The 60255-nt window shown below is 37.4% G+C and overlaps 7 protein-coding genes and 1 non-coding gene across 10 annotated transcripts; 5 read left to right on the top strand and 3 right to left on the bottom strand.

The window, feature by feature from the left end:
- Window positions 1-5179: 5179 nt before the first annotated feature.
- On the top strand, window positions 5180-9548 carry LOC121048848 (cytochrome P450 CYP749A22-like). 2 transcript variants are annotated; one of them, XM_040519128.1, is made up of 7 exons: window positions 5180-5474; window positions 5860-5977; window positions 6266-6574; window positions 6665-6879; window positions 6994-7226; window positions 7409-7787; window positions 7893-9548. In XM_040519128.1, exons 3-7 carry the CDS (start codon window positions 6295-6297, stop codon window positions 8319-8321), a joined length of 1536 nt encoding a protein of 511 aa, XP_040375062.1. In that variant the 5' UTR covers window positions 5180-5474; window positions 5860-5977; window positions 6266-6294; the 3' UTR covers window positions 8322-9548. The 2 variants fall into 2 exon arrangements, with proteins under 2 accessions (XP_040375062.1, XP_040375061.1); XM_040519127.1 differs by having other exon boundaries at window positions 6141-6574.
- LOC112196609 (cytochrome P450 CYP749A22) lies at window positions 9546-11816 on the top strand. Its single transcript, XM_024337004.2, is given in 8 exon segments — window positions 9546-9857; window positions 9945-9994; window positions 9996-10178; window positions 10296-10450; window positions 10452-10526; window positions 10675-10857; window positions 10859-11054; window positions 11173-11816. Coding segments are annotated over 8 exon segments (1554 nt in total). The 5' UTR covers window positions 9546-9574; the 3' UTR covers window positions 11602-11816.
- An 851-nt stretch (window positions 11817-12667) lies between these two features.
- On the top strand, window positions 12668-12740 carry TRNAK-CUU. Its single transcript has one exon. It is a non-coding gene; the product is annotated as a tRNA-Lys (tRNA).
- A 6823-nt stretch (window positions 12741-19563) lies between these two features.
- Window positions 19564-21829, top strand: LOC112196605 (cytochrome P450 CYP749A22). The gene is made up of 5 exons (XM_024337000.2): window positions 19564-19904; window positions 19995-20224; window positions 20381-20616; window positions 20757-21141; window positions 21226-21829. The coding sequence occupies exons 1-5, from the start codon at window positions 19616-19618 to the stop codon at window positions 21661-21663; spliced, it is 1578 nt and encodes a 525-aa protein (XP_024192768.1). The 5' UTR covers window positions 19564-19615; the 3' UTR covers window positions 21664-21829.
- Window positions 21830-24836: 3007 nt separating this feature from the next.
- On the top strand, window positions 24837-26879 carry LOC112196611 (cytochrome P450 CYP749A22). The gene is given in 6 exon segments (XM_040518282.1): window positions 24837-25122; window positions 25201-25451; window positions 25513-25745; window positions 26000-26375; window positions 26489-26739; window positions 26741-26879. Coding segments are annotated over 6 exon segments (1536 nt in total).
- A 322-nt stretch (window positions 26880-27201) lies between these two features.
- LOC112196604 lies at window positions 27202-31234 on the bottom strand. 2 transcript variants are annotated; one of them, XM_024336999.2, is made up of 6 exons: window positions 31078-31234; window positions 29621-30397; window positions 28740-29533; window positions 28137-28250; window positions 27846-27995; window positions 27202-27691 (listed from the first exon to the last, which is right to left on the bottom strand). In XM_024336999.2, the coding sequence occupies exons 2-6, from the start codon at window positions 30381-30383 to the stop codon at window positions 27545-27547; spliced, it is 1968 nt and encodes a 655-aa protein (XP_024192767.1). In that variant the 5' UTR covers window positions 30384-30397; window positions 31078-31234; the 3' UTR covers window positions 27202-27544. The 2 variants fall into 2 exon arrangements, with proteins under 2 accessions (XP_024192767.1, XP_024192765.1); XM_024336997.2 differs by having other exon boundaries at window positions 27269-27691; window positions 28740-30397.
- Window positions 31235-35406: 4172 nt separating this feature from the next.
- Window positions 35407-38911, bottom strand: LOC112198411 (ACT domain-containing protein ACR4). The gene is made up of 8 exons (XM_024339537.2): window positions 38325-38911; window positions 37862-37934; window positions 37724-37769; window positions 37513-37627; window positions 37352-37419; window positions 36674-37267; window positions 36443-36547; window positions 35407-36038 (listed from the first exon to the last, which is right to left on the bottom strand). The coding sequence occupies exons 1-8, from the start codon at window positions 38326-38328 to the stop codon at window positions 35697-35699; spliced, it is 1347 nt and encodes a 448-aa protein (XP_024195305.1). The 5' UTR covers window positions 38329-38911; the 3' UTR covers window positions 35407-35696.
- Window positions 38912-58323: 19412 nt separating this feature from the next.
- On the bottom strand, window positions 58324-59838 carry LOC112199858 (cytosolic sulfotransferase 13). Its single transcript, XM_024340830.2, has one exon. It carries the CDS (start codon window positions 59507-59509, stop codon window positions 58508-58510), a length of 1002 nt encoding a protein of 333 aa, XP_024196598.1. The 5' UTR covers window positions 59510-59838; the 3' UTR covers window positions 58324-58507.
- Window positions 59839-60255: the final 417 nt, after the last annotated feature.

The following is a 60255-nucleotide window of genomic DNA, read 5'->3' as shown; positions in this document are numbered from 1 at the left end:
CTTTCCCAGGGTTATGTCAACTTGGTCTTTCATTTCTGTGGGTGAGTTTAAGTTTCTTCACTCACTCTGAACTTTTAGTTCCTCGCAGATCTGGTACTTGGTGTATAGACTAGAGTATCTATCTCACATTTTGCGTATGTGTAGTGTGTGTGTGTGTGGTAGCGTTTTCACAAGTGCCACGGGTAAATGGAATTTGAAATTTGTATTATCTCATCAGGTAATCAAATCAAATAAAATTTTCTGGGGTAACTCAAATCCTACCGTCTCTTGGTCTCAAATTGCTTTACTTAAGGATAAAGGTGGTTTAGGTATTCGGTCGGCTGCTTGTTATAATAAGGCTGCTTTGGCCAAATGGAAGATCTTGACACAACCTCGGAATTGGTGGGTTAGGTTAGTTACTAAGAAGTATCTTTATAATTCTCATTTCTTAACTACACAGAAAAAGCCTTCTTCCTCCATAGCTTGGAAAGGCATTTTGGATGCCAGGGACATTCTTCTTCAAGGGATCCGATGGATTATAGGGGATGGTAACTCTATTTTATTCTGGTCTTTTAATTGGGTCTTTCCCTTTCCGCTGGTTAACCTTGTTCCCGAAGAGCAACGGGAACAACTGGACCTTACAATCATAGTTGGTCATTTTATTTCAAATTCAACCTAGAATCAACGTGCTCTTTCACAAGTTTTACCTGATGATATTGTTGATAAGATTTTGGCTATACCTTTGACTTTTTTTTTTTTTTGAGAAAGGAATAATTTCATTACTAACCAAGGCCAGAAGGCCACGTACATCAGATGCTGTCTCATACCAAAAAACTCTATGGCACAAGCCGTCAAGCAAAAGACAGGTGACCCTCACTGTTTAAACATTAAACATTCGCTCACTTATTAAGCCTACAGACAAGAAATCAAAACCTCACTACAAATCTCTCAATTAAAGTAATCCTAGTTGCCTAGAGATCTCAATTGGTGTACAACTAGAGAGAACTAAGAAATAAATAGTAAAGACTCAATTTCAAGTACTAGGCAAATCAAACTCAGGAAACTACAGCTTCCCTTTGCCCTTGTCTCGAGGGCTAGAAGTCGAAACACCTGTAATAGGATAGGTGAGCCTCAGACAAGCAACACCATGCATCTTACCGGACCGTTGCTGTTTATTCCGACTAACAAGGGGGCGGACCAACTTCTTCTTCAGAGTGACGAGGGGAGCGTCGTTGTCCACTTCACTCAATCCGAGAGCATCAGCTGCAAATTGGAATCTTACCACCTAATATGGTCTTGAACTTCTTCGGAGAGGGGTTACAGACATCGTCCCACTCCCGTTTCTTGGACACCAAGGCATCCGCCTTCACTACTGGCATGAGGTCAGTATCCCCTGCATCAACTTGCCCATCAGCAGTGTTCTGGTCCAACACCAAATCCGCATTCTGCTCCCGACCATGCTCCACTTCCGAAGCTCCATCAGCTAAGTCCGGGTTCAAGACTGGAGGTAAATCAGACAGCGAGGCTGAAATAGCAGTAGGTCTTTCCACTCTTCTGATCATTGGCTTCTTTTTCTTAGGGATAGTGGAGGGAGCTGTGAAGAATTCACGGTTATTCTTAGCTGAAAAAGAAAACGAATCCTCTGAGGATGAAGGCCCCAAAAAATTTAAAACCCTAGGTGTCGTGATAGCAACATTTGGCGTCTCACATGGGATCCCAGCGTGTGTGAAGAGACCACACTGTAAGCACCTCCCTTTCAGGTGCTCAAAATGAAACTGCAGCACCGATTCCACTCCGACATCCAAGAAAACTCGGCGCTCCAACAGGACCGGCTTTGAGATGTCATGAATAATCAAGATCCGGATGACACCCTTCTTAAACTACTTTTTATCAAAATTCAAAAAACCCCCCAAGAGATTACCAATGAGGGTAAAGTTCTCCGGCTCTTCATACAAGGGAGGGATGCCAGAAACCCTAACCCAGACGCGGATATGTTAAAACTGGATCTCCTGGAGAGGCTTGACTCCATCATATTATTTAAAGCAAACTGGGGCTCGATGTTCCCACCACGGAGTACCTTGTTGCGTCCCGAAGGAGAACAGGAAAATATCCCCAGGTTTGTCCTGAACCCTAAACTCTCTATCCACCATCCAGGTATGATGAAAATGAGCCTTGAAGGCCTTGGGATCCACCGCCTTACAAGTCAAAGGCTTACCAAGCAGGAATGATTGAGAAGATTGGCGCACAGGGCCGCCACTAATCTTCCCCAGGTCCGGGGCTCTTCCCCCTCAACGAGGGCAAGAGAGGCTGCAAAACTGGCTGTAACAGCATCAATAGAGTCCATGGATGCAAGATCGAAGAGGAAACGATGTAGCGGGAGGCTAAGGAGGAGGTAAGGACGCCGTAGAGGTCTAGGGTTGAGAGAAAAACTATCCTAGGGTTTACTTAAAAAGTGAGGATGTTTTTTCCTACTTTGTTAGGAGTAATAGGCAAAAGTGAGGATGTATATCAAGACTTGGATTCAAGTTATTAGAGACTTGGCGGACAGAGTTCATCATATCATCTTCAGACATATTTATCGTGAAATTTTGAAGCTGATCATCTAGCTTATTTACCCTATAGTTGTGATAATTCGAAGATTTGGTTCTACTGCTTTATCCATTTTTGTGTGCCCAGTGTTCCGTTTGGATTAGCTGGGAGGGGGTGTTTCACGTGGTTTTGTTTTTACTTTGTAAACATTTTCTTTTCGGTCATTAAAAAAAAAAAATCAAACGTATGAGAAAGTTAACCTACCAAACAAAGTCCGGGTACTCTTTAATTTTTCATAGGCCGGCACATTTCATAAGATATGATTTAAAAAATAAGTGTATGTTTCCAACGATGGTACAACCATAATTCAACCATGTATTTCAATTCTAATCACATAGTAGAATGACCGTTCGACAAGGGGAAAGAACTTATTAAAATGAGAACTTAATATTTTGTTCAAGCTTTTAATAATTTAATAGTCTTCTATAACCATTAAGAGAAAAACTAAATTTTAGAGTAGCTAATAAGTCTGTGTTTTTTGGATCCTTGTGAGGTAGTTTAATTTGTTTCTCTTGTTGTGGCTCGCTGCATTAGATTCATTGTTTCTTATGTTGTTTTCTTGTTGGCCTGGTTTCTTCAATGAATTTGAAATCCCAAATTTGGACTAGTTGAGTAAGAAACAATGAGTTCTTTAGCAATCATACTTCCAAGCTTTCTATGTCTGTTCATTCTGTTAGCTCTCATCAGGAATTTTCATAAACTATGGTGGACTCCAAATCGCTTACAGAGTCTAATGGCTACCCAGGGAATCACAGGTCCTTCTTACAGATTCATCCATGGGAACACCAAAGAAATCTCCAACATGAAAAAGGAAATTATAAGCAGGCCAATCAGTTTATCACATGACATATTATCTGCTGTTCAACCTCATATTCACTTATGGACCAAACTATACGGTAATACTCTTATTTTTGTTTTCAAATCTTATTTCCAAAACCAGCATAAATAAGTTGTTGTATATGCAACAGGAAATATTTTTCTTCAATGGCATGGTTCTCAAGCTCAGTTAATTACTATGGAACCTGAGCTCTGCAAAGAGATACTCAATAACAAAGATAGAGTTTACATAAAAAAGAAGCCTCAAGGCTATGTCAAGAAGCTAGTGGGAAATGGCCTGGGGACTACCGAAGGTGAAAGATGGACCAAATTGCGAAAGGTGACCAACCATGCCTTCCATGGAGAGAGCTTAAAAGTAAGTCCTTACATTTTCTGGTAATACTAGCAAAAGTTCTGCAGTAATTTGTGAATTGGAAGGTTCAAGTTATTATTTTTCTTTTCCTAGTTTATGATTCCAGAGATGATAGCCAGTGCTGAGACAATGCTGGAAGGGTGGAAAAATCATGAAGGAAAAGAGATTGAGGTTTATGAACAATTTAGGTTGTTGACTTCAGAAGTGATTTCCAGGACGGCATTTGGAAGCAGCTATTTAGAAGGAAAGAATATTTTTGAGAACATGGTGAAGTTATCCTTTTTCTTAGTAAAAAATTCTTCCACAATACTGTTTCCTGGCTTTAGGTGACTCTACTTCTTTTTAACCAAATTTAGATTTCAGCATAATCAATCATTGATCGCCATCATGTATATGTTATATGATCATTCTGTTTGAAGAAAGTATTCAATCTCCCTTTGATTGATCAATATATGTTGTCACTTCTTATGTATAGTCTCATATGATATTGCAGTAAATTCTTCAAAACCAGTGATGAGGTTGAATCAGACAAGCTTGAGAAAGCAATATACAACTCCATAGTAGAGATTGTTAAAAAAAGAGAAGAGCTAGCCATAATGAGTGGAGAAGACGACAGCTTTGGGAGTGATTTTCTTGGATTACTTATAAGGGTTCATCATGATGCCAATGAAAACCAAGGGATTTCTATAGATGATTTAGTTGGCGAGTGCAAGTCATTTTACTTTGCTGGACAAGAAACTACTACTACATTGCTTTCATGGACCGTCTTTCTTCTGGCACATCATACAGATTGGCAAGAGGAAGCAAGAAAGGAAGTCCTCCAATTGTTTGGTCAACAAACTTCGGATCCAGATGGCCTTAACAAACTGAAGATAGTAAGAATGTCTAAGAACTTGACCTATTCTTTGTTTTTACTCACTGAAATGTTCTCTATGAAATTTGAAATTAAGCCTTATTTCTCTTCTGTTATTTTTTTGGATATGCGCGCAGATGAGTATGATCATCAATGAGTGTTTAAGGCTATATCCTCCTGTTCTGAACATTGTGAGGATAGCTAAAAGGGAAGTTAGACTAGGAAAGCTCATTGTTCCGGCTAATGTGGAATTGCACATTCCAACTCTAGCACTGCACCATGAGCCTCTATTCTGGGGTCAAGATGTGCAACTTTTCAAACCAGAACGATTCTCCGAAGGGGTTGCTAAAGCTACTAACAACAACATAGGTGCCTTCTTACCCTTTGGAATGGGGCCTAGAATTTGTCCAGGTTTCAACTTTGCAACAACCGAAGCAAAGATTGCTCTGTCAATGATTCTACAACGCTACTCCTTCACCCTTTCCCCTGGTTATGTTCACTCACCCCATGACTATATCACTCTTCGCCCACAACGTGGAGTTCAGGTCATGCTTCACCCACTATGAGGTTGAAGGTGTTTGCAGTAGCTTAGCAAAAGAAGAGTTCAACATTTTCTTGTGTGTGAGGATTTGCTTTCCTGTGGTCTGTTGGGTTTGTGACTTTATATTGGAAAGAGCCCAAATTCAAGTGGATATAGTTTGGACCAGCCCATGACCCATTTCGTTTTGGTGGGGTCTAGAGTCTAGGGTCAAGAAACCTTGTCCCATATAAATATATGTATGCCTCCTTTCTGACATGGGCGAAGAAATTAAAGTGTCAGCCGCAGCCCCAAGTACAAGAAGGAACCTGTACGTTGCATTGGTGGTATGCAGCTGATCAGTGATATCCATTTCTCTTGTATTAGCAAATTTGGGTTTGTTTAGGGTTTAGGGGTTTCTTATTTGTGGGCAGAAATTAGTTGGTCAAAGTTTATCTTGATCTTGGCTCTTTAGTGGGAATGAATGTGTTTGAATGAATGTAATTGGAATTAGGATTTCAGATCTACACACTTTGTGATCTCTTTTGGAAATTAGTGGAATTTCATCGCCGTTTCCTCCTTATTATTAAAATTTGGAGATCATAGTCGTGTGCATTGTTTGTTTTACTTTCTATTTGCCTGTACTTCCGACTCTGTTTGAGCTTCAAATTTGCAACCACTGAAGTAAAGATTGCTTGTGTCCATTTGATCTTTATTTTGGGTTTCTTACAGTTGGTCCACGCTCATCAAGTGATTCTACATTCACTCTAAACTCTGAAGACCAGAATTCTCCATAATGGTATACATTGAGTTGCAAGACCATAATTTAATGGACCTTCTCTGCTTGAAGGTCAGTTAGGAATTTCACATCCCCTAATCTAAAGCATATATATATATATATATATATATATATATATATATATATAATACAAGGCAGCTAATAAGAGTTTTATCCGACAAAGCTTAAGGTAAGGTTTCATATATATATAATATTCCCTTTTTAACTGTAGCAGAACACGTATCTAAACAAGAAGTAACTATAAAGCTAAGAAGCAGTATGAGACCAAGTGGGGGCAACTTGTATACAAAATAAATTTATGTGACGATTTACGCATAAAAGTTTATCCGATACATACAGCCTTGGCTAAGAGAAAACCAACAAGTACAATGATCAGCTTTAGCCCGGTGATCATCTTTTCAAGCTTTGTTTCTGTGCTCCTTCTCTTAGCTGTCATCAAAATCTTTCACAAACTATGGTGGACTCCAACTCGCATACAGAATCTGATGGCTTTGCAAGGAATCAGAGGCCCTTCTTACAGACTTGTCCATGGGAATTCCAGAGAAATCAACAGCATGAGAAAGGAAGCTATGAGCAGACCCAAGAGTTTATCACACAACATATTTCCTGAAGTTCATCCTCATATTCATTCATGGACCAAGACATATGGTAGTCGTCTATTAGAGTACTTTTAACTATATATGGTTTTCAACTCTTTGCTATATTATAATTTTGGTCATCCATCTGTAATGTCAACAGGCAAAACATTTCTTCAGTGGCATGGTGGTAAAGCACAGTTGGTCATTATGGAACCTGAGCTGTGCAAAGAGATACTGAATGGGGCTTTTCCAAAACCGGAGACCAAACGTTTTGTAAAGAAGCTGTTAGGAGATGGCCTCACACGATCCGAAGGTGAAAAATGGGCAAAAATGCGAAAACTGGCTAACCATGCCTTCCATGGAGAGAGCTTAAGAGTATGTTTTTACTGTTAATAAAAGTGCTGTACTAACTACCTGTGTTGATTTTGTTATTCATGGATGTAAATCTGTTAATTGAATGATGCTGATGGTGCGCTACTATTTTGCTAGACTATGATTCCGGCGATGATTACTAGCGCTGAGACGATGCTACAAAGGTGGACAAGTCATAATGGCAAAGAGATTGAGGTGTTTGAAGAGTTTAGACTGTACACTTCAGAAGTGATTTCGAGGACAGCATTTGGAAGCAGCTATATAGAAGGAAAACAGATTTTTGAGATGTTAATAAAGATGGGATTCTTAACATTCAAAAATGCTTTCAACCTCAGGTTTCCTGGCCTCAGGTAACTTCCTTTAACCAAATTAAGCGCCCACCAAAAATTGGGAATAATAATCACATTCATACCAATGCACATCCAAAATTTAGTGCAAGAGGGTTAAAGCTCAGTAAATACAACTTTTCTTTTGCTGCTAGTAAAATTATGAATGAGTTTACTGTTGTTATTCCACCCATTCAATACTGCAGCAAAATTTATAAGACCAGCGACGAGATTGAATCAGACAAGCTTGAAAAAGGAATAAGGGACTTCATAATAGAAATTGTTAAGAAAAGAGAAGAGAAGGCAATGAGAAGACAAGAAGACTACTTTGGGAGTGATTTTCTTGGATTACTGCTAAAGGCTTATCATGATCCCAATGAGAGGCAGAGGATTTCGATAGACGATTTAGTTGATGAGTGCAAGGCGTTTTACTTTGCTGGACAAGAAACTAGTACAAGTTTGCTTGCTTGGACTGTCTTTCTTCTGTCTCTCCATACTGATTGGCAAGAAGAAGCAAGAAATGAAGTCCTACAATTATTTGGCAAACAAACACCAAATCCTGATGGCTTTTCCAAACTGAAAACAGTAAGGAATCCAAGAACTTAATAAACTGTTTGCCTAAGTTACATGACAGCTTGGTTAGTTTGAAATACTGACTTGTTTTCAATCTCTACTTTTGAATGCATGCAGATGAGTATGATCATCAATGAATCTCTAAGGTTATATCCTCCTGTTCTTGCTGTAGAGAGGAGAGTTGAAAAGGAAGTTAGACTGGGAAACCTCGTCATTCCTGCCAATGTTGAATTGCATATTTCAAGTCTAGCACTTCACCATGAGCCTCAATTCTGGGGACAAGATGTGCAACTTTTCAAGCCAGAGCGATTCTCAGAAGGGGTTGCTAAGGCTACTGGGAATAACATAGTCGCATTCTTACCATTTGGAATGGGGCCTCGAACTTGTGTGGGCTTCAACTTTGCCACCGTTGAAGTAAAGATTGCTCTTTCAATGATTCTACAACACTACTCGTTCACCCTTTCACCGGGTTATGTTCACTCTCCCTTTCATTTTCTTACACTTCGTCCACAGCATGGAGTTCAAGTAATGCTACAGACACTGTGAACTATGAATTGCTCACAAATCTTGCCCTTTGCCTATTGAGTACCTAGAATTGCTTACAGATTTGGCATATACATATAATAGTGTTTAATATAGGTTCAACTGATAAATAATTTATACTATATCTTTGGTAAATGAAATCAAATATATAAGAAAATCCCTACACCGAACTTAGTTTGTCTTGCATAGATGGCAACCTTGAGGAAGTGTTTAACCTACCAACCAAATTCCACTCTTTTTACACTTTCTTCATAGCACAGGACATTTCAATAGGATTGATATGATATTAAAATCTGTATTGTACAAATTAAGTACAAGTCCAATTTAACCCAAAAAAGAATTTCATAAAAGCTAAAGCTGCCTGTTAGTCATCCTTTCACTTTAAAACTGGCACTTAGAGCTAGGGGAAGACTACTCCAATCACTATTGGAGCCTAGATTTCTAAGGAAAATCAGGAAAAGCCTTTGAAGTATAGTATATAATTCCCCTTGATCGTATGTCATGATAATCAGATGGATAGGCAAAACACAATCCGGTGAAACTAAAACTATATATTAGACATGTAGATGTGTTGCAAGATAAATATGTAAATATTGTTTTACTTTGCTGGACAAGAAAACTAGTACTAGTTTGCTGTCTTTCTTCTGGCTGTCCATGCTGATTGGCAAGAGGAAGCAACAAATGAAGTCCTAAAATTATTTGGCAAACAAAGACAAAATCCTTATGGCTAGACCTGAATAAACTGTTTCCCTAAGTTACAGAACAGCCTGTTAAGTTTGAAATACTGGCACATTTTCTATCTTTACATTTCAATGGATGCAGATGAGTATGATCATCAATGAATCTCTAAGGTTGTATCCTCCTGTGTTTTCCATGACGCGATAGTTGAAAAGGAAGTTTAGACTGGGAAAATTATTGGATTGACCCCTCAACAAAGAAACTCGAGTGGAAACTGAGTAACAGATGAGTTGGTCATTGATCACAAGTCATAATTATCAATAAACTTGAGAAGGAAAACTGAACATTGACTTTGGATTAGCTAATGATTGGATGTTGCTATATATTCTGCATCCTAGTGGGCTTGTTTTTTTAACTCGTCACTTTCTTTGTGGCTGCTCCCTGAGTTATTTATGTTAATTTTCTTGTTGAACTATGTGGTCTTTTTTTATATTGGCCTGGTTATGTTTGTTTGGTACTTCAATAAACTTGGATTTCCACAGAGAAAAAATTTGTTCAGTTGAAAAACAGTAAGCAAAATGAGTTCTATTGGAGACCTAGTGATCAAAGTTTCAAGCTTTGTGTTTGTACTTCTTCTCTTGGCACTCATCAAGATTTTTAACAAGTTATGGTGGACTCCAATTCGCATTCAAAATTTGATGGTGTTGCAAGGAGTCAAAGGCCCTTCTTATAGATTTATCCATGGAAACACCAAAGAAATCTCCAACTTGAAGAGAGATATTATGAGCAGGTCAATGAGCTTATCGCATGACATATTATCTGCTGTTCAACCTCATATTCACTTATGGACCAGCATATATGGTAATAATTCTCTGAAGTCTTAATTTAGTTTTCAAACCTTAGTTCCAAATCTGCCCAAAATAAGCTTTTGTCATTTTCTGCTAACAGGACAGATTTTTCTTCAGCGGTATGGTTCTCAACCTCAGTTAAGAACCTGAACTGTGCAAAGAACCTGAACTGTGCAAAGAGATACTCAATAACAAACATGGAGCTTATTCAAAAAAGAAGTTTCAAGGCTATGTCAAGATGCTACTAGGGGAAGGCCTGGGTTGTGCCGAAGGTGAAAAATGGGCAAAATTGCGAAAGATGGCCAACCATGCCTTTCATGGAGAGAGCTTAAAGGTAAGTTCTTGCAGTTACTATTGGTGATTCTAGCAAGAAGTTCTGTATAGTATTAGTTATACCAATTATTTGTGAAGCCAAAAATTTTCTAATGACAAGATTTTATTGTTTTACTAGTTTATGATTCCTGGGATGATAGCCAGTGCAGAGACAATGCTAGAAGAGTGGAAAAGTCATGAAGGAAAAGAAATCGAGGTGTTCGAATTGTTTAGGTTGTTCACTTCAGAAGTGATTTCAAGGACCGCCTTTGGCAGCAGCTACTTAGAAGGAGAGAGTTTTTGAAAACATTATGAAGCTATCAGTTTTCTTGGTCAAGAATTCCTTCACTATTAGGTTTCCTGGCTTAAGGTAACATCCTTTTAACTAGAGTCACATTATTTTTGGAGAAAGTATTCGAAAGGGTCCTAAAAAATGGAACTTTGTTTAGTTGTTGAAACTCTCTTTGATTGAACAATTTATGATGTCACTTCTTATGTAAAGTCTTTCAATATTGCAGTAAGAATGTCAAAACCAATGATGAGATTGAGTCAGAGAAGATTGAGAAAGGAATACGCAACTCCCTAATAGAGATTATAAAGAAAAGAGAAAAGAAAGCACTAATGAGTAGAGAAGATGAGAGCTTTGGGAATGATTTTCTTGGGCTACTTTTAAGGGCTCATCATGATACCAATGACAAAGAGCATTTCAATGGATGGTTTAGTTGATGAGTGCAAGACTTTTTACTTTGCAGGACAAGAAACCACTAACAGTATGCTTGCTTGGACTGTCTGTCTTCTGGCACATTATACAGATTGGCAAGAGAGAGGAAGAAAGGAGGTCCTGCAAATATTTGGCAAACAAAACCCTGATCCAGATGGCCTTACCAAGCTTAAAACAGTAAGAATGTCTAAGAACTTGACCTATTCTTTGTCTAATTAGGTTACACAAATGTATTAGATGAAGTTCAAAATTACGCCTTATTTCTCTTATGTTATTAATTTGTTCGGTTATGCAGATGAGTATGATCATCAATGAATCACTAAGGTTATACCCTCCAGTTCTGTCCATTGAGTGGAAAGTTTATTGGGAAGTTAAACTAGGAAAGCTCATTGTTCCTGCTAATGTTGAAGTGCACATTCCAACTCTAGCACTGCACCATGAGCCTCTATTCTGGGGTCAAGATGTACAACTTTTCAAGCCAGAATGATTCTCCGAGGGGGTTGCTAAAGCTACTAACAACAATATAGGTGCCTTCTTGCCCTTTGGAATGGGGCCTAGAATTTGTGCAGGCTTCAACTTTGCAACCGTTGAAGCAAAGATTGCTCTGTCAATGACTCTACAGCGCTACAGCCTCACCCTTTCCCCAGGTTATGCTCACTCTCCCCATCAATATCACACTATTCGCCCACAACATGGGGTTCAGGTGATGCTCCACCCACTGTGAACTGTGAACTGTAATGATGAGCCAGACAGACGCTACATATTTTTGCCTTTGAATAAAACAGAGTAGTGCAACCTCTCTTATGTGCTAGGAGTTGGTTCCTGTGGTTTAATTTGTTCTGTGCTGATTTAGCTTTTGCATTAATCATTGATGTGTGAACTTGTCTGGTATTCTGGTTAAATCCATTGAGAATACATTTATATAGTTTGAAGAGCATAGATCTCAAGGTAGCGAAAGAGGTCCTAGGACCTTTGCTTCCTTATGTACATCTATTTCTACAGTTCTACATTTGTAGTTGTTTTGTTAATGAATGAACTATTTGGCCAAAAAAAAAAAAAACAAGGTAGCAAAAGAGGCACTGAGCGGTTAGTCTCAAAAACAGTACACCCATATTAACAAGGCGGAAGTTTGAGAATTCAATTGAATTGATATTAAGTTCAAGGATTTTACACAAGAAAATAAATAGTACACACAATCTAGGACAAAAACCACAACACAAGTAGTCATCTAGTACCTAGGCCTGCCAACCAGAAGAAGTGGAAAAAAAATGTCACTTCTTCTCATACATATTCTCTAAATGTAACCAAAATTTAAAACTCAATGGAACAAAATTTCAAACCGAGAAAAGAGTATCACACACACTTGGAAGTAAGAGCAAAAACAAACAAATTGAACCATGACTCTCAAACTCTTTCATAATCCAGTGTCAACTTTAACAATTGAAATATTGACAACAAACAATCATACACAATGAACAATCAACAATTACGTCCAAAAGAACTTATAAGTTATAACCACCATTAAAAATCACAATTTGATTGATTAAGCAACTCAAAAATCATGCAAAAGAAACAAAATAAGAACATCTAGTAAATAATAAAAATTCATAATTACCCGATTAAAAGGGGGAATAACATAATCAATTGACTTTGAGCAATACTCCTCCCACCCAAAAACCATGGGAAGCAAAACTCTGCTAGTAAAAGTTGCAAAAACAAAACTCTTTTTGTAAAACATGAATCACAAGAAAAGAAATATATAAGAAACATGACGATCAACTTAATAAGAAGCCCGTCTAGCTCAGTTGGTAGAGCGCAAGGCTCTTAACCTTGTGGTCGTGGGTTCGAGCCCCACGGTGGGCGTTTTTATGTTTCATTTTGGGACCAACCACATTCAGCAACACGTACGTGTGGCCATATTTGATCCACGGGGAAAATAATTTCGTATTTGTACCGAGTCTAGAATTATTAATACATATTGATTATATGCCATTATTGATACACATAGATTTATGCCGAACGAGGAATCTACTCTGTTACTCTGTCAAATTATTGATGCATATAGTTTTATGCCATTATTGATACGTATAGTTTTATGCCGAACGAGGAATCTACTCTATCTGCAAGTGTATATTTCCATGATTCAATGATATTCTTATTTTTGGTCTCCAGGCCAGGAAGACAATGAGTTTATATATTCATTCCTGACCTGTGTAATCTGTTGGCATTATTACATCCCCCTTGCAAAATGACAAAACCTAATAATCTCTCTTGCATTGCAACGGGTTTGGAACTAGTGCACAATACACATATACACGCGTTCGTTATCCGTCTTTATTTAGTTTTCGTCAACTGCAAGAGATCAACTATGAGAAATTTTAAGGGTTTTTGTCAATTTACTCCATTTCTAGAGATTTTTTTCCCACTTACCCCATTAAATTTTTTTAATTCTCTCTTACCCAAAACACTCTAAAGGGGGTATTAGGAAATACCCCATTAAGATATTTTTTTTTTTAAAAATTTTAATATCATTTTACCCTCACCCCTTTGTTACTTTAAAAAAAAAATGGAAGAGAGAGAAACCATAAGAGATTTCGCCGGAGCCCGGTCACCGGTGCTGGCCGCCGCCCATTAGACTTTTCTGAAAACCTCACCGGAAATGTTTATTGCCCCCAATAAATATCTATTGCCCCCCAATAGAAGGGCAGTAGACGTCTATTGCCCCCCCCCCCCCCCAATAAAGGGGCAATAGACGTTTATTGGAGGACAATAGACCCCAATAGACATTTCGATCACTGAAATAGGAACTAATCTCCATAAAATTAAACAAATAAAACTTTAATTAAAGAAAAAAAAGAAGGGATTACATCAATTCAAAACGTCTATTGCCCCCCAATAGACATCTATTGCTCCGCAATAGACATTTAATAAACCTAAATTGTCTCCCAATGGAACTCTTTTTTATCATTTTTCAGTCCTTCTAGGTGTTCTACCCCCATTTTACCCAAAAAAAAAACAAACAAACAAACGAATGACATTTCTTATAATGGATTTTTATTAAACTAGAATGACAATTCAGGTCTATTTGAAGTCCTTCATAAATGCAATGGTCTAATAAACCCAAAGAAATTCGAACTGGTCACTTATTGATTCACAGATGATCCAACTAAAAATCATGCAACCCTTATCAAAAAGTGAACCATAACTTTTCATGTGAAAGGACCATTCGACCATTCAAAACAAAGAAAAAAGGAGGACTGTACCATTCCAAGCTACTGGTGTTAAGTCAAAGCGGACCTGGGAATGTTCCACTCTCCCTCTACTTGTTCCACTTCTCAACCCATTCACCTGGGCGTATTTGGAAAATCTTTCACATTCACCAGATTCTTCACCATTTAGCAGCCAAGCACATACGAAACTCAATGTATCGCTTGACATAGTGCTGCTTTGATTTGACGGGGAGGGACCGACGGGGAGGGATTTCCGACTGTCGTACATGTCCAACACGACAGCATGGAGAGCGCGGTCACGTCATCAGGACATCGAGGCCATATCCGATCTATGGCCAGAAATCGAAACCATATCCGATCTATTGTCTGACGCTTCAGACGCCGTTGCCGAAAGCCTACTTCGGCTGCTACGACTTTGACGAGTCGCCGATCGATCGCAGTTTTCAATGCGGTTCTTGTGCTACTCTGCAAAAGATCGAAGAAGGAAGGAAGAAGCATATCACGATAGCTGGCACTTGCACTGAGAATTGAATTGAATGAGATCCATAGCAGAAAGATACGGTCTATGAGAGAGAGAGAGAGAGAGAGAGAGAGAGAGAGAGAGAGAGAGAGAGAGAGAGAGAGAGAGAGAGAGAGAGAGAGAGAGAGAGATTTTGAGATCGGAGGAGAGAGAGAAGAGAGAGATCGATGGCATATAGGGTAGTTTATTAATTTGGCTGAGGGTAAAATTGTCTTTTTATGTTAAATTAGGTAGTTGGGAATAAAAATCTGTTGCTGGGGTAAATGGGATAATTTTAGCTGATTTTGGTGCTTTGGGTCAGGAACCCAAATTTTAAATACACACCCTTAAGTACTTAATACACATCCCTATTATTTTATATTTCAAATTAGATTTTATAACTAGGTTAAATGACTAAAACAGACATCTATGTATTTGAAGAAGAAGAAAAAAATTAATCGTGCCTTTCTACGTCTTCTTTTCTAAACTCTAGACAAATGTATTCTTTCCGCACTTCACATCACCTGAATTTCAACTATAGACATGAATTCTGAAGACCTTGTTCAACAATCTTCAGTCGAGGTATCTTGTATTGTATACAATTCAACATGATCTCGAAAGCTATCTCATTGGGATCCACCGTCGTTTTGGAGATGGTGGCCAGTAAGTTGTGAGAGTGAGTAGAGTAAGAAAGGAAAGCATAGAGAATGTAGTTGCTGAGAAAACCCATCTAGCCCATTGAGGTTTGGAGATTATTGTGGCCGTGAAAATTCTCCTGGGGTTTTAGGCACTATTTATTTAGGAGCTTACAGAGAGAGGGCTTAAAGTTAATAGCTTTGTTGGGATAAGCATGATTCTTGTAAAATGTTGCTTTCTTTCATGGTACTCTTTCTGACCTACTATTATTGGGACAAAAGGAAAAGCTTTGATTTGTCCTCGTATGCAATTGTTATGATGAAAATATGAGGCAAGTTTGGAGCATCCAAGTCAAATTGTTTATTAACTGTATTCCATTTAGGTCAAGTCAAATTCTAATTGGCAACGACAACACCAAGCCATGCAAATTCTAATCTCATCCAAGTCAAATTCTAATTGTATAGAAACACAACTATGCATCAAACCAGTTCCAGTACCTTAGCAGTTCCAAACCAGGATATATTGCTATTGCAATCTTTTATTGTAGCATGCTAAAGTTGAACAACAATATGTTTTTGTGACATCTAATTTATATTGTATTGTAGCATGCTGAAGTCCAACAACAGAATGTCTTGACCATATATAGCAATATTACAGAAGAATATTCACTTGATTATACCAATGAATTCACGACATACCAGGTAATATTTGTTCAAGTTGGATTTGGATTGTAAATTGTTATTTATATTACGTAATAAGTTGAATGTGTTGTGAACAGATTTTTGAAAGCAAAGCCGCATTGGTTCGATGGGTCCTTATGACAGGAAGGAGAAACAATTGTGTCCAAATGATACAGAGGTCCAATGTGGGAAACTCAAGCAAGAAAAGAAGGAAACCAAGAATAAGATACAGTTGTAAGAGGGGTGGAAAATTTAGGAAGTTTAAGGGAATAACCAAGATGGCTGACAAAAGCACCCAAAATTCTGAAGTAATTGTAACAAGGCTGATGAACAACAATACCCGAGGCTGAGTGGGTACTTGAGGTTGCTTGCGGAATCCACAATCATGTTGCCCCATCATATCTAGAAAGTCATTCCTATGTAGGGCGACTATCTAAAGAAGAACATGAGTTGTTGGTGGATATGTCTAAGCCTTTAATGAGACCCAAGGATATATTGACTGCCATAAAGAGTCGAGATCCAAGTAATACATCAATGATGAGAACTATATACAATGCTAGGTATTTTGCTCGGATTATCTCCAGAGCAGGCAGAACTCAAATGCCACAATTACTAAACAATTTGCGTGATCATCATTATATTGAGCATCATAGAAGTGAAGATCACATGGTCATTGATTTGTTTTGGTGTCATCCATTCAGTCTTCAAATGCTATCTACATTCCCACATGTACTTATCATGGATTACACCTATAAGACAAACAGGTATCGTTTGTCACTTTTTGAGATTGTGGGTATTACATGCACTGAACAAACTTTCAATGTTGTGGTTTGTTTACATGTCAAAGGTGGTAGAAGATAATTACAAATGGGCATTGAGTAGGTTACGGTACAATTATGCTTTTAGTAATATCTACTTGAATTTATGAATAATTTTCTAGTTGTTTTATGTATAGTATTATCTTTTCACAGTCAGATAAGCTGGCTCAGAAGGATATGAGGTTTGAGCTAATTCATAAGTATACAGTACAGTTCATATTTGGCATGCGGCCATATAATATCGGTTCAATGGATATCGAAAATGATGGTAATTGTGGTTTTAGAGTTGTGGAATCGGCTTTGGGATTTGGTAGAAAACATTGTTATAAAGTACAAACTGATTTGCTAAATGAGCTAAAAGGCACGCCTGAGCTTTACGAAGCTCTTTATGGAGGACAAAGTGCTGTGGACAAACTTTGTAAACGAATTAACCATTCCGCATCCAATATTGCACCTAAACGGAAATGGATGGATCTACCAGACATGAGGCATTTTATTGCAACTTGTTATGGAGTAGTGGTTGTCAATTTATCAGATGATCAGTACTTCACATTTCTCCCATTAAGTGCATACAGCGAGGGAAAACTAATGGAAGTAAATTTACATGAGATTGGCCTTGGATTTGTGAACATTGATCATTTTGTTCAGGTGAGGAGTAACATAGATCAATTTGCTAATAAATTTCATATATATCATTTTATGTGACTAATGCAACTTCTTATTTTCAACACAGATATGTTTATTGCTGGGGCACCCATTGCCACCGGTTACACCAAATTGGATTTACCATGCAGATGATGAAGCTAAAAGTTTGTACTTGAAGTATCAAGACCGTTTCCAACAGTATGATCAATTGCCACATCCTGAAAGAGTGACTAATATATCCTTAGAAACAATGCGCGCAACTTGACGATGACAATGAACTTACCGATGAAATTGTTCAACTTGGTGATGCCACTATGTCTAGCAGAGAAGAAACAAAGCGTCTTTTTTTTTGTTCTTTTCTTTTTTTGAATCAAAGGAAATAATTTTATGTATAGAAACTCAATAGAGCTTGGTTACAAGCATATCATAACACATCGAGATAACAATCGTAGAGTGTTAACAAATTACTAGAAATTTGTGTTAGCCTAAGGCCAGAATGGCCATTACATACCATTCCGCTGCCATTTATAGATAGAACAAGAAGATGTGGTAGTACCAATGGTGGTACACAGAGATAGGTCCACTCATTTAACGTTTCATGCTCCGCCATTATAGAATAACTTGAATCCTCCTTTAGTACTACTCCAGACGATTCAATAGTACCATTTCTGTCAACGTAAACATATTTGGCTGGATCAAAACCTCCAGGATCCAAAATACGAAACCCTAACAGATTAGAGCTCATCAGTTTGGCCCACAAGAGAGCCCAATTCCAGCAAACCTTCACCCATTTTGGTCTCAAACCTCCATGGGGCCCCCAATCATATTTTACTTTGGGAACCCATCATGGTTCGGGCACCCTGTCAAATCCCGGCCTCCGATCTCTAGCAGCACAGCCGCTTCTCAACCCATCGACCAACCGCGCCATTGCCATGCAATCATTAGAAGCAGACTCCACCGCCACGCACGCTGATCGATACATGTGTCTCTTCATCCTCAGTCTGCATCCCCTTGAGTAATTAGGCTGCATCGCTCCCAGCCTCCCATCACAGTCGAATACAGACACTGCTCGCCTAATTTCAAAGACCTGCTGCAATGGCAGATCTGCAGCCTACCGCCGCCAATCCAGTCCAAACGTCTCCTGCTCCCGTCCTTTATGCCAAACACTAGAAGCTCTTTTCCATCTATGATTTGTAATGTCAATCACCGCCATCTTCAGATCAGATCATATAGATGGCTACCTCCCCATGGTTTCACGAAACAGGCTCCTCCAAACAAACATATGTCTATCTTGAGCCGAGCTCTACTTGGGCAAATCCGAGACAAACAATTTCGCACCCACCAAGCCTTGGGTTTCCCCGGATTAGACCACCAATCCATCTCATTCACATCATCCACTTCATTCCGGTAAGAGTCAAAAGAGGTGATGAAGGTTTGAGGGTTAGATTGGATGGTTTCCACACGAGGTTGGCATTGGAGGGCCATCAGTAGATGGCTTAGGACAGAGACCGTAGCCGGCCGCCATTGTTGGAACGCAAAGCCAAGGAGGCTAGGGTTGAAGTGCAGAGCCATATCAAATTTACATAAAATCATGATTCCCTTTCCCCGAGTTATGTTCACTCACCTTTCAGATATAGAAACAATGCATCTTGGTGATGACTGAATTGTCAGAAACGTACTGTTGGGTTTATTAGCTAATTGTTCAACTTATATTTATTTAGTTACTGTATTTGTTTAACATTTTGGTTTTTTTTTCCTATCAGTTTTTAGTTTTCATCTTGCAGACCATATTGAACATGTGTACATGTTCAGAACATATTGAAAGTGTGAATTTTGAAGGACTGGCAAATTAATGTTTGAAATTTTATATTTTCAAATTCTAATTGCTTGATGTTGTAACGGAGCTGGGATAGGCCAAAATTTCCAACAAAAATATAACAAAATATGTAAAAAAAAAAAATTATGAAACGTCAATATACTAATATATAATAATTATATTAAATAATAGCCTTAATATGGTCAAATAATATGATTAAAAAATTAAGAGTATTTTAGATACTTTTGGTTGTATATTTAGAAAAATATTAGAATGAAAAATTAGATAGATAGTGTATTAACTATTAAGTATGGGGTATGTATTAAGAAAATAAGGGTGTGCATTTAAAACTCCTCATCAACTATATTAACAGAAGACATCTGGATTCTGAGAAACGGGCACTGCTGAATCATCATGATCAGTATAGCTGTTGTTAGTCCAAGTATCATTCTCTGTGGTACTGGTGTTGTAAGTCTGTTGGCTCTGATCTTCAAGTTGCTTCACAGACTATGGTGGACTCCAACTCGCATTCAGAAGCTGATGGCTGCTCAGGGAATCAGAGGCCCTTCTTACAGAGTCATCCATGGCAACACCAAAGAGATCAACAACATGAAAACACAAGCCATGAGCCGGCCCAGAAATTTGACCCATGACATAGTATCCGGAGTTCATCCTCATATTCACTCTTGGACCAACATATATGGTATACAATCTTTTCTTTGATCCTGATTAGTCTGATATTTCAAAGATAGTAGTGATTAAGTTTTTGAATGTGTATATAACAACAACGCAGGGAAGAATTATCTTCAGTGGCATGGTTCTCAGGCTCAGTTGGTGATTACAGAACCAGAGTTGTGTAGAGAGATACTGAATGACAAAGAAAGAGCTTATCCGAAAATGGAGCCGATACACTTTATCAAGAAGCTCTTTGGAGAAGGCCTTGGCACCAGAACCAAATCCGATGAAAAATGGGCACAATTGCGAAAGATCTCCAACCATGCCTTCCTTGGAGAGAGCTTAAAAGTAAGTCCATCCATCTTACAGTTATTTAGTTAATGGTGATTTTTGCAAATAGTATAGTAATAATTGTGTCAATCATTGTTTAAAAAAACTGAAAATAATTGAAGGAGGGAATTTGATAATTAATTGTGTGATTGATGGAATCTTTTTCATCACTAGAATAAGATTCCAGCAACCATAGATAGTGCTGGGACGATGCTCCAAAGGTGGAAAAACCATGAAGGCAAAGAGATTGAGGTGTATGAAGAATTTAGATTGTTGACTGCAGAAGTGATTTCCAGGACAGCATTTGGCAGCAGCTACTTAGAAGGACAACACATTTTTGAAATGTTGATGAAGTTTTACTTCTTAATATCCAAAAATTTATTCACAATCAGGTTGCCTAGCGTCATCAGGTAATTTACTTCAAAATTTCATCTGATATTAATCGATCTGTTTTCGATTCTTATCAAAGGATATATGAATTTTTGAGTATGTCTGTTGTCAATTACTTCTTATATATGTATTGTATAGTCTCATTCCATGTTGCATGCAGTAAGGTTTACAAGACCAAAGATGAGACTGAAGCAGAGAAGCTTGACCTTGGAATCCGTGACTCCATAGTGAAGATCATCCAGGAAAGAGAAGCCAAGGCAATGAGGACTGGAGAAGAAGGAAACTTTGGAGATGATTTTCTTGGATTGCTGTTGAAGGCTCATCATGATGCCGATGTTGACGAGAGGATTACGGTAGAGGAATTGATTGATGAGTGCAAAACATTGTACTTTGCAGGACAGGATTCCACTGCCAGTTTACTTGCTTGGACCATCCTTCTTCTGGCACTTCATACTGATTGGCAAGATGAAGCGCGAAAGGAAGTCCTACAAGTATTTGGCAAACAAAACCGGCCAAATCATGATGGCATTGCCAAACTCAAAACAGTAAGAATAATGAACTCATCTGCTAGTCTCAATCAATTTGTTCTTTGTCTTTTAATTAATATGTTCATGTCTATTTCCACGCAGTTAAGTATGATCATTAATGAGTCCTTAAGGTTATATCCTCCTCTTGTTACTGTAAGTGGGAGGACAGCTAATAGAGAGGTTAGATTGGGAAAGCTAACCATTGATCCAGCATCTAATCTTGAACTGCTCATCAAACCTTTATCATTGCACCATGATCCTGACTTCTGGGGAAAAGATGTGCATCTCTTCAAACCAGAGCGATTCGCAGACGGGGTTGGCAACGCTACGAATAATAACCTAGCTGGATTCCTACCCTTCGGAACAGGACGAAGAATGTGTGTGGGCTTCGACTTTGCCACCACTGAAGCAAAGGTTGTTCTGTCAATGATTCTACAGCGCTACTCCTTCACCCTTTCTCCAACTTATGTACACTCGCCCTATGAGGCGCTTACGCTTTGCCCACAACATGGAGTTCAAGTAGTGCTACACTCACTTTGAAACTGCTTGAGATGGAAATGAGCAGAATTATCCATAAATTCATAATCATAATAGTTATTCCTTTTGAATTGTGTATGAACTGTACCGAGACATCAATATATAGTTTATATGGCGTATGCTAGCTTTTGCATATGTTAGCTTTGTAAAGAGTGCAACCTTTCTTTGATATATACCTGTTATGTGTATGCTATTGTTCTTGTTGCTTAATTTGCACCTTGTTTCTAGTACAATACTACAATTATCATTTCATGCACCTTGCACCTTGCCTCTTATTAAGACCATCTCCAACAATGGAGTCAAAAGCCAAAGTCATTTACAAAATTTTGCTCCCCTAGTGTCATCCCTATTCATTTATATTTTGCATCTCCAACTATCTTTAGTCAAAATCCAAAGTCATTTCATAAATTCATAACATGCTGCTGGAGCCCACCTCAATTCATGTCTCACCACATATGGCTTTCGTTCTACAATGTGTAGTCATTTTGACTCCTCTTTTGGCTCAAAAACCAAAATGACTCTATCTTGGCTATTGTTAGAGATGGTGGATTTTGATTGGGGGAGCCATTTTGGTTTTTGACTCCATGGTTGGAGTTGCTCTAACAAGCGAAATGTGAGTACTCTTGACATTCCTCATGCATGTGGCAAATTTTCTAATACTCAGTTGTTAGAGCACCAACTACCTAAGATCGAGGTCATGGATTCGAGTCACCATAGGGGGTAGGAGTGAAATCTTTTGATCCTCTTTAAAAAATGAAAAAGGAGACTACACTAAGATTAATGTTCTTACCAAGTCGATCCAATATTTGCACATCATATATAGTTTGGTACTATAAAAGTTTTGATAGTATTAGGCTCTTAGCACAATCGTCTGTATAGTGTTCCAAATATATATGATAAACTCTTCTTTTGTTTTGTGGCATTCACAATTTGGATAATTTATTAGCATATAGTCGTAATTTATACCACCAACTTTTTAACAAAATGAATCAAATGATGAATTTTATCAAGGGTCTTTCTAAATGTACCCAGTAAATTTCTATGTAGACCCAACATATTAATTTTTGCATGAAAAGACAGTTACATCCTCGTATGAAATGACAGTAATGGTCACGGCTGGTAAATAAAGATAATAACAAAATAAACCATAAAGTCTGAAACTCTTTTTTGTATTTGTACCCAGCAGTTCACGTGTGTTCAAGTTGTTATGTTGTTTCTTTCAGCAAAACCTTAAACTCAAATTTCACTTTCCATTGTAATTGCTTCAAGGGTTTAATACGCATGATATCGACAAAGTTGTGACTGCAATTATGATTTTGGAGGCGTCAAATAATGTTTGTTCATTTTGTTTATCATAGAATCGGAATTAAAAAAAAAATTGCTGCAGTTTATCGCACTTCGATGGGTCAATAAACACCGAAAATAATTAGAATATTCGGTAGTTTACCACCGAATGAACCACCGAAAATTACTATATTATTCGGACGACAACCACCGAATTTTACTGCCCTGTTCGGGCCATAAACGCCTAATATTGGTAGAATTTCGGCAGACAACCACTGAATGTTACTACTTGTCGAATTCTTTTACTATTTTCAGTCCCTTTTATCTGAAACTCACATCAAGTCAGTCCTCTTTAATGAAGCTCCGGATTAGTTCCTCAGTTAGGGAACAAACTTGGGGCAACACTCATTGATGCGCAACGCATCATAAGTAACTCAACCAGGGGAGATAATTGGGGTTTTGGTGGGTGTGGATTTTGTTGGGTGTGAGTTTTGGGCGTGAGATTTGCTGGGTGTGAATTTTGCTGGGTTTAATTAATAATAAGGGTAGTATTGGAAAAAATTGCAGGGTGTAATTAGAAATTCTATCATTTTGTTGGGTGTAAAAAACTTGTTAGGTCTACATAGAAATTTGCTGGATACATTTAGAAATACCCTTTTATCAAGTTCGCCAACCGAAGATGGTGTGGAAGAAGATGAGAGCTAGGAAAATCAAGGAGAAATAAGGGGAGAGGGGGCGCCTTATGTTCGTTCAATAGCGTGTATATATATTGCAAGCCTCCCAACGTTAACAGCACAACGCCAGGATTGATCGATATGTGTGAGGTGATGAGGTTAATATACATACCCAAATAGTTTTATGGTATGCACCCTTTCACATGCTTTATGGATCAAGTATAATAGTTTTACTATTTACTTTGCTTGTAATTATGTTCATTTAACCCAAAAATTGGATGATAACACCAAGATCTCTAGTTAGTCCAACGATATTTTTATGTTTTACTGTAATATCTTATATAATTAAGCTAGTTCTTAAGGAAATGGTTAAATTTTTGAACTACCATATATGCCCTCACACAATATAGATCATGATAATAAACAAATTATTTCTATATGAGAATAAAATAGTCAATAGGCTATATCATATTTGAAAAATTTAACCATTGATTATTGCCTTAAAGTCCATCTAATTACCAGGCTTTTAAGTGATGTTAGGTCAGTGGTTAAAGCGCCCACTACCTGGGATCCAGGTTCTGGGTTCGAGTCACCATGGGGGTAGGAGTGAAATCATTTGATCCTCTTTATATAAAAAAAAATAATAATAATAATAAAAAAGGTTGGCAAATCTAAATGCATACGCTAATAGTTTCAGCTAGAAATCAGAAAATTTCAAACGGTGTGAAGAAACAAAAGGACTACTAATTATCTACCATAGCTAGCTTATAGAAAGAAAAGTTACATATACTGAAAACAAATTTTACAAAAGAATTATATTTTTTTTTCCTTAATATTAACTAATACCCAATATACATGAATAACGACCTAGAGTAAATTTTGATTCATCAATGCCTTCATTATTGTAAACGCCAACCTAGCATATGTCCAACTATGTACAAGGCTACCCTGTCAACAGTTTTGAATTTTGAGAATTTGAGATGTGAATTAATCTCAGATATTTTCCAGAAAAGCTTGACAACGTAGATTTCTGTCATTTACCAAGTTACTATATACAATGCATGGGGAAAAGCTACGTGGCAACTCGTCTGGGTTATAATTCAGCAACCTTCAACCACGTGTGTCTCCCAGTTCAATTTTCGACAAGAGAAAAGACACCTGAAGGAAAATAGTGGACCACTGTCACTTTGTTTACAAACCAATTGCAACACCGAAAAAATGAATTCTTTGGGAGGCCTAGTGACCACTATCTCAAGCTTTCTCTGTGCATTTCTTCTCTTAGCTCTGATCAAGATCCTTCACAAACTATGGTGGACTCCGATTCGCATTCAGAAACTGATGGCTTTGCAGGGAATCAAAGGCCCTTCGTACAGATCCATCCATGGAAACACCAAAGAGATCTCCGAGATGAAAAGGGAAGCCATGAGCAGAAGGCTCACTAACTTTTCCCATGACATATTTTCTCGAGTCCAACCTCATATTCACTCATGGAACAAGACCTATGGTAAAACCTTTTCATAGTTACTATGAACTGTATATATCAATATGTTTTGGAAAGAGAATTACATTTTGTGAATCACAGGGAAGAATTTTGTTCAATGGTATGGTTGTCAAGCTCAGCTGGTGATTTCGGAGCCCGAATTGATCAAAGAGATACTGAATAAAAAGGACGCTTATCCGAAAAGGAAGCTCTTACCATTGATGAAGAAGATATTTGGAGAAGGTCTAGCCACAACAACCGATCCCGAAAAATGGGAGAAATTGCGAAAACAGGCCAACCATGCCTTCCATGGAGACAGCTTAAAAGGAAGTAGTTGCTTATCACTTTTTACAGTTGTGGTAATTCTTGTGTCAAGCAATGATAGACTGAATTTACTGGTGTCACTTTTACTAGAGTATGATTCCAACGATGATAGATAGTACTGAGACGATGCTACAGAGGTGGAAAAGCCATGATGGCAAAGAGATTGAGGTGTATGAAGAATTTAGATTGTTGACTTCGGAAGTGATTTCGAAGACAGCATTCGGCAATAGCTATTTTGAAGGGAAGAACATTTTTGATATGTTCAACAAGTTATGCTCCTTGTTACTCAAAACTTCTTTCAAAATCAGATTTCCTGGCATCAGGTAATTCACTTCCAACTAATGTACTAAGCCTTGATCTTGGTGAAGTATTGTCTAATAATTTGTTTAGCAACTGCACATTGTGTAATCAATTCTCTATGAATGTGCTGCTCAAATGTCTCATTGAAGCTTTGTTTCCCTAGCTTCCTTGTAAAGCTGGTTTTACAAGATGAAAGTTTTAACTCAATATTGTCAATTCTTGGAGCCCTGTGTGTATTGCCCATTCTTATGTACATGGTCTCGATCAATTTTTGCAGCAAGTTTTTCAAAACTAGCTATGAGATTGAATCAGAGAAGCTTGAGAAAGGAATACATGACTCCATAGTAGAGATTGCTAAGAAAAGAGAAAAGGAGACAATGACTGGAGGAGAAGACAACTTTGGGAATGATTTTCTAGGATTGCTTTTAAAGGCTCATCATGGTGCCAATGACAAGCAGCGGATTTCAGTGAATGAACTGGTTGATGAGTGCAAAATTTTTTACTTTGCTGGACACGAAACCACTAATGCTTTGCTTGCTTGGACCATCCTTCTGGCACTCCATCCTGATTGGCAAGAAGAAGCAAGAAAGGAGGTCTTACAATCATTTGGCAAACAAACTCCAGATCCTGATGGCCTTGCCAAACTAAAAACAGTAAGAAAGTCAACAACCCAATCAATTGCTTTGCCTAAATAAGTGGTAGAAGTTAATGCATGTTCTCAACTAATTGAGTGTGAAATTCTGAATTGTTCATTATTATTTTGCAGATGAGTATGATCATCAATGAGACTTTGAGGTTATACGCACCAGTAATATCCTATGATAGGAGAGTTGAAAGGGAAGTTAGACTGGGAAATCTCATTATTCCTGCTGGTTTCGAATTGTACATCTCCAGTTTAGCACTTCACCATGAGCCTCAATTCTGGGGAGAAGATGTGCATCTTTTCAAGCCAGAGCGATTCTCTGACGGTGTTGCTAAAGCTACTAATAATAACATAACCGCATTCTTACCTTTTGGACATTGAAGCCAAAGTTGTTCTTTCAATCATTCTACAGAACTATTCCTTCACCCTTTCCCCAGGTTATGTCCACTCACCCCATGAGAATCTTATTGTTCGCCCACAAGATGGTGTTCAAGTAATGCTACACTCACTGTGAAGTGTGAAGTGTGAACTGCTTGTGATCGAAGACCAGAATTGGCCACAATAATCTTAGACTAGACAGACAGTACTGATTTTGCGAGCCTGTTATGAATTATCTCCTGTTCTTGGTGGTTTGCAGCAGCTTAATTGTTTCTGCTACAATCAGTATATCATGAAATTTGTCTGCAACCCCAACAGCAGAGATTTTAAGGTGAAATTGTATGAATTTTCTGTTTCGTAGGGAAAACATGGCATGTAAGAAATTTTTCCGAGACAATTTGCAGGAATGCCAAAAAGGGAAGTGTTAATTTTGTGTAAACTGGCTGCAAGCTTGTCTAGGAGCACAAGAAGTGTTAATTTTCTGTTACAAAATGTAGAAACACCCTCCTGCTACTAAGACAGAAGTCATTTAGAAAATTCAGTGTACCTGAATTTATTATAACTATGACAGCTGGAATTGCACAACTAGACCAAAGAATCGGGTTAACATTCTCAAATTTGAATCAATGATTTCCTTTGGCTAACTACAACTGTTTTACAATGGATATTCATCAAATCGGGCTCAAAAATGCCAAGTGATACACTGACAACTTGTGGCAAATGCATCCACAGCCAAAAAAAAAATACCTTTATCTCCTGCAGTTAGAAACCAGTAAGTCGAAACAAAATCATAACTTGTGTTCAGAACCACGTAGTTGATATAAGTTTCTCCTTCATGCGAGATATAAGCTTAAATTTTTCCTCAGCTTCAACCATCTGGCGGATGTCAGTTCTTGATGCCCGATCAGGGTGAAATTTCAATAATGCCCGTTTATAAGCTGCATGCACCTGAAATAATAACCATTTCCATCAAAAAAAGAATGAGTTTCATACATATACATATGTACATTTCAAAATATACATGCACGTGTCTGATTTAATATTCGAGGTGGTTGCATTTTTGCCTAACATATCATATACTTCAATCACTTATTCAACTTACCTCCTGTGGCAAAGGATGCACACCTGACCCCACTTGTATTCCCAAGCCGCGAAGCAAAGAAGCCATGCTATTGCATGACGATTCCAATCTGTTGAGTTCCTTCCTTACTTCAGCACGAAGTTTCTCTTTCATGTTCAAATTTTCTTCATCCTGAGCATCACATTTTAAAAAATCAGAAATATTTAATTGGGTACAATCTTAAAAGAGACTGCTGTACCAAAAAGAAAAAGAGAAGATATGAGGCAAATGCCTTAAGAGAGGCAAAGAAGATATGAATCCAAAGTTCCAAACCTTCTTTTGAGTTTCTCTAATTTCTTCCACACGTTGCTTTTGCCTTCTCTGCATGTCCAATAAGCGCATGCTTTCAGCTTTTTTCCTCTTACGCAATCTCTGTGCCTCTTCTGCCTAAAACAAAAGAAAGATTGATGTAAGGTCACGTGGTCATTACCGATGTCAGGGCTACTGAGGTTTGCAAAGGTACATAATACAAAAGTGCTATGCATAATATATAATATTTATAATAAAACAAAAAAGAAAACAAATAGACACCAGACTACGGATGAATTACGGTCAAGTTTGTATATATATTCTGCACATAACATAAGCTAAAGTGGTGAGATTTATACAGAAACTATAATCTATCATATTATGAACTATCCTGAATGATTAATACTCAATGAGGAAGAGCATAATTAACTACCAACCCTATAAGACAAATAACTTTAGCCCCTTTCAATAAGTGGAAGATTTTGGATTATACCCACAAGAGAGAAGAGACCGGAGAGGGAAAAGGGCTATCTCTTGTTCTGTAGCCTATAGGAGCCTCCAACGAGTTAAAAATAAAAAAATAAATAAAAGCATCAAATAGAAAGGGTATTCATGCAGGTGCATAACCTGAATTTGTAAGACTTGCCGCCTGGATTCCATTTCTTCTTCCATTGCTTGCTTGTATTCATCAGTTTCCTTGAGCTTTTCACGATCAGTGATAATATTGTTTTGAACAGGAGTAACATTAACACCTTGAGCACATAACTGCTCCCTTGCTTCAGATGATTGATTCCCACTTGCAGATCTACTTCTGTGGGATGAAGGGTTGCAGAAAGATACTACCTCAGAATCTGCCCCCACTCTCTCCTGTGAAACATCTTTTTCATTACTTATTTCTGATTTATCCACATACACTTTACTTTCTCTAGGAACAGCTCCAAGGTCACCTTCAGAAATCCCACAATCCACATGTGTTTCATTGAGTGGCTGCCCAGGAACTAATTTCACCTTTTCCTCAAAACTAGATCCTTTCTGAAAGTCATCGTCCTTACCTGCTAAATCAACTCTGCCGTGGTCAGTAAGCACTTCACCAGAATGTTGGTTCTTGCAGGAAAGCTCTTCATTCAACACCCCAGAGCTTCTTCGATCATTGTTAAACCTTGGTAAAGAATCGGAGAAACAAGTTTCATCCCTGAGCTTTTGTTCATTATGCATAAAATGTTTAGATTGTTTCCCAGCTAGTTCTTCCGTGGACCGCGAGGAATGCTCTTCTGGACTTTGCTCTTCTTCATTCTCAGAACCAGAGATGCCATCATTATGAACAGCTTGCGACTTGCAACTAAGAGGATCTTCTGGGACTCTGCCTCTTACATGCTGAAAATCATCATTCCTATGTATGCTTTCTGTTTCTTTAGCTGACCCTGGTTTTGCACATGGAAAACTATCCTTAGCAACATTCTGATTGGACTCCACAGAAGAAGTTTTCATTTTGGCCTCAAAAGAATTACCATCAAAGTGGTCATCATGAGTTCCCATGTCCGGAGGGCTTTCTTTTTCATAATTTCCATGCTCTGAACTTGAACAAACAGGAGCCTCTGCATGCTGTTCTGTCCTATTCTCCACATCAACAGTATCACCGTGAGATCCAGATCCACTAGCTTGATCCTCTGGACCCTGCCGACAATTATGAACAACATGTTTTCTCTTTTGGGAAGCTTTTTTCCAATGTTCATGAAGCACTGAACCTTCTATTAACTCACAATCAGAATAATCAGTATCAGAGGAAGCGGACTCAGACTCAGAATATAAACCATAACCATATCTACGGGGAGCTGTCCCAGAATGGGTTTGCTTGCCTTTTGACCCCTTGGATGGAAAACCCTTTTCCTGGACAACTTCACATTCATCTCCATCCGAGCGTAAGGAACTCCGCCTATAGTTAGAAGTGGGGAACCAACTTTTGCTAGAGGTGGCGTCACTGTCCAGGTCCCCAACCTCTTCAACAGAAATTACGGTATCGGTGTCACTACTTGCATCATCGTCATCATCTATATCAATAACAGTACTAAATTCTCTGTTTTGTCTCAATGTACTGGAACCTCGAGATTGTGGCTGCTCGATGTCATCGATGTCAATGACATCATCGTCGTCGTCAAGATCGATGATCTCAACTTTGCTAACACCCTTATTAACCTTGCAACTTTCTACAGGCTTTTTCCCAGAACATCTTCCAAGCCCAGGAAAGACTCTTGATGATTTTGCCCCTCTCATTGTTTCATCTACTCCTGCAACAAAGGAATACATAAACCATGAAAAACAAGCTAAAGTTGAATTTTGATCAGATAAATAAGCATCCGGAGTATGAATTAAATGCTGGCAATCAAAACCTAGCAAATATATGCGCGCACACACACACGTTGCTGATTTGCAATGTTACCTATTATGCACGCTACATCGAAAGAATTTGAACTTTAAAGGAACAACACTAATGGAACCCTTTTACCAAATAGAGATAATCTTATAAATTAGCGTAAACCATTGCTCACCTATAGCCTTTTTCTCATCTGTTAGTACCAACTTATAAGCCAGTACCTTACCAAAACAATCACTCGACTATTAGGGTCTGTTTCATTTGAAGCTAACATGTTATAAGTGAAGAACACACACCCATATTAACTCATATAACCAACAGCTACATCAAATTACCCAACTTTACATAAAACCCTAAATCCCCAATTCATAATGAAAGCAAATGCACAAACATTTTCCCCCATTCACACTTCAAACAAAGAAATTGAATTTCAATTGAGCCCTAACTTCAACCAAAACCCACAAAGTCCAGTAATTAAACAAAACCATTAAGCATCGATTAATCAACAACCGTACCACAGATAAAGAAATTCAAAACAAGTTGATAAACGCGGTGACGATTTGAACCAAACGAGAACCAGAAATTGAACCTCACCTTTGATGAAGACGATGAATCCCTAGCTCATCATCACAGTGAAACCCAGAAAGGAGGGAGCTTTGGGACCGATTTTCGGGAGAGGGTTTTGAAATTGAAACCGGAAAAAAAAAATATTGGCACCAAAATGAAGAGGAAAGCAGAAATTAGGGGAAAAACGTTTATATATGAAATTGAAAATTCTACCCAAAAGAAAAAAGTTATTTTATCTAGAAAAAGAAGACGGACGTGTTCGTTGGGTGTGCAACGTGGAAGAGGAGGATTGGTCTCTCGTTCAAATATATATAAGACTTGCCATGTCTTTCTATTTGTATTGACCAATAATAATTGATTTTATTACATATATGTTTGGATGGACATACCAAATTTGATTTTTTCTTTCTTTGTTTAATTAAAAATATATAAAAAGTAAAACAAAAGGTTAAAGCAGTCTAAAGACATTGATCCCAAATTAAATCTTCCCTATTTAGATAAATTTATAATTTTTTTCCATGCATGCGTAGTACTTATGAAAACTTCGTAAACTATGAAACGAAAAATTAATGAAGCTATATATCAGGTTCGAAATCGTAACACAAGTAAGTTTAGGGTAAAATGAGTTTATAAATATGGCATCGATTCTTATACTTATACATATCTTCTCATGCATTTACTAATGCAAACGAGTGAGAATAAAAATGCACCCCGCGTCATGATCAAGAACACTTTCCTAGATAACTTGGAATTCAATTACCGAGGAGGTGTGTGTATTAGAAATTGATTAATGAATTTCTCTTACTATAAATATTAAATATTAAGAAATTATAACTTATACTAAATGAAGGTTTTTCTTATGAATAGTGGACATAAGTTTTTGCCCTGCTATGTTTTACGGAATTGCACAGTCCACCTATATGATTTCTATGGCACTGAGTGCATACGTGTTGTTTTCGAAAGAGCTGGAGAAGGACAATTGCTTCTTTGAACTGCACAAAGAAAGAGAGTGAGAGAGGGGTAGAGAAAGGGAGAGGACGAAAGGGAATGGGTTCTGCTTTCATGTCTAGGCCGATTAAGGGTTAAAGGACTCATCCAATTTGCAATAGCATCATTGATAGGCTCATAAATATACATGATTTTATATTGATTTCTTCATGTTTTCCCAGCTATTAGTCTCTAGTTTATAGTTCCATTACGTTGCCTATAATTTGTTCTTGAATAAGATGGTTATTGGGCTTACTAAACAAAACCACAATCCAAACATGGGCTTTATGTTTGAAGAAAGCACTTGGGTTGAGTACTTGAGCCTACACCGTTATAGTAGAGATTGCTTATAATTCTAACAGCCTAATTTCGAAGTTCACATCTTGGGCTTGTTGGGTACGTAGTAGTGCTTTGCATTTCAGAAAGGCAGGAATTTTAATATTTTATACATACATGATCTGTAATTACTAAAGATCTATCTAGGAGCAGAAATTTTCATCATCTGAATTTGTTGGCAAACCCATAGAAGCAAAATGTACTCAATTTACAGAGTTCATACAAATAGAGGATACAATGTGCCTTGGAATAAAAGTACTTAAAGATTACATCAACTTGCCACAGGATATAAACCCTTGCGAAAACTCCCTCAAGGCTTTGGGTAGCAGCACTTAATTTACTTGTTGAATGTAGGCAGATTCAAGCAAAGAAGGCAATACTAGAGGGGAGAGTAGTGGGATAGGATCTTTACTCTGATAGATGAATGAATTCAAAGAAGAAGAAGAAGAATTATTCGAGCTGCTGGTGCAACCAGAAGAGCTGGCATTGTTATTATTAGGCTGCTTAATCAGCTGAAGAGGATAAGGAGCTCGTCGTTGCAACCTGCTCAACCGCCTTCTGAAAATACTGTCATCCTTGTGTGCACAAGTTTGGAAGCCTGGAAACTCAGTTCCTGTGTCTTCCATGATTGTTTGTTGCCTCTAGTGTAAGTTATGGGGTCTTTGGATCTCCTTGTGTTTTATGTACTCTCTTAGAGTCTTAGCTAGGTACATAACTTTGAGAGAGATCTCAAGGAATACTTAATTTAGCTAGCTGGGGGAATCATTAATGTTACAATAAGATTACAAGTGACCGTTGACTCACACATCCAGATAAGCTAGAATCTGCATCTCCACGTCGAAAATTTTACAATATCGACATACTAGCTAGTTAGTTTTTAATCCATTGGAAGTTCCCTTTTTCTCTTTAAGGGGTACATATTGTTTTTTTCGTTTACAGTAAAGTAAAAAGATGAGATGAATCGGCTAATTTCCTGTGAGGGCCCCCAAAAGGTTTGCTAGTTGCTAAAGAATGGCACATATCATGTGCAATTGTGCAGAAGCAGCACTGGAATTGCTGCATTGTTAAATGGGATATGTAATAAAGAATCTCATATGCTCAGCTGAGATTGAGCTTCCTTCATGTGAGGGGAGGTTGCTTCCTTGCTGAGGTTCAAAGAAAACCAGTTTGCAATCTTGCATTCCCCCAATGCCCACTTTCTTTATGTCATGTGGTGAGGAATAAGTGCACTGTGCACACATGCATTCAAAAGCCATTGTTTTCAGTGACAGAAAATCCAGAGGCACATGATTCTTGATAACTTAAACAATATCTCGCTGTTTATTTCAGGCTTTTGCAGATGAATATGGACTTTGATTTGTGGCTCACCATCACTGTTAAATCATATTTTTATCACAATATGCATGATCGTGATTAGGCCATGATTGATTATTACTCTTGGTTCATTCATATATAATAAAGAGTAGGGTTGACTGTTGACTAGTCCAAGCAGAATAGTGCACAAAAACAGTAGTGTATCTCTGTTGTGCAGTTCTGTGTGATTTTGGTGTTTATTTGTCTAGCAAAACATGATGCATGAATGTATCACAGATTCACAGTAAAGACCAGAAATAGCCTACGAAATGTATTGTAAATGTAGATAAATTGTTTACAGTAGTAGATCAACTCTCTACAGTCTACTGGAGATCAGACTTAACTAATCTCTCAATACATAGAGCCAGTCTTCCCTCTACATCGGACTGGTCTACTTGATGCATCAATATATTAGTGCGTCGTAGACAAACTCAAAACATAAAAGATTGAATTAGCTAGTCTCTTTGTCAAAGGGGAGCAAAGAAAAGGAAATTAAGGGTGGACTAGACTTGCTCTAATAGTCTTGATATGGACATTCATGTTTATCCAAGACATATACAATGTATGAAGGAAACTTGTAACTAGTCAAATAATTATAACAATCAATTACAAAGAAATACAGTACTCATGTAATGATTGTAATCTGTCTACTTCAAGACATGCCTTTTTTCAGAGTATAGTTTTATTATTAAGGCTTTTCCATTTCTAACTAATCTTTCTTTAGCTGAAGTGGTAACCAAATTATGTATGAAATTCGTTGCATTACATAAACAATGACAAAGAAAGACAGCTGCATATAATCTTTTGTGTACAAAAATATCAATTATCTTGTCACTTTGGATTGCTTGTCCATCTGGGGTTTCTTCCTCTGGTGGCATCAGCAACCAAGATAAGAGTGACGAAACCCAAGTGGTAATAATGGTGCCAATTACAAAGACTACTGAGGAAGACCTATCATAAAATTATTTGGCTACAAAATTTAAAAGAAAGGCGCATTTCCCCTCTTTGCCCTTTTTTTTTTTGTCCTCTCTCTTTTCATATATTTGTTGCTTTTGTGCTTTCAAATCACACAGCATCCTTAGCACTTTGCTGAGGTATTTGGTCAAAAGGGAATGTTCAAAATGGATTTGGATTGGCCTAGAAGGATCTTCATGTACCTCTCCTATTCCAACCAGTAATGGGTCCAAACCAGTTTCATGGAAACAAAAAAGAAGCGTATAGAATAGAAATATGAGTGCATGATTCATTCAACTCTACCCCCAATTTTGGGTTTTTCTGCAAAAAATTTTACCAGAAAGATTCATTCATTCCCAGGTTAAGGGTTTCAAAGTGCCTGTCTCCATCTGATAGTGATTGAATGCACAACTAAAACTAGAAACCAAATCACTCATAGCCTGCCCAATGGGAAATCGAGTAGTCAAATGTTTGGTACACTCACCCACCAAGAAAGAAACACAGCTTTGAATACTCAAAACACAAAGGAACCTTTTCTATCCAGCTTCTTATGTTTGGAATTAGGACCTAAAGTTGCCAAGAAAATTCAAATCATTGAATGCCAAAAAAAAAAAAAACTAGAGCCAATTGACTGATGCCTACCACAATTACCCCAACCACAAAATATATACAAAACAAAGATTAAGATTCGTATTAAATATTATACTACCATGACTCGAACAAGGATATAGAAAAGAAAATTATTATATACAAAGCTTAGAAATACTTTTTCTCTGATCATTACACAATTTCCTCTGCTCTGATGACCCAATGGGAGGTTGGATCACAGTAATAAACGGAACCAGAGATGCTGATAGGGGGTATTTACAAATACTTCACTCTACTTTTTTCCTGTAAAATTGGATTTTTTCCTAAATTTAGGTCTCTCAACCGCTAAATTGGTCTAAATTTTGGTGAAGTAGGACTCTGACTGGTCTAATACGTACAAGAGGGGGGGGTGATCAGTGACCAGTTTCTCAGGAATAAGACCTAATCAGTTTAAAATTCACAAAAGATCTTGACTTGAACAGACCACCAAAGAGGAACCTGGTTGGTGATTCCTGAGAACCAGGATTGAAGTCTTCGGGAGTGCCTTTCACTTTAAGTATCGTCTGCCCGATTTCTTGACGAATCGACTCTATGGTTTTGGAGTCAACAGGATTGCCTGATGCCTCACGAACATAGAATGTATTAACAGCTTTGCCTGCTTTGGTTGTCACTTCTGCTCTTGTTACAGTAAGGCTATTCTCTCGAAAAATTCGGGTGACATCAGAGAGCAGCCCAACTCTATCTGTAGTACAGAGTTCTAGCTTCAAACCCTAAATTAAGAAGAAACATATCAGCTGTCTGCATTTCGATGTAGTCTTTCAAAAACAAATAAAAAACATATGACTAAACAGAATCAAAGTATCACCTATTACAGAAATTAGACAAACAGGTGAGTGCACTAGAACATAACGAGACAAATGGAATATACTACAGCAGCACTGGTTTAGTAAAAGAAAAAGGTCAACATCCATGCTTTTAAAATGACAATTTGACTCATAATCATATCAGTACAATCGCTAAATTCTGCATTAAACAAAACAAATGATTATCACTCCTTTGTCATACATTAGAGCTATCAATGCCCTCAAATGAATACTTTGGGTTCCCTTTGGAAGATTACTTCCCAAAACAGAATCAGACAAACAAAAAATGTGAGATACAATAGTCCATTTACCTCAGATACTCTTCTCTCAATAGCTGCTTCAAGGCATTGTATCACTCTCTGTCTCTCTGCATCTGATTTCACAGGAGATCCATCTATATGCCTGATATAGTATTCCTACAAATGCATCGAGACAATGATGAGGCAAGATTTTCTAGCCAAACCAGGACCAAATGTAGCTCATCTAACCAAGCAGCCGAAAACAAGCCACCAATGTTAAGTTGCAGAAAGTGAAAATCATACCTGATAAGCTTCAGGCCCCTCAGCATCAATATTTGCATGATAAACCACATACTGCATGTCTGTCAAAGTGCAAACTGTATCGAAGAGAAGCTTTGGCCTATCTTTACTACGAATAGTAACCACTGAGTAGTCCTTGTCATACCAATTAACAACATTCACATCTGGTCTTTGCTTGTCATCCAAGACACTCTCATCTTTAACTCGGTCATAATCCCTATCTGCAAACATCATCTGGTGTAGCCTTCTTTCAGGGTGTGTGCCCGTATGAGAGACAACAGTCCTTGACCCCTTAGATTTGATGCTGCCCTTAAGTACATTGCATACTGATTTCTTAATACTAGCTAACCTCTCGGGATCAGTGATAGCCAACCCTGTCTCCTCATCGGTAATGTGCATCACAGATGCAGCCCTTGTGTTGTGCGTCCACACTTGCGCACCCACTACATTGCATTTAAGAATGGCAAGCACACGGCTCACTTCAGATAGTAATCCTGGTCTGTCGGTTCCGCTTAGCTCAAGTGTAGTATGGTCCATTGATTGTATAACACCAACAGATCTCATGGAAGATGCAAAGCAAGACTCAGGGCCAAGAGACTGAAAATAAAAGGAACAAGATTAGGAGCCTTATTACATTAAAGTGAACAAACATAGGAAAAACAAACTGCAAGAACAATTTACCTTTCGTATATAGTCCAAAACCCCTTCATCTGTAACCTTGTTTCCATCTTGATCAGTGACATTAAAAACTGATTTCAAAAGCAAATCACAAAGGGTTAAAGGACATAATTTTCACGGTGATAAACTACCAACAGTCCAAAAAAGCATAAAAGGAGTGTTACCATCCATGAACCAGCCACCATCCGAAGATATGTACGCTTTGGTTACAATAAGGTTAAGATCAGTGAGTATTTGTACAACTTCTAGAAGTATTCCAAGTTTGTTAGCACTATCAACCTGCACCAGAAAATTGGAATAAGTACCAAAACTTCCACCAAAAACCAGAATTGGAGAAGAAAAAGACACACAAAAGTATAGAAAGGGTGACCATACCCTTATCACCGTGGCATTCTTGCAGGCTTCATTATCAATTACAACCCTGACAAGACAGACAGAGGTGTAAATCTCAAAAACAGGTATGGTAAGAATTCATTTACTTTGAGCAACAATGAAGAAAATGAGATTGCAGACCTTGGTGGGTTCATTCTCCTGCAAAGTTTCTCATATTCACCATCCATATCATGTGAAAAGCTCATGCTAACCTCTGAAGAAACCCAAAAAAAAAAAGTAAAACCAAATTAGACAAAAAGGTAGGAGAGAATAAAAGGCACCAATGGAAGAAGATTGGGAATTTATGTAGAACCAATCAGGCAATGATACTTGTAACTCCTAAAGAATATAACAAAGCATAAAAGGAGAAAACAAAAACCATCAAGGTAAATCCTTTCAAGGACTTGTAGCACAAGACAAAGGGGGATGAAGGTGTAGACAGTGTAAGCTGTAAAGTAACCAAAATCCATGAGAAAACTTGTTCCTCAATCCTTCAATTAAGAAAACTAAACTCAAAAACCCACACTTTCTCACCCTCCAACTTGATTCTCAAAACAAAAGAACACAAATCATGAAGCCATAAATCAAAGAAAACAGCACCTACCCATTTGAATATGCAGAGAATTGTTGATTATCTCCTACACCAAAAGCTTTTACTTTTGTTCTTTCTGGGTTGTGTCTCAGAACAAAGCAAGAACAGCAGAGGGAACGAGAAAAGCTGGGCTGGTATGGTATGTATTTATACACAGAAAGGAAGAAAGATATTTAGGATCTTAGACTTACCTCCGTTTCATCTCTCTCTCTCTCTCTCTCTCTCTCTCTCACTAAGGAAACCAATAAACTATATAAATATGCTTTCTTCCTTCCTTAAAAGAAAACCCAAAATTTAAAACCAACTGCCCATTAAAACTCAGAGACCTCCCGACACAATACTCCAAAAAACCTGCAAGTTCAAAAGGTACCACCAAACACAGTCCCACAGCTTTCCCTCTTTTTCTCTCTGCTCGTGTTTTTCTTTGTGGGTTTTATAGCCGCTGAGGTCTCTCTGTGTGACTCTCTCAATATAAAGTCTCTGACTTTCCAAATTGGAAATTCTCGGTCTAAATTTGTGAACAACTCGCTGTGCTTAAAATGAAGGATGGTATTATAGGTTGGCTGGCAAAGGCCATGTAAATCTGAATTAACTACTACACCCGGCGTATTCTAGCACCCACCCGAACTTTGCGGGGAGATTAACGTGGCTAGGTGCTAAAGTGCGCTGAGTAAGTTTGAGATAGGTGTAATAATTTACTAATTTTCTTTTCCGGTCCTTTTGTATAGTTTATTTAACCAATTTTTTTTATCTCTGTATTCCATTTTAGTCAATTTAGTCTTTGTGTTTATCTTTGTTCACGGATTAGTCCTCTAAAAGTTGAAATAAATCAGTCATAAATCAGGCACAAAGTCTTTTTAAGGTCTTTTTCAATCCAAAGAGACATGAGTGATTTTCGCTCAAAAATAAGTAAGCGTAAAATGTATAAAGTTTTTGTGAAGTCTTTCAAGTCAAAGGAACACAAGTGATTTTCGCTCAAAAATAAGTAAGTGTCAAATGTACAAAGTCTATGTGAAGTCTTTCAAGTTAAAGGGATACAAGTGATTTTTGCTCAAAAATACGTAGGAGTCAAAAGAGTTGTTGTCAAAAGAAAATATGTGATTTATCTTATAAAGAAAGTAATACTCATACATGTTGTAGTTACATTCATTATTACCGGATTCACAAGAAAGATCCTAAGAAATAATTACGTGCCGCGTTTAGTTATTTTGACCAGTAATCTCACATATTAGGGACCAAAGAGATCATTAGAGCTTTTATTAGCGGTAAACAGTAAATTCACGATAAAATAAGGGGGCGGGGGACAGTAAAAAGTAGTTTCGAATTCCAAGGTGTGTGGGATCAATCATCAATGGAGCCCGGGAGTAAAGTCAATTTATCCTGGTGGTCTAGGTTTTAACTTTTAACAGTTTGTCTCAATCAATTTATGTGCTCAAAACTTCCTTCAGGAATTAATGCCTCACCATTTATTATTGAAGAAAATTTTTGATTAGTGAAAACGGTACTGACGGAATCTCTAGGAAGCTCTAGAAATTTATTGTGAGGATTCTTTTTAGGGTTTCAGAATGGTTTCTCATCAATGATTTTGGAATTTTAATTTCATTAGTTAATTGCAAGCCCTAATTTTGCCACGTAATTTAAAAAATTAAATAAATGTTTGTAAATAAAGGCAAGTATTTTACTAATTATTCTCAAATTTATGTGTTGTGTGTACATGCATGCATGGTTCGATTGCTCCATGTATTATTGTTAGGTTTGGAGAATATTTTCACAGCATGGTAATTTGGTCAATCTTGCGAATATTTTTTTTTAATACACCTTTCTGTGAGATTTTTAATTAATTAAGAAATAAACGATATAGTATGTTCACTCACTTAAAATTCTTACTTTTCCGTGAGAAATCCCAAACTTAACTTTTCATGTAATGTTAGCTTGTAACATTTTTAAATTTTTGTTTTGTAAAACTTATAAATCAAAATAATTCCTTATTTTAATACACAAGTACAATTTAAATAAACACGACCAAAGAAGAAAAATTAATGAAGTGTTCTAATTTCATCAATATGGGACATGGTGACAGAAAGAAATGGAATCCAAATCCCTAGTTCCTCCCTTTGCCTACAAGATGATAACATATTAATCAGAGATTCAGAATCAATCATGTTTCATGACTTATTCTGTGGTGTCCCATGCATGTCTCTAATTTTTCTAATTAAAACCATCTTGATTTATTAATTATCCACGCTCAAACTCAGTCAGTCTTAGTCCAATCCAATACTCCAAAATTAACAATTAGAGTACGAGATACAATAATCAAATTATCCAACACAAAAAGCCGCCAAAATTACAAACTAGGAATAATAGTACTTCTCCTCCTTGCTGACTCTTAGGATAATGTTTTCATTAATTGGATATTAGTGCCTCACACACATATTTTAGCTAATTAATTAAACTCGAAGCAAAGCTCATAGATTATATACTAATCAAAATCATAAAGCAAACCCTCACGTATTGCTCATCAACTCCTTAATTGCGTTGCTTGAGTTCGATCGAGTCTGAGTCAAAATTTGGTGCGCGCACACATACGCGTGTCTTATGGTGCATGCCGGCCTCATGCTCCTCGCACATGGCCCCATCTGCTTCCTCTTAAAACAGGGTTTACGTTCAGACCAAAAAAAAAAAAAAAACAGGTTTACTCACTTTTCCAGTTTCTTATTGGAGCAGTTGCCCTAGCTAGTGCCATACGAGTATATGATTCAGATAAACCCTATTTAAGTCGGGCCAAAAAACCCAGAACCGAGTAAAGGTATGGCTCCCAAATTTCAGGGGTGTGCCTGTTTACCATGATTGAATATACTGGGTGTGAATCTGGTGTCTTCCACCTAGGTTTTGGAGTGACGACCTGAACCCCATGAAGTGGTTAGTCGTGTATGTATGGCAATTGGGGTAGTGGTGGTGGAGGGTGGTGGTGCTACGTCTATGCAACGGCCAGTCGGCCACTTGAGCGAGCTAATGGAGATTAGCAGTCAATGCATTCATACTAATGGAGATTAGCAGTCAATTCATTCATGCTTTGCTTGTAATTATGGCAAACCAGAAACTAAGGACTACGGCTACCTATTAAGTATTAACTAATCACTTGCAGAATTGTTTACGAACTATAGCTCCAGAGCCTATCTTTCTAGCTAGACTTTGGCTAGAAAGAGCCCAAGACCCGATGGGAGTTGATTAGGCTCAAGTTGGTCTGGGAATTTGTCATGGTGGCCAGACCTACCCCTATAAGGCTATAATATTTGTATGTTCCCCATTTGGAAGGGCATACACCATGGAGTTATCCAAGTGTCAAGTGGGTTTCCTGGTCAGCGTCTTTTTTCATTTTCATTTTTTCGGTTTTGTTTGAGGAATAGATGGTGGGGAGTTCCTGGGGGCAAATAGGGCACGTTTCTTCGAGACGATCGAATGTATTGATTTCCAAGTGCCCTTAAAATCAAGCAATTGTGTCTTAATTTCCATCTCAATAAACCATTTGACAATGATAGTGGAAGATTGCAGATTGATATTTTTCCTCTATGGAAAACTTTAAGGATATGAAGCAAATTAAGGGTAAAATCAAATATTAAGTTACTCAATCTCAATAATTCAATTAAGATGGAATCAATCTCTCAAAAATCTAATTAAGGTGCAATGGGTAAATAATTTAAATAAAGAATTACATCACATAAAATTAACAATTGATCACGGAAATGAAAAGTTATGTTTAATAAAAATATTATATTCAATATGCAAATAAAAAAGTAAAAATTTTTATATCACTTTATGAGTTGTTATAAGATTCTACAAATTAAGCTTACCGTAGATAATTCATTGTATTCTAATCAAATATGTAATAATATAATATAAATTTCACCTCTTATTTTTTGTAAATAGAAAAGTAGAATACTAACAATATAATATAAATACTAACAATATGTAATAATATATATAATACTAAATTTCACCTCTTATTCCTTGTAATAGAAGATTAGAGTACTAATCATATCATGCATGCAGGTGGGTATAAATTAAATTTTTCAAAAGTAAAACAATCTTCATTTTGAAACAAGCGGATCAACTATCTGTAAGAATTATAGCTTCTGATCAGATCATAATCTCCCATTTAGATTCTCAGCTTTTTGTTATAAAATCCTATATAATTATGATTCCTCTCCTGCTACATTACAGTAACCACTCTTTTTTCAGACGTGCACCAAGTGGATTATCACAAATCATTAGCCGTCAGATCCTCTACTATACCCAAAGAAATTCATAAAACTAATCAACAATGCTTTTCCTTGAATCAAATCCAAGCGAGTGTGACATTATTATTATCATCATCATCGATCCGAACCTCCCTAAATCCTCATCATGAAGCAAGCAGGTGCCCGTTAACACTTCATGAACAACCGCTTATAACTACTAACCACCATTCTTAACCGTCCCCAGGCTCACTATAGGTTAAAGCTAACCACTTAATTTGGTTAAGTAATCAGTAGGTGTTTCATTCCCTACTAAGTAGCCTCGGTCAACGGTCAACCAGCCTATGCATGAATCGGTGTTTTGTCGACCGACTCGACCCACTTTATTTAGAAAAACAGTTAAAAGAAAAAAAATGAATTCCCTTTAAAAAATTAAGTTAAATGTTTTGTCGAGGGTCGTACGAGTGCACGTGACTAGCGTCAGACCAGTGAGCAGACTTTGCATATGGGAGCTGGCATGGCAGTCACGCACGTAGCACGTCCGTGTCATAATCTTGCGGTCTCTTCTCTTTCTTTTAGTAATTTAATCATTAATTAATTGATTTCTTTTCTTTAAGAATAAAAATATAACACGTCCTTTCGAGGGCACGAAACGTCGTTCGGGTACGATGCCAGTTCACGTTCCACGTCAGAGAAAAAGTAGAAAGAAAAGGTGTCGGGACCAAATGGCAATTCAATTCTATTATTAGCTCGGTCTCGATTACTCGGGGAAAAGAAAAAAAGAGAAAATTGATCATATGGACCAATTAAATTATCAAAGGCTATAGATACGTAGTAATTACTACTGACTATGTTTAAAAAAATTATGTAAATTTGAACTAAATTTGTCTATTTAGTTTTATCCAGGAACCGGATTCAAGTTGACTGCGGTCTATTACAATAAATAATTAATAATTCACATTTTTATTTTAATAATAATTATTTATAATGATTCAATGATAAACTTCGATAAAGCACTTGAGTCTAATTATTTTTAGACTTATAGCCGAACTCAATTTAAATATAAAATAATAATATTTTTTCTAGCTGAATTCAAGCAAAATTATTAATAATTTACATTTTTATTGTAACTTGTAAGTATATTACAATTTATAATTAAATTAATGTCAAACAATTATTCAGTCGAGAGACAGATGATAAACTCTATGACATTCATGCGGTAACCAGCTTCTTTGAAATGGATGGCATACATGAAGACATGAAGTCTTAGTTTGAAAAACAGAAAACTTTTATCGATCGCTTCTAACTAAATAATGATTCCACCTCAAAATAATTATCATAAAAAGAAAACTCAAAATAATTATCAGTAAGAAGAAAATTAAAATTGTTTGCCGCCAAAAGTAGGACGGTCCCTGGTTGGCTGGTTGCCAGTTGGCAACAGGAATGGCAATAGCTGTTTGAATACGAGGGCTGGTCCCACACAGGACAGAGAACAGCCTCTGTTGTACGCACACGTTTCGCAGTAGAAGCGCGTCCACGTAATAAATGATGATGAGGCTAGGTGGGCCTTCTTAGTCCACAACAGTCTTTCTTCCCCGAAGCCCAAAACTGAGTGATTGATGGAAGCGAAGCCCAGATTTGTCCCCTGTCACGTTCGAAGCCGTACCATGAAAGGAACGACTCGTCTTCTCTCGCCCTACCACATTTGAAAGATCTCGTCATTAATGACGTAATAGGGTTTCTCATGTTTTAAGTAACTTTAAGCGTGGTATTTACCAAGTATCTCATGGTTGGCTGCCCCGCTGGTGAGTGGTGACTACAAAAAATCATAATTGGTTAGCTCGTGACTAGGTGGAGAACGAAATAGTTAGCCCGTAGTCTAGTGAATACAACGCTTAGCTTAAAACCTAAAAAATGTTGAATAAATACTAGTTGCGTTACACATGCGTATTATGACAAACATTTTTTTTTTTTTTTCACATGTTAAAACTTAAAACGATGGAGAATGAAACCTATAACTCATTAACCAACTATGATATAGTTAATTTTTCGACTTCAAATTTTGAATTGCTAACGATTTTAGAAAAATAGTGTCACTAACATTTTTTGATCCCCTCGTCCTCTTTGTGAACAAAGAGAGTACCTCACATAATTAAATATTTTACAGTACTCGACTATTTCTATTTTTTTTTAACTTTCTTTAACTCATATTCGAACATGTAGAGTATGTGTGTTATATTTCTTGTGTGATATAGAGCACTCCGGAAAAAAAAAAAAAAATTGTGACAGTATATAGAAGTTCTTTTTTTATTATTTGGGTGATTTCAAATTTCAACTGATTTCATTTCCATGTTTTCGGTATTAGGTTCTTAACTAATTAATCGAGTAAACTTGTAATGAAAGCAGTGATATGCATCATCAACTTCAATGGGGTTTGTCCCCATAATTATGACATATAATCCGAGTTGGTGTTTGAATATACGTCAGATATATGCCTCGTGCTTCATATGTAGCAGAAGATTAGCAAATTATAATAGTCCGCAACCAAACCCTACCTGCTAGCTGGTCCTTCCCTAACTTCTATCACATATTTTGGGTACTTATCACCTAACTCACTGACTAATTATACGAACGAACATTCATTGCTCTTAAATATTTTCTTCACACACAAACCACATATATGGTTCACAATATACAAGCAATGCTAGGTAGCTTGGGTCGCGTATAAGATCCTGATAATAATTAGGACGTCCTAGTAAGATTTGTTAGTTGAGAGATTGCAAATGTTATAGGTTTTAATTTCCTCAATTAAAACTTCATAATTAATCTACCAACTTGTGGTGTGGACGACACTATGACATGTCTCTTGCTAGACATTTTTAATTTTTAATGAAAGGAACTCATCGTGATTCATGTATTTCTATTGTTTTTGATTGATTATGTATGTGTTAGTATTAGTTTTAAAAGATTTAATTTAAAGAAATTATATAAATCTCTTTCTCCTCTAGGTTTCTCTCTCACCTTAGAAACCCTAAGGCCTACGCCGTTCGATTCTTGTTCTCGTCCGGCAGCGCCCGGATGTTGGGATGGCCTCTAGCCTCCTACCGTCATGGGGTTGCTGCCGGACGGAAGAACTACGACCTATGGTGATTTCGTAGGAGGAATGCGCTCTGGCTTTTCAGTTGGTTCGGCTGGGATGGTTCAAATGGTGGTGGTCGGGCTGCACCGGCCGGTAGTACGATCCCCACCGATGGGTTTCCTGGATCGCAGGCTTCAGAGATCTCGATCGATGGCGGTGGGGTGTTAGGCAGCCTGGATCGGGGATGGTTTTGGTCCATAGTGATGCAGGTTGTGGCGGGGTTGCTTGGGCGACGTGGTGATGCAGGTCGTTGCAGTTTGGAACACCAAGAGGATGGCGTGGCAGTGCAAAGTGTAGCGACGTGGGTCGGATGGATCTTGCCGGATGGTGCTATAAGACGGGGAAGGGAGGAGCAGGTTGACTGGCCCGAACTGGTTTGATGGGCCTGGGGCGAACTTCCTTGCAGATTACCATGTTGGCTTGCAAATTGTTGGGCTGGATTTCTGCCCTAGTCCAATGTTTATTTGGGCTAGGGTTTAGGGCCTAGGCCCAACCCTATGTTTTTTTTAGTTTTACCTAAATTACAATAATTCCTTGTATTAGGAAACTAAGCACCGATGTGCACTCTATGTCTCTGTAGCGTCTCTGGAGTAGTATCGAAAGAGGACATCCGCTATCTCTACGATCTGAAATGTATAATGAGTGGGTCTATTTCTACGTATACCACTATCTTCTTGTCTGTCTATGTCCTTAAATGACAGCGGAAGGGTATGTAACGGTCTATTCTGGTTTGTGATGAATATATTATTTCGCCCTGTGGGCTTGATTAAAAAAAAGAAGAAAAAATTATATAAATTAGAGAAAGGCATATATATAGCTAAGGGCCCGATGTGCCTCCATATATGGCAATATTTGCATTGTTATTTTGGCTTTATAATTGATTAAGAAAGCATGCATACATATAGTAATACTAGTAAAGGGGTGCTTCATGTGGACCAAAGGCCACCAAACGATTAGAAGTTGGGAGAATTTGAGCATGTTTGCATGCATATACTTTGCTTAAACTCTAGGCCAATGGCTTCGATCGATATATAACTTAAATGGAAGATAATATAGGACCTTACAAAGAAGTCTATTATAACTCGTATAAAAAACGGGTTTTCAACATTGTACGGAACTACAGATCGATATCACTATTAAAGTTAGCTTTCTCTCTAAAAGAAAAAACATATATATATATATATATATATATATATATATATATAGGTGAAGAATTTTCTTTGAATTATTTTTCCGGAATGCGGCTAGAAATAAAAATGTACAACAGGAATTCAAAGCACACTACTTTTGGGTCGATTTAATTAGTACTTATGATAAAATGGCACTCAGATTTTGTAGTTGGGAGCAACCCAGAAGTTTGGTAACTCATAAAGTAGCTAGCTAATAGCAACAACATATAGCTAACACTAAGAGCTGGCAACTTTAAGAGGACTCAAAGTTGGTTGCAGTTAGAAATTCTGGCATAGTCGGCAAAGATGAAGTTAAGTAACTAACATTATTGGAAGCAGAACTCTCCAAATGTCTCGGAAAATCTGAGGAGTAAAGCATTCATGTCGTCTAGTCTACGATTTAGTCGTATAAATTTAGATTTTAGCACGTCCAAACCAAGCGTTTACTATAATTAAGTCATGCATGTGCTAGTTGTTAATTTGCTTAACGACGCAGTACGTACAGCGGTACAAATGTACAATTAAGTAGTATGTCGATCCATGATTAATACGAAGCCAATAACAGCCACGTTGAGGCTGGTCAGATTTAGAGATCGAGTACAAGAACGTCTGAGGAAGAAGGATATGTGTAAGAACAAGAAGCACAAATTGGTTGTAACCAAACCGAGACAGAAAATATGAAAGCCTAATTATTACTCCAACTCCAGCCTCACCAAGAAAGCAAGCAATTAATCATGCCAGTAGTGGTTTTGCTGATGTAACTGGTTAAAGTCAGCCAATGATTTGGGCTTTTGTCAATCCCTAAATTTGTATTGGTCTTTGTAGTTATATTAGTTTTTTTTTTTTTGAGAAATTGTAGTTATATTAGTTCGAAAAATAGAAAGGAAAAAAGAAAGAAAGAATAGGGTTACCAATTTATTGGTAACTTTCCATATTATTATGTAGAAGTATGAGTATTTCTCAAACTAAAAAAAAACCTTCAACGATGAAAGGCGTTACATAATATGCATCGTCACAATTTGATTAACATTTTTGCAGGTTAATTAACTTCATCTCTTATATCCTTCAAGAAAGCCATATACAAAGAAGCTAATATATTGCTCAGTGTGTAGTTTAAAAGATAAGACGTTTATTTGGTTAGAAGTTAGGCCTCCTTGACTCATGAATAAATTTTAAAATTCTTATATGTCTATAGCCACTAGTTCGGCTCAGGGTTTTGACATTACCTCTCGAACTGTCCTTGGGTGTTCTTAATAGAAATTAGGTGTACTGATTGGCATCCTTCCGGATAATCTTTGTAATGTTATTTTTGAATCCTGATCTTTATAGTAACGATGTGTATCACAATGACATAACTGTACATAAGTGGGAGCTTACTTGGGCTTTATGCAAGAATTTGTTAGCTAGTGTCTAACTTCGGACAGCAAACTCAAACAGTAAGAGGTTCAAGTTTATACTCGTAACAAGGAATTTGATGGAAGGCCGGCCTGCATTAGAGCAAAACGAAATACACAAGAATGTCCTTTAGCTAGCCCAAGATTTACAATAGAACTAACCAAGGTCAAAGTACGCACACAAACACGTACTGGTAAGTGATAACTATGTAAATGACACACACACACACACAGTAAGCAGCAGTAAGCCAGTAACTAGTAAGCAAACCCAGTACTGGTTCTAAAATATTCACGGCAAAAGTTACACGTCAGTACTGGTTCTAAAATATTCATGGCAAAAGTTGAGAGAATAAATTCAATTAATGGTATGCCACATGAATCACAAGCCGAACTAGAATAAAAAGAAAAAGGACTACTGCACGGTAATGACCTTAGATTCATGTGGGTTAAAAGATGTAACGAAGCATATGAAGTCAAGCTATCAATAAATAAGCATTATAAATTTATAATTGTCAACATATAGCAGAATGCAAACATTCTTGAATGGCTAATATATCAAAGTTCCAATAAAAGAGTATGTAACATATTTGTTTGTAACATTCATAATCTAGAGCCAGAATTCACCGTGAAGAGTGCAGAAGCGAGGAACTTTCACCGTGAAGAGTGCTTACTGGATTTGACGCGCTGTGTTGGGCAATGTCTTAGCTTCATCCTCATCCGGTGATCCTCTGTGGAAGCGTCTTTGGAAAGCTCATGTTCCCGGCAAGGCCCACATGTGTATGGAGGGCATGTAACAACCTATCACCTATAAGGGAGCAACTTCTCCGAAAGGGTTATGTAGGAGACGTTGGATGTCTCCTGTGCAATCACAAGGTGGAAACTACAGCACACATTTTTTTGAAGTGCCCAGTTGCCCTTCAGTTACTTTGAGGTCAACTTTCTTCTTTGAAACACACTATTCTGCCAAACTTAGACTTTAGAGAGTGGATGCTAGAGCAGTCTCTTAATCTCAAAGCTGACATTTTCGCAAAACTATTCATGATAATCTGGAGTTTGTGAAAAAGTCGAAGTACCAAATTGTGGGGGAAGGCAAAGTGCAGTCGTCAAATGACAATCTGCTGATGCATTACATAGCTTGAAAATTTTCACAAGGCTAGAGTCCCACTATACCAATCCAAAAAACTACAAGGAGATGGCAGGCTGCTGCAATTCTTAAGCTAAATGTTGATGGAGCGTTTATCTCCCAAGAATCATATGGTGGAACTGGAGGAGTTTTAAGAAGTTCAAGTGGAGCCTTTCAAGCTGCTTTCTCAAAACAGATTTTTTATGTAAACCCGGCACAACAGATGGAACTGTTGGCAATCAAGGAAGGCCTGCAGTTCATCAAGAATCTGCAGATACAGATTGGGGAAATTCTAGTGTAGTGGTGGGTATCTCATACCCACATTTACAAAAGTGAGAACAAATTTTGTTGTCAAAGTTGTAATTTGAGTCCTACTTTGTGTAATATTAGTTATAATAATAGTAATTACACCTCTTACGACATTTTACAAGTTTTTGAACAAATTCGTTGTCAATGTTGTAATCTTAGTTCTAATAATGGTAATTACACCTCTTCCGACATTTTTACAAGCTTTTGAACAAATTCGTTGTCAATGTTGTAATTTTTATTTAACTATATGTAAATAGTGTAAATGAATATGGTAACTTTTGTTCTCAATATTGTAATTTTGGTTCAAATACTTGTAAATTTTTGTTCAAATAGTTGTAAATGAGGGTATCTCATACCCACCAGTACACTAGCTTGTCTCATTTGTCATAGTTGATTGTCTAGTGGCAGTTCAAGAGATCATAGGTACTGCCTTGAATCTCTCAGTTACGAGCTGCATTGTCCATGATATTCAACAGGATTTGAGTACGATGCTGGGTGTACTGATCAAATTTGCCTCCCGGTCTTGTAATAGGGTGGCACATAAACTCGCTAATCTTGCTTTTAAAATTCTACGACAAGCATCACGGCAAGGAACAACTCCACCCTGTATTGTTGACCTTGTTTCACAAGATTGTAATCCTGCTCCCTAATATCTGAATAAAATTCCAGTACTTTACTTCAAAAAATATAAAAAGGTAATCAACTCAAACAGATATTATTTCTTCCAATAGTTTTCTATGGCCTACCATGTCCGGAGAAAAATTCGAAATATAACATATATTCTGAAATATGGTAGAAAGTCTAACTTGCAGCATAACATGCCAGTAGGACCTTGGGCAGGGAGACACCGCTGTAGCCAGAGGCATGTAGCTATTGGAATCTGTTTATAAATTCCACAAATTTCTTTAATTGATACAGAAATATTGCACAACAAATCGGCAATACTTTTTATTTCATGAGATTCATATATTAACGTTGGAACTAACCAAGGTCAAATTATATTCATACATTTTATTTCATGAGATTCAAGATAATGTCAATAACCAAGGTCAGAGTACACATACACAAACACGAACAACTAAGAAGTAAATGTTCACACCAGCAAACTTAGAATTTTAATCGTTGCAAGGTTTATCTCTTCAGTGATACGGTCTAGCACTCTAGCTGTTCCGCCAAATCTGCAAGCTGTACAGCAACATATTACAGATGAAGTAGAGACACATCTGTCTGTGAAGTGCCAATGTGAAACATATGTTCTCCAGTCAAACCTGCAAGCTGTACAGCAACATATTACATATGTACCAAATCTAAAACATTCATCAACTTTTAGTTAGCTACAGTAAGCTTAACCCCAAAACCATATTCAATTAATCAACATCGAAGAATTTACCCCTCTAGGAGATAGTCAAGGACATTGATCTGCAAAGGCTCGAGAGATGGATCACTGAGTGTAGCAAATTAAGTAGCATTCATCTCATCAAGATTCAAAAGAGTCCCGGTCCTGCAGAATTTACAGAAGGTTGCGGCTTCAACACACTCTTGTATCTGCAAAGACCCAAGCACAACTCGATAAGCAGCGAATTAACTAGTCATAACATGCATGTAATCGACAATGTTGCACAAGTAGAAGCTACCCCAGGCGAGTATGCTCGTCGTAGCTTCCAAAAATTAGTCCCTTGCAGCTCTTTAACCAGCCGCGCCACTAACTGATCTGTCACAGCTGCCAAATCCTTTTCGGTTCTGCTGATGTAACTGGTTAAACAGCCAGTGATTTAAGCTTTTGTCAAACCTAAATTTGTATTGGTCTTTGTTGTCATATTAATTCGAAAAATAGAAAAGAAAAAATAGAATAGGGCTACCAATTGGTAACTTCCCAGTTCCCATTATGTAGAAAGTAAGAGTATTTCTCAAACTAAAAAAAAAAAAAAAGTCAGCGGTAAAAGGCGTTACATAATATGATAATATGCATCATCACAGCTTGATTGACATTTTTGTAGGTTATTTAACTCCATCTCTTATATCCCTCAAGAAAGCGGGGTACGAAAGAGCTAATATATTGTTTAATGTGTAGTTTAAAAGGGGTGGTGTTATTCTTTTCCGACACGACCAGATAACACGACTCAAAACCCACATAACATAAACCGGGTTGAACCCGCACGATTAAAAAGCGGGTCAACCCGCCATGACCCATTTAATATATGGGTTGGCCACGGGTCAACTCCCAAACTCGAAGTGAACTCATATAACCCTATTATGCTATACTTCTTCTTGAAATTTTGGACGTTGGGAGTATTTGATCCTACGATTGGACAATTTGAAATATTTTACTTCATCATTATTTGATTTAATTATTTATGAATTATATGTAATTATTTATATTCTTCATCTTATGGATTTTTTAGTGAATTTAATCAATTTATGCATTTTTTTTTTTTAGTTTATGGGTCGCAATGTTAATCCTCAAATAAGTCATTTGATCTAACACAACACGACCTATTTATTAAATGGTTAATTACATATAAGTGCATATTTCAATGTTTGGGTTAAGCGGGTTGGAAACGAGTAACCCGTTTAATAAATAGGTTGGGTTTTGGTTTAAATTTTCGACACGATTATTAAATGAGTTGGGTTTGGGTTTGTCTCTTGTGACACGACAAATACCTTGACCCGACACGAACCCAACCTGACACAACCCATTGACAGCTCTACTATTCACACACCCAATTTCTCTATTCAGACACTCCTCTATTTTTCTCTCACTTTAATTCAATTTTATTTTTACAAATTACCTTGCAATTATTCTTTTTCTTTTTTCTATTTGACAAGTCAATCATGAATCAAACATAAATACATCATTATACAATAAATCAATTTTTTTTTACCTATAAATGAAGGAAAAATAATACGTTCATTAAGTGGAATGACTTGTATTATTAGACAAGGAATATGGTTCCCAAGTAATTACGTTCATCCAACTGAATCTAAATTGCAAAGTTTGTCCTCAGTCTTGCATAATGCATTCTTATTATTTATGGGTGAGTGTTCTTTCAATACAGTTATCTAAAATACATTATATTAAGAGTTCATACTATTGATTATGCGTGTGTCTACATTTGTCTAGCTCCTCAAGTTAGTCTTATTCAAACAATTAATTTTGAATTATACTTTTTTTTTTGTACCTACAAATTTCTCAAATTTCAGACTGCATTTGAAAATGGCTTATTACCAATCTATAAGAGACGAGAAACTCTAGTAAGCTAGGTGCAATATTGGAACCCTAAATAACAAGGGAGTAAAGCTTGCGTCTTACCCCTTCTACTTGTATGAGGACAAACTTTGCAATTTAGATTAAGTTGGATGAACGTAATTACCTGGGAAGCATATTCCTCGTCTAATAATACAGGTCATTCCACTTAAGAAACGTATTATTTTTCCTTCATTTATAGGTAAAAAAAAATTTTGATTTATTGTATAATGATGTTTTATTCATGATTGACTTGTCAAACAGATAAAAGATAAAAGATTAAAAAAAAAAATTATAAGGGAATAGTTAGGGTAATTTGTAAAAAAGAATTGAATTAAAATATGAGAGTTTCTGTTCATACCTCCAAAATTGGTATTTAGACATCCCTACTTAATAGACCTCCAACTTACTTTTATAAATAACTAATATGCTGTCTACACCTCCCTACTTTTCCCAAAATGGCCATTGTCTAATAAAATCTATAAAAGCCCTTCTTCTTTTTTTTTAATTCTATTTATACCTCTAAAATCGGTAGCTGGACCTCCTTTAATTTTTGAACATTTCACAATCCTATTTCAATTTTCAATTTTTGAACAAAAAGAATGAACAATATGCGAGAGTTGTAGGCTGCCTCTTATATATATATATATATATATATATATATATATATAGTTTACAGCTTTCAATATACAACTCGTAATAGTATTCAACACTCACCTGATTAGTTGTAAATTGGTTGGTATAGTTTTCTGTGGTCTCCAATCTAACTCCACTTTAACTAGATTCATTGTCTTCTTGTTGCTGTTCCTGAAATGAAATAAACTTTGATCAATGCCTAGAAGGTAACAATGTATCAATGCTAAGGCATGAAGTAATCAGAAATCAGAAACAAAGAGAGTAAAGTACTTGCTTGCCGGCGCCTGCGGAAGTCGGAATCAGAGTGGAATTTGAGAGAGAGAGAGAGAGAGAGAGAGAGAATAAATCGAAGAGGAGAGGGGGGAGAGAGAGATGAGTGTAATTTATTAATTAAAATGAGGACAATACTGTCAATAGATGTTAGATTGGGTAAATGAAAGTAAAAAACTCTTAGTGGAGTAAGTGGATAATTTTTAAGCTAAAATTGGGTAAATGGTCACAACCCCTTCCCCCCCCCCCCCCCCTATTTTGTATCCTTATTGGTAATTTGACATGAGTTGATATAATCAACTATAACTTGAAGGAAAAAAAAAAAAAAAAAAAGTCCAATTGCCAATTTTGGAGGTATGAATAGAAGCTCCCTTAAAATATTAGAAAAATAGAGAGGGTGTGTGAATAGAGAAAATGGATATGTGAATAGCACAACTCTTTAAAAGATAGATGTTAATTTAAATAGAAGTTCGGCCTCTTTGACTCTTGAATCAATTTTAAAATTCTTGTATGTCTATAGGCCTATAGCCATTAGTTCGGCTCATGGTTTCGACATTACCTCCCGAACTGTCTTTTTGGGTGTTCTTAAAAGTAATTAGGCGTACTGTTCGGAATCCTTCCGGATAATCTTTGTACTGTTATTCCCTGATCTTTATAGTTTATACTAACAATGAGTATCACAATGACATAACTGTACATATATAATTGGGGGCTTACATGGGCTTTATGCAAGAATTTGTTAGCTAGTCTCTTACTTCAGACAGAAAACTCGAACAGTAAGGCGTTCAAGTTTACATTCGTAAGACGGAATTTGATGGAAGGCTGGCCTGCATCAGAGCAAATCGAAATACACAAGATTAGACAAGTATTAATGTCCTCTAGCCCAAAATTTAATCATGTCATTTTCCCATAATTGCCAAACGACCTATTAGTATAATTAGGTCACCCAATGTTAGTTTTCCATGGCCTACAACGTACTATGTCCACCAGGGAGATCTGTAGGAGAAAAGAACTCAGAGATCCCTTGGGCTTTATCTTTGTGATGTTATATCTTCCTAAACCACTGTGCTAGTATCAAAAATTCTAGTCTTTGGTCTTTCTACTATTGAATCAGGAAGGAAAGCTACCTAATCCGTATGTAGAAGAATTCAAAATATAACATACTCCAAAATAATATGGTAGAAAGTATACTCCGAAATAAGAGAAAAATTCAGCTACCGTCCCCAAACTATTTTGCCAAGGCCAATTTGATACCCGAACTCTCAAAAGTATCAATGTGATACCCAAAAACCTAAATTGGTATCAACGTGATACTTCCGTCCAAAATTTCTGACGGCGCCGTCTGTTTGCTGACGTGGCAAGCACATGGGTCCAAAAAAAAGTGAAATGACCAATTTACCCTTCTTTTTTTTTTTAGAAAAATTCATTTACCGTCTCCAAACTATTTTGCCAAAGCCAATTTGATACCCGAACTCTCAAAAGTATCAATGTGATACCCAAATACCTAAATTGGTATCAACGTGATACTTCTGTCCAAAATTCTGATGGCGCCGTCTGTTTGCTGCCGTGGCAAGCACGTGGGTCCCAAAAAAAAATGAAATGACCAATTTACCCTCTCTTTTTTTGTTAATTCATTTTTTTCCTTTTCTTTTCATTTCTTTTTCTTCCTTCTTCTTCTTCTGGGATTTTCTTCTTCTTCTTCTTAGGGTTTCGCGGCACCAAGCAGCTTGGGGCTGAAGCTCCCAATCGAACCCGATACCGGTCGAAGAACCTGCTGGTGCTGAGATGATCAACGACCCGTCGGCGTAAATTGGGGCCGCCAAGTTGTTGAGTGAGACGAGGCGTTCAGCCGGAAGGTATAGTGAGAGAGTGGCCGTCGAGCATGGTAGCGATCTTGGCGTCGAACGGGAGGGACTTGAGTGATCAGACAGGGAAAGCGATGGGAGGAGGTGGTTAATCCACAGGAGTGCGAGGGAGATGGATTTGTAGCAGGAATTGGAGAGGATCTCGGCGGCGTTAGTGATGGTTTGGGCGGAGGAGATGGAGAGGAGAGAGAGAGAGGAGGAGAGAGAAGAAGAAGAAGAAGAAGAATAGCTAAAATGGCTTCCCTAGAATTGGATAGCCTTCCCTTCGGAGACCGTACGTACTCCGCCTCGACGGCCACTCTCTCACGGTACCTTCCGGCTGAACGCCTCGTCTCACTCAACAACTCGGCGGCCCCAATTTACGCCGATGGGTCGTTGATCATCTCAGCACCAGCAGGTTCTTCGACCGGTATCGGGTTCAATTGGGAGCTTCAGCCCCAAGCTGCTTGGTGCCGCGAAACCCTAAGAAGAAGAAGAAGAAAATCCCAGAAGAAGAAGAAGGAAGAAAAAGAAATGAAAAGAAAAGGAAAAAAATGAATTAACAAAAAAAAAAGAGGGTAAATTGGTCATTTCATTTTTTTTTGGGACCCACGTGCTTGCCACGTCAGCAAACAGACGGCGCCGTCAGAATTTTGGATGGAAGTATCACGTTGATACCAATTTAGGTATTTGGGTATCACATTGATACTTTTGAGAGTTCGGGTATCAAATTGGCTTTGGCAAAATAGTTTGGGGACGGTAGATGAATTTTTCTAAAAAAAAAAAGAAGGGTAAATTGGTCATTTCACTTTTTTTTTGGACCCATGTGCTTGCCACGTCAGCAAACAGACGGCGCCGTCAGAAATTTTGGACGGAAGTATCACGTTGATACCAATTTAGGTCTTTGGGTATCACATTGATACTTTTGAGAGTTCGGGTATCAAATTGGCCTTGGCAAAATAGTTTGGGGACGGTAGCTGAATTTTTCTCCCGAAATAATATGGTAGAAAGTCTAACGTACATCATAACATGCCGGTCGGGCCTTGGGCAGGGAGGCTTTATGCACTCATACACTGCTGTAGCCACATCCATGTAGCTTTTGAAATCTGTTTATATATTCCATGAAATGTCTTTGATACACAAAATATTGGACGACAAATCGGCAATACTTTTTATTTCATGATCTATATTGATGTTGTAACTAACCAAGGTCAAAGTATGTTGATAATTTTATTTCATGGTCGACTGATATTGGAACTATTCAAGGTCAGAGTACACACAAACACGAACAACTATGAAGTAATAAACACACATAAGTAAACTTAGAATTTTAATCCAGAACCTTGCCTCTTCTCTTCAGTGATACGGTCTAACTGTTCAACCGTCTCAGCTGTCAAACAATTCCTCCAGTCTCCCGCCTCCCCTCGCCGAAAGAATGCACCCCTGACAATAATTTCCCGCTTTTGTTCGACCAAACGTTGTTCTTACTTTCTAGTTTTTACTAGCTCAGGGTTGGCCAGATATCTTCACATTTCACCAACCATTAGACATTAGTTTCTGTAAGATTAGTATACATGCTTCTGAAACCCCCTTCAGGTAGAAAAGGTTACAGTCCTTTTGATTATCAACTAACTAAATTGCCAGTGCTTCATGAGCGTTACAACCTTCTGGTGTGGACGACATTTTAACAAGCCTATTGCATTTAGTACGTATAGTGGTTCCAAAATGTTTAAGGCAATTATAAGTTAATCGTACAAGGGCCAGGTGCGCCTCTTGTTGAAGATCGGAGAGTCCCTACAAAAGATTATGTGATAAATTAAAAACTCCATTTGAATTGGGTGGTCATTTAATATTGATTTATTGCATAAGAAACTCTTAATAAGATCTTACATAAAGATACGTTGATAAAAGAATTGATGTTGTGTGAATTAGTAGAAAGCCACACTTAGTGCTGTTTATTATAATTGCAATATTTTATGCTTATCATTTTCGCTAAATAATTGATAAAGAAAGCATAGGGTTCATGCTTGTCATCTTCGCTTCATAATTAACAAAAAGCATATACAAAAGTATTAAAGAGGGTGACTAACTAAATTTTTCGAGAAAGTGCGACAATTCGTACATGAATAACACGTTTGCATGCATATACACTTGCTTATATCGAAGGAAACTGTTTGCCATCTTTATCTTCATCACACTTGATTTGAATAATTGTATCCACTATTAAATCTTCATGCCATTTTCAACTCTGTGAATTAGTATCTCAAACAATTTTATATATTTTTCTAATCAAATAATTGCATTCAAACGGAAGAAGTTATAAGCGGTATGAACAATACAACTAGGGTTACTAACAGACCACTTGTAACAAGTCAGATTAAAGGGCCTGAATATAATGGAGCTAATACATCTCTGGTACACCATGAGGCAAGAAAAATGGTCATATCGACCAAAGAAATTTAAATATGACGAAGTGACAACATTGTTGGTAAGGACATTTGTACTTCATATTCAGCAAAACTTGTCAGTCTTTTGCCAAAAAAAAAAAAATTATTATTATATGTTGGTCGGCCTTTTTTTTATTTTTTTTATATCTTCCATGCCATTCAGTTCGTTTTTATAATGATATAAAAGAGTTGGATTGCTTTTTATTCCATGATTGAGATTGAAATATTGTCATTGGAACTAACCAAGTTCAAAGCACACACAAAGTTGACAAACGCATAAACCAAAGAAAAAGTACACAGAAAAGTAGCGACACAGACGCAGATAACTGATCGAGAAGTAAATAACACACATCAATAAGCAGCAGAAACAAGTAATTAAGCAAACTTAGAATTTCAAGTCAGAACCTTGCAACTTCTCTTCAATGATACGGTCTAGCTGTTCCACCATCTCAGCTGTCAAATAATTCCTCCAGTCTCCCGCCTCCCCTCGCCGAAAGAATGCACTATTCTCCATCCCTGTCGATAATTTCTCATTTTTGTTCACATCCAAATTGCTCAAATTCTCAAAACTACACAGCCTTAAGATATTGTCCACCACTCCCTGTGCCTCTTCTTTCGGTGAAAATGGGCACCCCAAGAACTCAGCTAGTCTCCTCAACTGCAGACCAGGTTTTTCTTTCATTTCCTCATATTTGAGGAAGAACACCGTTTCAGGCCCTTCCAAGCTTTCCTTCCAGTAGCCCAACACATGATCCCAAAAGGGTCCATACCCACTCACTCCCCTGCGGAAGTATTCGAAAACTTCTTCAAGTGAATTGGTTCCCATACTCTTGTGTCTCACTCTGTTTGTGAAGTGCCAAAGTGAAACTATTATGTCCTTAGGGTTTCTACACAGATAGACAACCTTGCAAGCAGAGTCTTTAACAGATTGTGGCAGATGCGCTAGTGGTAAGTGAGTTGAAAAGAGCCTGGGAGGAGCATAAGAGGTGGGGTCAGGAATCTGGTTCTTACCGGAATGCTTATTCTCCAAGAAGGGCACAAGAACATGAGGGTTGTTTGTGAGCAAAGGGTGGTCCATGTTTTGTGGGTCTGGATGATAGTGCACTCGCTTTACTAGCGCAAACAGAATTGCCTTGAGCCAAGTGGTGCCTGATTTGGGAGTAGTAGCGAGAAGGATATCAGTATCTTGAGCTTGAAAGTGTTTTTGGGAGGCTAAAACTTTTTGGATATGCATAGTGGGGTACCAAAAGCCCTGGTACTGATGTAAATGACCTGAAATCAATCCTTTCTCAGCAGGAAGCGTGGATATTAGGTCTCTGGTTTCTTGGCTGAGCTCAATTTCTTGCAAGTATTGGGGAAGAGAAGGAGGAGTTTGAGGTAGTGACATGGTACGTAGTTACGAAAGGATCAGATTTGATTGCCTATTAACGAAATAACAAGAAATGGTTGCTTCCATTATATAGTGAGGCGACGACGTACATGGGTTGGCTCTCTGGCTTTGAAGGTTTGGTCAGATGTATATGTCCATATTGATCAAAGAACAGGTGTCTTTACTTCTTACTAGGGGTTGGCCAGATATCTTCACATTTTACCTACCAGAAGTTTGTATTGCCCATAGGCCATAACATGAGCAGTACAAACTTCTGGACGACATTTTAACAGGTCTTTTGCCAGATTTATTAATTTTTTTTCTTCCTAAAAGAAAGGAACCCATTGTCATTCTGAGTTAGTGATGAACACCACTGACTTGCATGTTAGTACGTACGGACAAGCCCAACGTGCCTCCTGCTAAGGATCGAATACTCTTCCATACAACAAAAAGTAACAAAAGAAATTCAGTTAGTGGCGTGAATCACGCTTGTTGTGTTTAACTATTTATGATATTTTTTCATGTTTGTCCTTTTTGCTTAATAATTGATAAGAAAACATATAGTAAAGCTAGTAAATGGGGTACTTCGATGTACACCGACTAAAAATTAGAGAAGCGAGAATTTGAAATGGGTAACACCTTTACATGTATATATACCAACACATATATTCACTGCTTTGAACCCCAAAACATATGATCCAACAGGGTCCTTAAAAACTCACGGCCCTGGCATAACTTTTCCAAAGTGAATCTGTTCGATTGTT

This window comes from Rosa chinensis, chromosome 4 (assembly GCF_002994745.2).
Source record: "Rosa chinensis cultivar Old Blush chromosome 4, RchiOBHm-V2, whole genome shotgun sequence".
Classification (NCBI taxonomy): Eukaryota; Viridiplantae; Streptophyta; class Magnoliopsida; order Rosales; family Rosaceae; genus Rosa; species Rosa chinensis.
This window is presented reverse-complemented; position numbering and strand designations above follow the sequence as displayed.

Excerpts from the sequence above, each read along its gene's own strand:
- LOC112196604 (XM_024336997.2), bottom strand. The coding sequence starts at position 30,383 with ATGAGAGGGGCAAAATCATCAAGAGTCTTTCCTGGGCTTGGAAGATGT. Across the intron at positions 27,996-28,136 it reads TTAGAGAAACTCAAAAGAAG|GATGAAGAAAATTTGAACAT; the intron begins GTTTGGAACTTT and ends TGTGATGCTCAG. Across the intron at positions 27,692-27,845 it reads TGCATCCTTTGCCACAGGAG|GTGCATGCAGCTTATAAACG; the intron begins GTAAGTTGAATA and ends TTATTATTTCAG.
- LOC112199858 (XM_024340830.2), bottom strand. The coding sequence starts at position 59,509 with ATGTCACTACCTCAAACTCCTCCTTCTCTTCCCCAATACTTGCAAGAA.
- LOC121048848 (XM_040519128.1), top strand. The coding sequence starts at position 6,295 with ATGATCAGCTTTAGCCCGGTGATCATCTTTTCAAGCTTTGTTTCTGTG. Across the intron at positions 6,575-6,664 it reads TTCATGGACCAAGACATATG|GCAAAACATTTCTTCAGTGG; the intron begins GTAGTCGTCTAT and ends TAATGTCAACAG. Across the intron at positions 7,227-7,408 it reads CTCAGGTTTCCTGGCCTCAG|CAAAATTTATAAGACCAGCG; the intron begins GTAACTTCCTTT and ends TCAATACTGCAG.
- LOC112198411 (XM_024339537.2), bottom strand. Across the intron at positions 36,548-36,673 it reads AGGGGCCTGAAGCTTATCAG|GAATACTATATCAGGCATAT; the intron begins GTATGATTTTCA and ends ATGCATTTGTAG. Across the intron at positions 36,039-36,442 it reads TTGAGAGAAGAGTATCTGAG|GGTTTGAAGCTAGAACTCTG; the intron begins GTAAATGGACTA and ends TTCTTAATTTAG.
- LOC112196605 (XM_024337000.2), top strand. The coding sequence starts at position 19,616 with ATGATCAGTATAGCTGTTGTTAGTCCAAGTATCATTCTCTGTGGTACT. Across the intron at positions 19,905-19,994 it reads CTCTTGGACCAACATATATG|GGAAGAATTATCTTCAGTGG; the intron begins GTATACAATCTT and ends ACAACAACGCAG. Across the intron at positions 21,142-21,225 it reads GCATTGCCAAACTCAAAACA|TTAAGTATGATCATTAATGA; the intron begins GTAAGAATAATG and ends ATTTCCACGCAG.